General features: G+C 32.8%; 1 protein-coding gene across 1 annotated transcript; it reads right to left on the reverse strand.

The window, feature by feature from the left end:
- Window positions 1–25,718: 25,718 nt before the first annotated feature.
- On the reverse strand, window positions 25,719–34,851 carry LOC123532102 (uncharacterized). Its single transcript, XM_045313459.2, has 3 exons — window positions 34,484–34,851; window positions 30,960–31,252; window positions 25,719–26,482 (listed from the first exon to the last, which is right to left on the reverse strand). The coding sequence occupies exons 2-3, from the start codon at window positions 31,249–31,251 to the stop codon at window positions 25,974–25,976; spliced, it is 801 nt and encodes a 266-aa protein (XP_045169394.2). The 5' UTR covers window position 31,252; window positions 34,484–34,851; the 3' UTR covers window positions 25,719–25,973.
- Between the last annotated feature and the right edge of the window lie 37,238 nt (window positions 34,852–72,089).

A 72,089-nucleotide genomic window follows, 5' to 3' on the forward strand; every position in this document is an offset into this window, starting at 1 on the left:
AGAGGTATTTTATGCGTAAATTCAGACATTGACCTCAATAACTCAAAAATTTACAAAAAGATGATGCAATACTTGCATTTAAACTACAGATACATTGAGGCCCGTATGTCAGTTTGTGACACTGTGACTTTTACTGGTGGAGGAGGAGAAAAATAATTTGTTGAAGATCAAGTGCAGAAAGGCGGTCACATTATTAATATTGTTTCCACAGTAATAAATGTAAGATATCAATGAGGAGAAGCATTATTTGTTGAGGTACACATTTAGGACTGCCATCATTCATTTTATTACACCGAGGCAACATTTATTAATTATACCAAGCATACATCAAAAATGTGAACATGTCTCTGTATTCCACAATTCATTTCATTCAAGACTACTATCTAATGGGATATAAAATACCATAATTATAAGTATGATGGAAGATATGAACGAAGCAGACATATGTCATCAATGCTGATGTTAAGACGTCAGGCTATATATTGTATTGATGAAAGATACTTGCTCATGCTTTTGCAGTCTTATCTTGTCATGATACAGATTTGTTCACTTGTTCTTAGTTCTTAGATGAGACAGCCTAAAACGAAACTTTGATTAGAAATTAGAACTGCGATTATCTTTAAGGTATGCTTTTAAGCACAACTAATGTTTACAGATTTAACTCTTAGCAGAGGTTTTGCTAATGACCACTAGGTTTTAGCTCACCTGAGCACGAAGTGCTCAAGGAGAGCTATTGTGATCGCCCTGTGTTCGTCGTCCGTCGTCGTCAGTCGTCCACAATTTGACTGTTAATACTCTAGAGGACACAATTTTAGCCCAATCTTAATGAAACTTGATCAGAATGTTACCCTCAATAAAATCTAAGATGAGGTTGATATTAGGTCAATTGGGGTCAAAGAGAAGGTCACCATGTCAAATCAAAGGAAAAGATTGTTAACACACTAGAGGTCACAATTTTGGTCCAATCTTAATAAAACTTGGTCAGAATGTTACTCTCAATAAAATCTTGGACGAGTTTGATATTGCGTCATCTTTGATCAAAAACTAGGTCACCAGGTCAAATGAAAGGAAAAGCTTGTTAACACACTAGAGGTCACAATTTTGGCCCAAACTTAATGAAACTTGATTAGAATGTTACTCTCAATGAAATCTTGAATGAGTTTGATATTGCCTTATCTGGGGTCAAAAACTAGGTCACCAGGTCAAATCAAAGGAAAAGATTGTTAACATTGAAGAGGCCACATTTATGATTATATCTTCATGAAACTTGATCAGAATGTTAATCCTAATGATCTTTAGATCGAGTTTAAATCTGGGTCATCTATGGTTAAAAAGTAGGACACCAGGTCAAATCAAAGGAAAAGTTATTTAACACACTGGAGGTCAAATTTATGGCCATATACTAATGAAACTTTTTCAGAATAATAATCTTGATGATATTTAGGTCGAGTTCAAATCTCGGTCATGTGGGGTCAAAACTAGGTCACTAGGTCAAATCAAAGGAAAAGCTAGTTAACACTCTAGAGGCCACATTTGTGACAATATCTCTATCAAACTTGGTCAGAATGTTAACGTTGATTATCTTTAGGTTAAGATCAAATCTGGGTCAAGTTCGGTCAAAATTTAGGTCACCAGATCAACAAATTAAAGGAAAAACTTGTTACCAAACTAGAGGCTACATTTGTGACTGTATCTTCATGAATCTTAATCAGAAAGTTAACCTTTAAGATCTTTAGATCAAGTTCGAATTTGGGTCATGTGGGTTGAAAACTAGGTCACCAGATCAAATAAAAGAAAAAGCCAGTCAACACTCTAGAGACCACATTTATTACCTTATCTTAATGAAACTTGGTCAGATTATTAATCCTTAGGATTTTTAGGTTACTTCTCAATCTAGGTCAAGTGGAGTTAAAAACTAGGTCACCAGGTCAAATCAAAGGAAAAGCTTGTTAACACTCTAAAGGTCACAATTTTGGTCCAATCTTAATGAAACTTGGTCAGAATGTTTCCCTAAATAAATTCTTGGAGGAATTTGATACTGGATCATCTGAGATCAAAAATTAGGTCACCAGGTCAAATCAAAGGAGAAGCTTGTTAAAATTCCAGTGGCCACATTCATGGCTATATCTCTATGAAACTTAATCAGAATGTTTGTCTTGATGACCTCTAGGTCAAGTTCGAACCTCATGTGGGCTCAAAAACTAGGTCACCAGGTCAAAAAATTTAAGGAAAAACTTGTTAACACTCTAGAGGTCATATTTTTGACTGTATCTTCAATAATCTTGGTCAGAATGTTAACCTTGATGATCTTTATGGCAAGTTTGAATCTGGGTCATGTGGAGTCAAAACTAGGTCACCAGGTTGAATCAAAAGAAAAGCTAGTTAACTCTCTAGAGGCCACATTTATGACCATATTTTAAGGAAACTTGGTCTGAATGTTAATCTTAATGTTCGAAAGGTCAAGTTCCAATCTGGGTCAAGTGGGGTCAAAAACTAGATCACCAGTTTAAATCAAAGGTAAAGCTTGTTAACAATCTAGAGGCCACATTTATGACTCTATCTGCCATAAAACTTGGTCAGAATGTTAATCTTTATAATCTTTAGGTTCAGTTCGAATCTGGATCATGTGGGGTCAGAAACTAGGTCACTAGGTCAAATCAAAGGAAAAGCTAGTTAACACTTTAGAGGCCATATTTATGACCATATCTTAATAAAACTTTGTCAGAATGTTAATCTTGATGATCTGATCTTTAGGTCCATAGGTCAGGTGAGTAATACAGGGCCTTCAGGGCCCTCTTGTTTTGTTTGTTTGTTTTGGGTTTTACGCGGTTTTCAACAGTACTAGTATTTCATTTATGTAACAGCGGGAAGTTAACGTTACCAGTGTTCCTGGATTCTGTACCATTACAAAATAGTTCTCCGCAAGTAACTGCCAACTTCTCCATATGAATAAGAGGCGGAGGACGTATGATTTCAGAAACAATGTCTGCTATCGAATTGCCATGGAGAAAAAGGCCTCGCCCAGGTTTCGAACTCACGACCCCTAGTATTTCTATTAGTTCGAATATCTGGCTCTGTGTCACAGCTGCTTACGTTTCTTCCAGAATTGAACAATTACAACAATCTCATTTTTTGTCATATACCGTATCATTTTTTTGTTGTTGTTGCTTTTTTAATATTTCCTAAGAAAAAAATAGTAAAGTGCTATCATGGGTTAGTTGCACAACGGACGAAGCAGCTCGAAAACACAAGGAATAAAATGTTTTACCTACTAACTTAAAACAAGTAACTACACAAGTTCAAATGTTTTATACTGGCGACTCAATGAACCGGTTTTGGTAATAATTATTATTTCAAGCCTGGCAAGGCCCAGGGTAAAACAAAAGGTAACTCGCAAACCAGATACATACGTTCAATAAATGTAAACTTAAGTATACAAGCCAGATAAATACGTTCCATAAATGTAAACTATAGTTTACAAACCAGATAAATACGTTCCATAAATGTAAACTACAGTTAACAAGCCAGATAAATACTTTCCATTAATGTAAACTATAGTTTACAAGCCAAGTTTACAAGCCAGATAAATACGTTCCATAAAATTTTAATGTAAACTCTAGTTTACAAGCCAGATAAATACGTTCCATAAATGTAAACTATAGTTTACAAGCCAGATAAATACGTTCCATAAACGTAAACTATAATTTACAAACCAAACTAATACGTTCCATAAATGTAAACTATAGTTTATAAACCAGATAAATACGTTCCATAAATGTAAACTATAGTTTACAATCCAGATAAATAAGTTCCATAAATGTAAACTATAGTTTGCAAATCAGATAAATACGTTCCATAAATGTAAACTACAGTTTCAAGCCCAATAAATACGTTCCATAAATGTAAACTTTAGTATACAAGCCAGATAAATACGTTCCATAAGTGTAAACTATAGTTTTCAAACCAGATAAATACGTTCCATAAATGTAAACTATAGTTTGCAAATCAGATAAATACGTTCCATAAATGTAAACTACAGTTTCAAGCCCAATAAATACGTTCCATAAATGTAAACTTTAGTATACAAGCCAGATAAATACGTTCCATAAGTGTAAACTATAGTTTTCAAACCAGATAAATACGTTCCATAAATGTAAACTATAGTTTACAAACCATATAAATACGTTCCATAAATGTAAACTATAATTTATAAACCAGATTAATACGTTCCATAAATGTAAACTATAGTTTACAAACCAGATAAATACGTTCCATAAATGTAAACTACAGTTTCAAGCCAGATAAATACGTTCAATAATTGTAAACTTTAGTATACAAACCAGATAAATACGTTCCATAAATGTAAACTATAGTTAACAAACCAGATAAATACGTTCCATAAATGTAAACTATAGCTTACAAGCCAGATAAATACGTTCCATGAATGTAAACTATAGTTTACAAACCAAATAAATACGTTCCATAAATGTAAACTATAGTTTACAAACCATATAAATACGTTCCATAAATGTAAACTATGATTTACAAGCCAGATAAATGCGTTCCAAAATGTAAACTACAGTTTACAAGCCAGATAAATAAGTTCCATAAAGGTAAACTACAGTTTCAAGCCAAATAAATACGTTCAATAAATGTAAACTACAGTTTACAAGCCAGATAAATACGTTCCATAAATGTAAACGACAAATACGTCGTTAGTGAATGTTCAATATTCTAAATGCAGTCCAAGCTTGTCAGGATTAACTACAGTCAGTGCAATGGCTCAATTACAACGGGGAGATATTAAGTGAAGCATGAATGGAAAATCCTTTTGATATTGATAGATTGTAAATGCAATGACAGAATTCCCTTGAGATAAACTTTCTGCAATTTAAAGATTTGTGAGGGAAGACTACTGAAATGCAACTAATAACATATCTATTCATCATAACCCGATCCTATTATCCATGGATAAATGATATAATACTTGTGCTAATTAATCCATGCCTGTCTATATAAACTGCACTTAAATTTGATACCGTTGTTTAAGGTATGCTTAATGTAGAATTGTACAATGAACCTCTTGCAGAAAAGCAAATATTCAAATAAATGTCATGTTACACCAAGGAAATGATGAAACATTTCCTGAAAAGATACAATGGAATTTCATTATCGTCGTATTCAATCACTAGCTATCTTTTCTGTTATCCCTAAATCATACGTATCATAAATGCCTGGTCGTTGAATCATATAATGACTGTATTGGTGAAGACTTGATTCATGTGCCGCTTATGAATGAATTAGAAACAATTCCTATGTGAACTGAAATCTGAGCAATCATGCATAATATACAGACTTGCCTACAAAGTATTTGAAAGACGAAGGAATTCATAGATTGGCGCTTTTTAAAGCAATGTAGTAGTCAATGTTATGTTTCTATTCTATTTTTAAATTATCTCGTTTGAACTTCTATTGCTATCTTTCTAAACGTTACATTATGTACCATGCAGAAAAATGCGCAATAATTTTATTCTTACTGAGTGTATTGGTGAAAAAAGAATACTGTTACTGTTGTAAATAGGCCTATGTATTTCTATGTATTTCTCAAGCTGGCCATGTATCGCGAATATTTTACCTCGCGAACATTTTCTAACTTTAGAAATAGCAAATGTTAAGCCTCGCGAAAACGTCTGATTTTACGATAAATGTAATCAGACAGTAACTGTACATGTACATGATCAAATTTGTTGATCAGTGTCTAATTAGTTGTTGCCTTTAAACGAAAAAAATACAATATTTCATAAGGTAAATGCATTATTTCAAGGTAATGCATTTATAATATTAAGAACTAAGCACTACTCGCTCGAAGTAGCTGAAATGTAATAAGCTGTACTGGTAGGTGTCTACTTGAATTGAGCGCACAAAAATGAATTAAATGTCGAAAAATTATCGTTGAACAAACACATAGTAATGCACCAAACTAAATACAACTGACTTTTGTGGTTTTCCCCTGTAAATCTATGCTAACTTATGTCAAATGATTGTAAATATACCTGGGAAATTAACGCTTGGTACAAAATGTTATACATTTAATAGTTATGTTTCTTTTAATGTATGTTAGGAAAAACATGCATAATATACATATGTTACAGAAATGTTAACACTAATGTAGTTCTGCACGTTTGAAACCAAAAGTTATTGTGTAACGTTATTTATCCTAATAACATACAATAAAAAATGGAAAGGTTCATCATCCTGCGTATAAATGTCCTCGCGTGTGTGCGTTAATAAAGACTTTCATTATAAATATATAAATGACTAAATTGTAGACAATTAAGTTTAGATAAATAAGGTTTTCAATCCAGTTTGAAATTCGCGGATGTCTGCAATTACTGGGAAATACATGTATACATGAACAATAAACATACGGCCCAACATATTTTACTTGACAATGTAAAAGACTGAAAATTTCATGAAAATCAACATCCAGAAATATCCAAATTGTGAAAACATGTATGAGGTTCCATAGTTTCCATAGATCCGAGGTTTTGAAGCAGAACCATTTTAAGTTAGCAGAAATGTTAAGCTTGTAGTTAAACTTTCACAAATAATCAATTCAAGTTCAAAATTTGAGGATATAATGTGGTTTTGATGGTATTTTTGCATTAGTTGACATTAAGCCAGACCGATACAGCTATAACGTGCCTTTATACGGGCAAGAAGATCTAGATTGCCCGCGGACATATATATTGGTAGAGCAGAGAACCTCCGTCAAACAAGCTAACTATCGTTTTTTTATGACAACATACAACAACCAGAGCGCACCGTTATCTCATTGTGGATATAGGCTTGTGATTATTGTGATGCAAGATCAGCAGCAATGTGCGAGATGTATGGCAGAATCTTTCTTCGTAACTCGCCCGGTTATGAGCGATTTAACGTTGCACGGGAGCAAAAAACGGTAATAAATTCTTTGAATAAAGAAAACAAGAATCGACACTTGTAACACAGCGTGATATAACCTTGTTCTTCATATCAGAGGAACCTGGTTTAGTGATGAATAGTGCAGATAGGTATCGTGCAATGCTAGGGCAATATCCTTGTTTGCATCAGTTTTCTTTCGATATAATAAATCATAGAATCTGTACAAATCTTGGTTATCAGCAGGTGGTTAAAATAACTGCACAGAAACTTTGATATTTTGCTAGATTTTCATACCATAAATTCTAAAACTTGCTCCATAAACATTATTATCCAGTTTGGTATAGTCTATAAGAACTGCTCTAATAAGAGTGCGGACACTGCAAAATTATGCTGTTTTGAGCAATTCAAATACCATAAAAAAGAGAGACTCAGAAGATCCAACTGATTATCAATTATTACCTAGCTATAACACTGGGATCAACTTTGGCGAACATTTGATGAGAAATTTCAGGTTAGACAGCAGACACTTGCACTTTCGCAATTTGAGTATTGAAGTGTCATAACTTTATAGCCGAATATCTGTCTTTCCAAAAAAAAAAAAATAGAATTGGAAAACAGGGATTTTACGAAACATCTTTATCACTACCTCCCTCTCTCTCTCTCTCCACCCCCCCCCCTCCCCCCGCCGCCACGTGTACAACGTGTATAAACTAGATAACATAGGAGGTTGAACTAATGAATTGCAAAAACAAGAATAAAGCAATTCACGTGTGATTTGTCTGATGACATCATGAGCGATCATGTTATATGAAAACATGATATAAACACAACAGACGATTAGTATTGTAAATAATTTATGTCTGTTGACATAAGGCGCATATTCAATTAGAACAAGGAGTTCAACAATGACATAAATATTGCATTATAATTTTGCTATTGTAGAAACAACTTGTTTTGTAAATCTGTGTGCATATTATTACTGATCATTGTGTCGTTAATATTTGAAGGCATTTTAATGAAGTATAATTATGTAGATTTTTCACAGTCAGTAAGAAGAAACTTGACTAACTTCCTTTAAATATAACTTTGATATTATTTTCTCGTTTAAGTAGTTATTCAATAATTTTCAATATAAAGTCATGTGTTTCAAAACTTCTCTTCTTGAGAATTGAGTTCACACAAACAGTGGGTCTGACCGTTTGGTGATGTTATTCTTTTTCATTTAATGATTGAATATCTCAGAACTCAGCAGATATCCATGTCGATTGATATCATTTCCGAGGTACTGTGCTGGAAAAGTGACATGGTAACTGTAGCGAAGAAGTTGTAAGATAGTTTTGTAGATGTTTTCCTACCTGAAAAAAAAATGTGTATGTTCATTGAACCCTTTTTAGACGAACATGTCTGATATTGTTGTTAAAGTAGTATAGAAATAAAATCATTCTAAATATAATTCCCTTTGTATGTTTTCCACTAAATGCATTATGCAATTATAAAGCTCATTTTAGGAGAGGTTGCCATGCTCATAAAATCAATCCGCCTGATTATAAAAAGGAATAACAAATTTTCTGCTCTGAACCATTTAATGCCGCGTGCGAAAAAGTAATCCCAGCAGCAATTGTCTTAAAGCAAAACAATTAAAATAAAATAAAAATAAAATTTAAAATATTTCTTTTTTTTTTGTGCAAAACGTATATTGAAACATAACATAAAAGGTGTGAAAAGAGACTGCCGCTTGGTAAACATACTTGAGTAGTGACAACAGCAAATACTTTTATGCGATATCCACTTTAACAACGTTAGCAGAAATCACTTACAGCTAATTGTAACTATTACTTCTTTTTCGACTAGTTTTCTCGTAATTTATGCGGAAACCTTGGAATGTCAGCGTCTTGCCATTTTGGGGTATCAGGATTGTAACTAAAACTTGGCCTGTTAAATGATTACTATTTCATACAAACACTTGCTATTTTCGAATAATTGTTTTCAGAGGCATATGCGAGCATGTAAATAATAGAAGATAGCGGTTCTAATATAATTTATTAAGAACATCAGTATGGTTGTATTATATTAGAAAGTTCTTCAAGTTGCTGTGTATCGTAAATACAGAGAGACTTAGAAGATCCAATTGATAATTAGAGTAATTCAAGGTTCATAACTCCACATTCGAATAACTAACTTTCCAAAAAAGAATTGAAAACAGGTTTATAACGAATCTTTTTTTATCACTTCCATACACTCTTGCGTGTACACGTAAACTAGGTGACTAGTGAATTGCAAACACATTTCTTGAAAGCTAAAAATGAAGTAGTTCACGTGGGATTTGTCTATGACATCATGAGCGATCATGTTTTCCGGAAACGTAATATAAACACAACAGACAATTAGTATTCTGAATAATTTATGTCTGCTGATATAAGGCGGGTACACAATTAGAAAAAGGAGTTCAACAATGACACAAATATTGCATTATGATTTTGCTGTTTTGTAGAAGCAATTTGCTTTGCAAAATTGTGTGTATATTAATTTATTACAGATCATTTTGACGTTAATGTTTGAAGGCATGTTTATGAAGTGTATGTAGATTTTTCAGTCAGTAACTAAGAAGAAACTCTCTCTGTATATATATTGCTTTAATATTACATTCTCGTTTAAGTAGTGTTTCATTAACTTTCAATATAAAGATGTATATTTGTATCTCTTATTCTTCTTTAATTTGTGATATTCAAAACTTAGTCAAATTGATATACCTTTTATTCTTAATTATATGAAATATGTATAATGGGACATAACTTTGTCAGCATTGATGATATGATAACGTTAAAGTGGATATGCATTTTTCAACGATATTTACACTATACAGATCGGAAAATGTCTCACATAGTTTTCATACAATTGTTAAAAAGAGACGAAATATTATATAAAATTTTCTATTCATTTCACTAATTCATTTTACGATAAAAAAACCTGTTACATCCTCAAGTGATCAAAATATTCACGGCCATTTTACGGAGAATTGGAATCTAAAAGCCTCGGGCGGATAAACCTTTCTCCAACTTGGTGTATAAACTTAAGAAAGACAGTAACCTACTGTTCTCTATACACATACCACCGGTCTGAGGTTTATTCATCTGACCATTAATCAATAATGTTGTTAAAATGAATTTCATAATCATATCACGTCCTGTCTTAAAATAAATAACACAACGTTGTACTATATTTCATTGATTAAATAGGAAAAAAATAGTTTGTAAAGATCAATGCAACAATGGTTCAATCCTTCATTAATGTCTAAATTAAGATAATGTATATCAAATCATGACAATGATAACTTGTCTCGATATATATAGCTGTGTGGACGCTTTCACCAAAAAGTGATATTTCTATATCATTTGAATACATTTAATTCAATAATTATTATATCGGAAACGTCCATTGTCAAACGTTCCACTTGCGGTGGGCAGAATAATATGCTGTGTGTTAGACAACATATTCAATAAACAGAGATAACAGATAACGTACTTAGAGATAAAAAGTACTATAAATAGACCGACACATAACTGGAGACAATACATGGCTTTGGGACGTATGAGGCATAAAATGACACAAGAGATAGTACAAGAGATGATATTGTGGAAAACATGAAGCGTTTTTAACATGTTTAAGAAGAAGGTACATGAAAAAAAAAAAAAAAAAAAAAACGAGAAAAGTCCATAACATAACTTCAAGAACAAAAATAATTAACAAAATAATTAAAACAATTCTACATGACAAGCATTCTGTTATATCATGCCATAATGCAATAGTAAACAGGAAATACTTAAAAACAAAATTAACAAAATTCCCCATAACGAGAATGACAAAATGACGTTTATGCTTGCGTGATGCACTGGTGAGCGTCCATGCTTACACTGTTTTGATATGTCTAGGGAGATTCCTTACTTATTTGCCTTCTTCACAATCCCCTTTTTAATATCTTGCATATAATTAAAAGTACTTGTTCTTTGACTTTTGAAGCAACCCGCCAGCCACAGCAAGTTTTTATTTGTGGTTCCATTACTTAGCGATGTATGGATCTGGCTGTGTTTTGAGCTCCTGTGAAATCTACTCTTACCTTTAAATTTATCAAAGACATCACTGATTAAGGCAGGAAAAATAATACTCTTCAGAGTAGATATGCCACATAGGAAGCGTTGCAAAGAAAACTGACTTTAATATAATGTTTTCATTTATTGAACATATCGAGGGTTGAACGCAATACTGTCGTAATTCCTTCTTTATTTAATAGGAGTTACTATAGTATTGCGTTCAGCCCTCGATATGTTAAACATCCTTTAAATTATAGAAGTAGCTCAGACAGACGATAAAATAATATGTTCTTAATTTTCTTATAAAAGATACTATACACTCATTGCACGGAGAAAGTCAATTTGTTTTGATATCCGGTTGGTTCCCTTCCAACGCATTGACAGACAACACGCAAAATATATCTCTTCAGGTTATCTTTGAAGCTAATTATGATATGGACAGAAAGAAACATTTATAGTCATTGTAAAGTGCATATTGAAATTCTTTCTTTGTTTTTAAAATTACAGAACTATAAAATTTCACCAGTTTTGACATGGAGTGATTTAAACCATCGCCGCATTGCCTCACGTTATGTACTAGATGAACCTTTGATATTCCTTGGAAATACGCAGTCGGTTGGAAGTCACTCTGACATATTCTTCTCAAAATGGAAACCATTATGTCATAAACAATGATAACTTTTTAAAACGCTAGAAAGTGGCTCGCTTAGCTCTTGTTTTGAGAGGGCAGGGATGAAGCTCAAAGTGATATACCATTGGAAAAGAGTCTATGAACTTTTATTGTTCCGCCTCGATAGCTCTGGGGTAAAGCGTCCGCATCGAGTGCGCAATGTCGTTGGTTCAGTCCCTGGCTGCGTCATACCAAGTACGTCCCGATGCAAACGTTTTCATCACTCATTATTACCATCAAAGAAGCAATCTGAATCTTTCCGCCTAAAATTGAATATAAGCATGTATCCAGTCCCTAAAATATTTCCAGTGATGAAATCGTAATGGCATTTGTTTCAAATACGCAAGCTTCTAAGTGCTCAACTGGCTTAGTTACCCTAATTGTTAAACTCATTTGTGCAATTAGGGAGAAACGATTGATGCAATATTCTACTTGCGATAGATTGGTCCTTTGCGTGTCATTGAACTCTTTTTGTTCATTAAAGATGGCCGCGGCCTTATGGGACAATGTGGCTTTTGTAAGCCAGCTTTCGATTGGTCACTTTTCATACACGAAGGTTGCTGGCTTGCTCTTTGTAATTGAAGAATAAAGTGGGAGCCAGGAATTTTGGATGTTCGGCGTGTTGGGTAGTTTTCGTAGTAAAATCCTATCGTAATACTGGCTCGAGCATAATATCGATTATTTTTTTCAGCTCTTCAACAGTATGTAACGTTATCTTATTGATAATGTTACTTATTTTTAAATTGTTGATAAATTATTTTTGCTTTAAATCCTTACCACCATTGCATGACTTAATCGTCGTCGTGCTTCAACTACATTATTTAACTGTTAACATTGGTTTGCTCTAAATATCTGGGAAGTTTTCCTTTCTTTTTATGGTCATTGCTATATTAAATTAATACTCGATTATTTAAGTTTTACATTTGCATGTAAGGATGGTTAATGGTTCTTTCATCGTCATTAAATTTTGAATTAATAATATGTCATTGCATCCGGAAAAAACAAATTGCTTGCTTTTAAGTACAAATTATAAAATGAAACAAGCAAGGAATCTTGAACTGTTTATCAATGGAACGATAATTGAAAATGAAACATATCAAAATATTCTTGGAATCTGTATTAGATAATAATTTAACGTGGCATGCAATGTTGTGAATAAACTTAACTCAAAAGTTGCACTTTTAGAAAGAATTTCGTACTTGTTGACCGATGAAATGAAGATGTTATATTATAATGCATATATAATATCAACCGTGGACTATTGTAATACTGTATGGGAGCTTGCCTGTAAATCAGATACTGAAAAATATAAAATACAGAAGAGGGCAATTCGTGTAATAACGAAAAAACATATCGCAAGTGGCATGTTCAAAAATCTGAATCTGCTCACTTTTGAAAACAGATGCAATTATCACATGGCTGTACTGGTTTTTAAATGTGACCATAACCTTGTACCATAATATATGTCTGAATTATTATCTTTTGCTCACAACGATAGATATAATATTCGTTTTACTGATTGCTAAGTTTCTATCCATTCTTAACCCTCAAAGCTTAAGCTTTAACATATGTATAACCCTAATGGAAGTTTCAAACCTTCAGCGGTGGTTGGGTAAGTCAATTGAAATCAGCAACAACGGAGGCCACTTATATTTAAATTAATCTTTTACAGAGTATTCACTATTTCAAACAGTTTACCGAGAATCTTGCATCTGCTCTGTTTCCTGAACAAATGATCTTCATGCATTTAACAATCCTTCCATTAAAATGTAGAAATGTGACAGATATGTGTTTTGCAAAGATTGTTGTTTAAACATCGTAATCAAGGTTGCACATCATGCTTCTAATAAATCTTGGCATGAGATATATCTAGGCTACATTGTCATATTATTTCAGGTAAGCAGTAGCAATAAATAAGACTGAAAATAGTACATACGTTGATAGAGAATGTGGAAATGAAGATGATACTAAATTTGAAACGTCGCGGCTAAGGCGTGGACCTTGAACAGTTTGTTACGCCTGTTTGTATCCGACATTAAATAAAGGAAAGTAAAGTGTCTTTATTATAGTGTCACCCTTACTTAAAGAGCCAACCGTATTGACTTGTGAGACATCTAAATGCATTGAACGGCATTTTTACTTCCCGACTGCTATTTCTTTTAATATCTGGCGCCAGGCAGGCAGGCAATCAGTAACCATTATATAACCTGCTTGCGGCTCACCAACCCTGTTCATCGTCTCTCTTCAGTAAAAAGACCATCCCCTGACAGGGCTGGAACCCTCGACTTCCCGATTGCAGGACATGTGCCTGATCCATTAGGCCATCGGTTAACCACATGAATGAGTTAAATATCTCGATCTTAGCTATTTTCAATTTAGTGAAAAATCGAGTTACTTTAGACGAAAACGTTTCTCTTGCTCAAATCACATGTTTATTATATATTTTTCTAACTACATATGTGTCTTTATTTATGTTTCTACAGAGCTAGTGCAGTTACAGTTCATACATCACTCTTTGTATGCAGTGAAATTTCCATTAAGTTAGTGTATCTTGTAAATTTACACTGATTATATGTTTTCACAACAGCTAAATGAAACATTCAATTATATTTAATGAAACTGGTGGTCTTTTTAGTTTTGGAGAAACAGAGTGTTGAAGCACTTAACATGCTTATAGATGATCAATTAAATTCTGATGTAAAACATCGTATTTTATTCGTCATATTACACATCATCCAAGATATCAGACAAATAAATATTCATTATTATTTTGTAATGCTTTGGATATTATGGTTATTAAGGTGTCATGTAGTTTGGTTCATTTAAATATAGAGGACGGGAATGACTATTCGATACAAAAGTTGTAGTAGTGACCCGAGCAATTTTTGATTTTAAAACCACTGTAGGGACTTCTCAGTATCACAGTATAGATCCAGCGTAGGGAAAATTACCCTAACTTGAATGCCAATCGGATATGATATGCCATTAGTGATTGTAGATTCAACCTTGTATTCAATCTTTCAAAGTTTTTATAATTTTTATAGTTGTATAATTGGTCACTGTCTTGTTAACATAATTGTATTCATCCTTTACCAGTAACTGTAGGAACATGATATGCATATGACAGTGATTGTTCAGACGTGGAAACAAAAACAGGTAAAACTCTTAAGAATAAGTGTTGATATTCAGATGACTCATTTAAGAACGAGTATAATACTGAAATCCTGCAGACTGAAAACATTTCATTTTCTTCCGAAATCCCCAAGTGAATTGGAGAGTAATTCAAAGTCAACTACTTTAATCATTTTACCCGTAACAATTTTTGTAGTCGTTTGTCCAGATTGAATGCAATTTACACCTGTTTTTAAAATGACAAATCTATCAATAAACATGTTTTTTGTAAAATGTTGATAAAATCAATATAATGGTTTAACAGAACAATGTGTTCATGAACAGAATAAGAAGTTCAAAACAGGGTGTCCTGATGTTCAAGTCTACAAGTGAATTTCTTAGCAATTCGCTGGATTAAAAAATAGTCCTGACCGACCACAGAATGGGTCCAGAATTTTAGAACGCATGGTCAGTCTTTAATAAATAAAAGAAGTGTAAAACCTGTTTACTGAACATTTTGCTGTGATTGATTCTTCGCTAATGAATAATGTCTGTACATGCAAGCGGGTACATTTTTCCTTTGGAAATGAAATCTTTGATGAAGTCTTTCGGACGAGCTTCTAATCAATTTGGCGGGCCCTAATAGAAAATGTGTCCTTATTGCTGAAGTCAGTACATTTTAATATCCAGTTGGGTTTCTTCCAACACATTGGCAGACAAAATAAAAATCAGCCAAATATATCCCGAGGTTTATTATTTTAACTTTCATTTTGAACGCCAAACTAATTATGATATGGACTGAAATGGTGATTTATAGTCCTTGTGAAGTACATTTGGAAATGTTTTTTTATTTTTATTAATAACTTAACTATTAAGTTTCCAAGTTTTTGACACAGAGTGATTTAAATCGGCGTATCATCTTCTGACTTAATGTACTGGATAAACTTTTAGTATTATCTTTCATACTTTCCATAGAAACACGTAGACGGTTCAAAGTGATTTTCTTAAAATGCACATTTTAAAGCAACTGATAATCTTAATTTTCGTAGATCATTAACGGAAACTATGTAACAAAGTTATTGAAAAAGATTTACATGTATAGGTTATTTTAGCCACTATTGCAAAAATGTTTATAATGATATTATATCAGGCTAAAGCTTAATTATTCAAGACTTGAAATATTCCAAGATGCACTTTTCTTAATGGACGAAACAATAATATCAAAGACTAAGAACTAAGAAACGGTTTTTCATTACCACATTTTTATTATTCATTCCATATGACTACCAAAGCGCTGTCCTCTTTCTTCTATATTAACATAACAATAACAAATTAATCAGTCGCCTGTGCGCAATTTAGAAAGCGACCGTTTTCCAGTCTCTACAGTGAATCGGGTAAGCGGCATTGATTCATTCCTCACCACGTAATAACGTTTGCGGTCGTTCTTCAGTCTCAAACTCGCAATTGGATAAGCGGCCATACTCACTTGAATGGTTGTGAGCAGAAGTATGTCAGCGCTGTCAAGTTGTTTTTCACTTTAAAAAATCAGAAACCTTTGTTTTTACTCGAGTTTTGATAAAAAAATTTCCAGAATCTTTTGAAAATTCATATCTTTCTGTTTTTCTGATTTTCTATCTGCCTATGAAATAATACTTTGCACTTTGCTATATGTTAAACATCTTAATTGTAGAAAAGTTTCATATAACAGATCACTCTCTGTGTGTTTTCTTTTTTTTGTGACAGAATTTACGAACAACAAGCGTCGATTTGAAAAAACAAAAACATTTACTTTCGAATTTAAAGAATTGTGGATGTAAATTGTATTTTTCTGAAGTCTTTTAAGAAATACTTGTGGATTTATGACGAGCCATGACTTAGGTAACATGTTTTGGAAAATGTAAACACTACATAAAAATCCTCTCGGCTTGCATTTCATCCTTTTTATTATTAATGGCTAGACTTAGTAATGTGTTTATTTGCATTTGTATTTATCATTGAACGGCTGGCAGTATAAATTATTTACCTGCTATTTTACATGGAAAAGTCCAATCAATGACGTTTTGAAAATGGTCTTGTGTTTTTAGATTTTAACCTTATGATTTATGCTAGGTTAGGTAAATGTATATTAGACTATTTGCTTATGTTCGTGTAAATATTTCTTATAAGCTTCTACAGAAATCAAAGCATATGTCTCAATTTGAAAACGAGATTTTTAAATATTTCATCTTCTTTAAATTTGATCTTCACTCACCATTTTTTGAAAATTCGGCCAAAAGGCTATATAGATTATTTTATTGTTACCATGTGTATTACAAAGATTGACAGCTCACACCTTTTTGAAGAAGTTTGATTACCTTCATTGTGCAGTACAATATTTTTTTGCAAGTTCATTCATAAAAAATGATTAGAAATAAACAGAAAAGTTCCTGATATGGTCCTCAGACATTTCGGAATGAAAGAAGTTGACCAAACGCCGCTCTTCATAGAATTACACGCCTCAACACGTGTATCATTGAAGGTTCCATGTTCACCGCCGTTTGAATACATCTGCGGATGTCTCTAAATTGTTTCTTTTGTACTTTTAGCATGTGTAAATGTTGAGTTCTGCTCAGCCCGGGGCTAGAGGGCGTGGACGGTAGCATGCATTTCCACTACCGTCTATGAATAGGCTCAATCAAACCGAGCCTGCAACATTTTCATTTTTGTCGTGTTGAGCGACCTGTGAAGTTTTCACTTTTCTCTATTTTATTATCACAGCAGCGTTGTTTGTGCCGTGTGGCGGCCGTAAAATGTCTCCCCGTACATTCAATCAGGGCTGTTATATTTCGATCTTCCTAGATCGTTCAGCACGATTTTTAGGTCGTGTTATTGGTACTGTTTAGTTTCCCAACATGACCATATCGGCCTGGGTCGTTCCAATACTCCCGCTTTCATAGCCTTGGGTATTGTTTAATCACCCCTTGGATATGGTGCCTGCATTTTAATTTTGTCTTTTGACAGTTCCTGTGATACGCAGGCTGCATAACCTCAGATCCCCTTCCTAAATTCCAGTTTGTTTATTTCTGCCCATTGTTTTCTCGTTTGGGTCAAACCCTTTACTTTATCTGGGGACCAAACGCCGCTCTTCATGGAATTACACGCCTCAACCATGTATCATCGAAGGTTCCATGATCACCGCCGTTTGAATACATCTGCGGATGTCTCTAAATTTTTTTTTGTACTTTTAGCATGTGTAAATGTTGAGTTCTGCTCAACCCGGGGCTAGAGGGCGTGGACGGTAGCATGCATTTCCACTACCGTCCATGAACAGGCTTAATCAAACCGAGCCTGCAACATTTTCATTTTTGTCGTGTTTTCTCTATTTTAACATAAAAAGCTTATGATTGTTTGCTTAAGGTATGACCAGCCTAACGGTGAATATTTCAAATGTTCAAAACAATGTTACAGCAATATATTGTATCCAATGAGAGACTTGTATGCAAGATTTAAACAATTTTTACCGTTTTTATACATTTTGTATAATTCATGATATTTCATCAAGCTCAAGTAGAGACAAATTTCAAAAAAATGGCCACTGTCCAAAACGCTTGCAGAGAATTCATTATAATACCATTAATTTTGATAAAAGAAACGTCAAACTATTGGTAAACAATTATAAGACAGGACATAAAACTGTGAATATCATTATTTTCTAGGGTGCCTCAAGTAAAATGTTTCATGAGACAGAATTCTAACTCCAACATTGAAAAATTAAGGTCGAGTCCTGTAGGACTGTTTGAAATTTTTCAAAAATAACCTTGGAGCAGAAGTAAAACCTACCTACATTTCTTCCACAATATGTAATCTAAAGAGTAAAGGCAAAATAGGCAAAACTTTTACCGCATGTTACTCAGTATTTTTAGGATGTCTAACTGTTTCAGAGGTAAATTCGCTTTTAACAGCAAGAAATCAGTTATCAAATGAAAGAAAAAATCACTTTTGTACAAAAAAATCAACGATAAGTCGTGAAAAAGTAAAAGGTTACTAGAAAAAAAAAAAAAAAGGAATAAAAGGGGAACAAATGGAGGGAGATCCAGAGCGTGGGAGCATTGAACCTATGCCCCCTGAAAAAGTTAAGTCAAATTAAAGTAAGTTAATTGTAGGAATTGAATACTCTTCAAAAGGATGTACACTATTACATGGGTCATACCTTAAGTTAAAGCTTGATGATGACGCTAAACAATCTGCCCAACGGACATTGTTATTTGCTTGACATAAATTCCCTTGTATGTAAACTTAATTTGATTAGTTAAACACTGGCTAACTGACATGCGTCACATTAACTTCTGTAACAATATTGTTTCGGACACGATTTTCAAATACATTTTCATTTGGCATTATTGTAACGTATGGGAACAATAGGATGATATGAATAAATAAAGTTACACCATTTACGACGATATTTGTCTTGTATTGATAATATTGATTTACTGGATATGTGTAGACAAGATGTGTGAAAAATAAAGTAGCATCTCGTATATATATCATTCTTTGCATTACCTCAACTGATGCAATGTTTGCATCACAATTCAGTACCCGTCGTAGTCTACCGATTTTCGATCCCGTATAAAAGCTTCCCGTTTCTTATTACCGAAGAAAATGACGGCATATGTTGATTTAGAACGCAAACTGAACTTATGTACAACCGCATTTCTAAGTGAAATTGCAATGTTAAAATATCCTCTTTTTTCAATTTCTTTATTTAAAAAAAAAAACGAAAGATAAAACACTCTTATCATAATCGTTCCGTAGATAAAACCCATTACCGTCAGTAATTACAAAGATCAGGGAAATTCCATCCTGAATGGAATCAAAATATAATATACTTATTTCATAAAAAAATATAATATACTTATTTCATATAAGCATAGATCTAATTTTTATATTAGTAATAACAGTTTGGTTTTACTGTTAACATGCTGGGGTGATCTAAATCTAATAACTTTATCAATGTATAGAAAAATACATTATAAATATCATACAAATTTTAATGGACTATTTATTGATGCAACAAAATCAGCGTGTGTTTTTTAGAAGATATCTTCAGAATTTATGGTTCATTATCGTCAGAGCTTATGTCATTTTGTTATTCTGACTGAGCAAAATTTATAGAACTTCGTTTTTTTATGACACTCGTAGAAGAAAACACATCACTTTGATGATGCAACCGGAGCAACAGGTAATGACTGGTATATCTGATTTGATCATGTAAATATAGAGTATAAATAGTAAAGAACAAAGTGCGTAAAGGTTTTTCCATACCAATGGTAATTAATTAGACTCTGATACGGTAGGTACAAAGCATTTATAGTGTACAATTTTCCACTAATTTAAATATGGAAAAGTGTTCTATTATTCCTTTATGCTTTTATACGCAAGATATAAGATCTATTCCTGTAGTCAATAGTGGCATGTCAAACTAAACTGATATGATTTTGAAGAAGATATAGTTTGGATTAAAAGTTTAGCAAAACTTTGCTACAATCACTAAAAACATATACATTGGATTTTAGACAAACTTAAAATGTACAGAAAAATATGCAAAACATTCATTGTATTAATCAAAGGTTTTAATGTACCCTTTTCAATACTATTTCAAAACTAATTCTGAAAACATTTTCGAGTTGAAAATGCCAAAAGCATGTCTGCACTATTCGTTCTAAAAGGGACCGGCTAGTCGTATTATGCGGTAAGAAACAAAGAACCATAAAATATTTCTGGTGAAGGTACCCGCATTCTGCCAGCAAAAGGCTAATATAATAATTATGCATACGTTTTGAATAGGAAGCAACAAATGTCAAAATCGATGAAAGGTACCTTAAAAAGTTTTTAGATGTGTCCCACCTAACTAACTAAGAGGTCAGTACTGGTTCTTCCCAGAAAAGACGGCTTCATGTGTATCGGTGCTATACACTGTGTACGTTAAAGAAATAGACTGTCTTTTTGCTAAAAGCTAGGCTAAGTTACCCGGACAGACCTGTATCTAGAGGATTTTTTTCTGTCTGTTCTGGGGTTTTCTCTCGCTCTGTCCGTCTGGTCAGATCCTTATAGAGTCTGTACTGGTAGAGGTTAAATTTGGCGCTCGCTCTGAGTGGCTGCCTTTGCGCTATGTAAATCGAAATTGACTATGTTTATCAAGAAAAGGACGCTATATAAATGTTGTATAACAATAATGATAATAATGCGAACGACAAGAAGAAGAAGAAGAAGAATGATAATAACAATAAAAGACATAATAACAAAGTTACATATGTTCAAGTTCACAACCTTGATTAATTTAAATTCATAATATTTAATTATGCTATAACGTTTGTATATAGAAGTACACAAGATAACTAGCTCGAATTTCGTCAGTATTTACAAGCAAATTAAAATAATAATAAAAATATATTGCATAATTTTCGGTTTTTGATAAAATGAAAATGGCATCTAAACGTATGCAAATTTTAATAGACTAAGTGTTTTAAGCTAGAAGCAGCATACATATACTTTTGTCAGTTCCATTGAATTGAGAACCACATTTTTCATGGAATCTTTGGAATGACATAATAATGCCTGAATTAACGGCTTAGTATGTGTGATCACTTTGGAAATACTCTTTCAGCACATTTTGCCACGCATCATTATAACTCCTGTTAAGTGTTAACTACCGAACTTTCTGTTCTCCAAGATTGTAATATCTAGTTTAAACATACCTCTCAAAAGTGTGATACTCAATTACTTTATTATGGCTTTTTTTTTAAGAAAAAAGTAGAATCTCAGGTGTTAAGTGTTTCCTAAATAATATAAATATTTTTTTTTTTCAACCAAACAACTTTTTATTTTACACTCTGTCTCAAATAATGTTAAGTTGTCAACACTGTTGCTGCTGCAGAACCGGTAAATCGGTCTAATAATTTTAGACATGTATCTTTGCAACAATCACAGTTGTTTTACTTGTTTGATATATCTAGAAAAGGAAAAAAACCTAATAACTAAAACCTCTTAAATGGCATTATTTATTTCCGATATTATTTCGTAATGCAAAATTTGTCGCGTAGAATTAATTGTCTTATCTTAGGAATTCACATTCAAATATTTCTTTGACATTCTTGCAATTTGTCTGACAGGTTTATGCAAATAATTTCACTGAATGTTGAATTCGTGCGTAATTGAATTTTCAATCATTGTTGCTGTCTCATTTGAATTTAAATGAATTTGTTTAGGTTCATACTCAGGTCAAATATTTCTTGAAATGATGAGACAAGTGTTCTTCAGATGCCAATCATGTAGTGCGCTGCAAGAATTTATCACTGTAGGCTCTTTTTTACGAAATGATAAAACATATGAATAGAATTAATAAATAGAAACTTGGTTATCAGTTAAGGGGTTTCTGAAACAAAATGCAAAATGAAGTTTTCGAAGTTTTCCTCCTCTGGTTATATATCAACTACAAAAAGGTAAGGGTAGATTTCATGGGAGCATAGAGCACCGCAAACATAGCCATAGAGCCATCCAAAATAGACATCAAAAACTATAACGACAAAATATAGCAGACGGGTTGCTTCAAAAATCCATCAACAATTAGATTTCAATCACATACAAAACACAAAGATGGGTTAGGGGTAGATAAATGCACACGCACTCGCACGCTCGCACGCAGCAAACAAACAGGCAAGCAGGAAAAAAAACACAGTCGGGCAACGCCCAGGAATGGACAGGACTTATACACAAGACGAATTTTAATCCTAGACATAAGCACAATGAATATATGTTCTTTTATTGTCACAGTATATAACTTTAAGAAGCTTCCACTCACTAAATGTCTTTCACCAACATTTGCTTGACATAGCAATGTTCTGAATCTAAATTAAAAGAGAAATGTGGGTTGTTTGATGTATGAAAACTATTTTTATTCAAACAAACATACTGTAAAAGCTGCTAAGCAAAATCCCAAGTTGTAGTGTAGTGTATGAACTACCTTTGGGTTGTTGACTTTTTTGTCCGCTTTGAAATTGTTTAAGACATGGATGCATATTCAGTTAACCTTGAATTAATTTTCACCATTTTAAGACGACGTGTCATCTGCAAGACGCAGACATCTAGCTAAAAGGCCAAGGTTACAGTGACCATTGTTAACTTCTTTTTAATACTTATTCCTTCGCGTTATTATTGTTCCGTACCAGTGACAATTAGCAACAAATGATATCTTCATTGCTTTTTATCTTATTTGCCTAGTATATCCCATTATTCCACTGAAAAGATAAAATAATAAAATATGCTTTAATTGCTTCAGCTCAAACCAAAGTTAGGGTCCAAAGTAGCAGAGGCAGACCTTAGGATGACAAATATTATAGTTTGTGTTCGAGATTAAATTTATGATTAATCGAGTTTTTATCAGTGCAACGATAGAACATAAATCGATCATTAAGTAAAACAGGAGTGCTGTGCCTTATTTCTCTTGCAAAAAGGACAACCAGTATAAAAATCCACACACTTCTCAAGCGTGGTTCGATAAGCGAACATGACTTCTATCTGTAACCTGTTATTAATTAATCAATTAATTAAGCGGCACTTATATTTCACAAACATTAAAGGTAATAAATGTTTACGTTAATTTCCAGTTATCCTTAAATATACAAAGAAAATTAATTCAAGATGATTCAAAGTAATTGAATAATTATGAAGAAACTGCGAAGTTTAGTTACAAATTACTTATGGGATTAAACAATAAAAAGAATAAATTAAAAAACTGTTAAACTTTACCCTATTGTTGTTGACTCATTTCTGAGTGGATGGTATTTGGACGAAAATAAGGGGATACCTGTGCTTAATACCAATAGTAGAGAGGACATGATTTGAGAGTTTAATAAGAAGTAAATTAATTTTAAGCTTGAGTTTGCGGTGCCTTTTTCTAAAGGCTCCCGTGATCCAACTTCAGTCATGTGTGATAACTGATACAAGTTTTCCATTAAAATATTCTTGCTATTTCGTGATGAATTTGTTTGAACTCTTGTTTTTTTCAAACGATGTGAGATTATCAAATAAAAGTGATAACGATGTGCATAATGATATCAAGTGACTGTCTGTCGACTTTATTTCTTTCTTTTCTAAATGTATGCATACCATTTTATATATGCTATGTCAGTGAACAAGCAAAGATCACGTGCTATGTTTATGGTGACTAACTTTAGTTCTAGTTTGATGATGAGTATTTTATATTTGCAATGATATTTACAAGACTGTTTTAGACGGATTCATTTCACGAGCCATTTTTCCATCCAGTGACTTATTCTTTGGAGGCCCGAATTGAAGATACAAAATGCAGTTACTGAATCTCCTATGTACAAATGTTATAATAACAAAATGTATAAATTATGCTAAAAAGTCTTGAACTGTGTCACTAACATACATGGGAAAGAAAAGGGCTCAAAGATAGAACTTCGCGGAAAACTAGCAGTAACTGTTATCAAATTTCACTAGATTTACATCCAGAAAGATCAACTATTTCCTATCTGTTTAGACATTAAGAGGAGAAGATAATATACGGCAAGAAAAAATAACACAATGTAATTTAAAAAGAAACCGTTGTGCTAAGTACGATCAAATTCAATGTTTATGTCAGAGAAGACAGCTTTTTATTCCGTCATGAATAAGAGCCAGATGGATTCATTTTGATAACAGGGAACCCTACTTTCGGTTTCGATCTGCAACAATTGCCATCGTTGGAGTATAAACATATAAACAGTCTCATGCATTCCATGCAGAATGAAATCAAACAGCGAAAGTGTGATGTAAGCACCCTGCGTTAAAAGGAAAAAAATATGATTTTGATATGATATGACCTTTTTCGACTACACCACGGAAACACAATTTTGCCCGTATTACTGACTTCTATTTCTTATGGACTAGATTTAACTCTTGTAACTGCTTCCTCACGGAAGAGATTAACTGTGCTATGAGGCAGGGTTGACAGGTGATCAGTTTAACTCATTGCCAGGACCAAGTCTGGGACAGGTCAGATACTTTGTATGTGAGAGTAACTATATCAGCCCGAGAGCTCACCCTGCCCTGGAGTTCAGTTGAACTTAAGAATTACATATTCATTAGTTTTCAAATACAAGAATGATATAACGTCTTATATTAGTGTAGCTACTGATATATGTAGGTGAAGCTATTTGCATAATATTATTTATTTTGGGAGATAAATTCAAGAACTTCTTAGTTACTTTAAATCCATTTTGATAATTGTATCTTTTAAAGATCTGCATAGACATCGTTTAGTTTTATAAGTTTAACTCTTTATTTAGTTCTTTCAAATGAAAAAGTCACCGAACTGTGCCAAAGTAGCTGTTTTGTCAAGCGGGGTATTCAGTTAATCAAAGATAATTATGCCAATACCATTATCTGACATTCAGTAATAGCATACATTTGCTCATAATCAATATTTGCCCTACCTTCTAACACTACATGATCACAGCAAGGATGGTACTAAAATTAAGAATTTCACTAAACTGTGTTTTCTCATGTTTTATCAATTATTATCTCAACAACATGTGCAACATGTGCAACTGATGAAACAGATTTCAGAACACCTATTTTATGTAACATAATTATGTAATACGTCATATTGAAATGGGAATGTAGCGTATTTAGAAATTCTTGTACTTATTGCTCTAGAGAACATATTCAGCATTATATATGAGCCGTGCCATGAGAAAACCAACGTAGTGGCTTTGCGACCAGCATGGATCCAGACCAGCTTGCGCATCCGCGCAGACTGGTCAGGATCCATGCTGTTCGCTAATGGCTTCTCTAATTACAATAGTTTTTGAAAGCGAACAGCATGGATCCTGACCAGACTGCGCGGATGCGCAGGCTGGTCTGGATCCATGCTGGTCGCAAACCCACTATGTTGGTTTTCCCATGGCAGGGCTCATATTTAATACTGAATTTTGGGACTGTTCTCGTAAAATCTAAATCTGGGAAACAGAGTTATAAAACTCCGGCTTCAAATTCATTGATTCTGCGTTTAATCGTTACATTGACAAATGCCAATAACAGTTTGGGACTTGTATCCGCAGTCAGTGCCATTACCTTAGAGGAAGGTTAATATAAGCATAGTAATAAATAGATGTATAATAACGTAAGCTTTCACACTATCAACGTCTCTCCGATACGAGGGAATAAACGAATAGAATAGGACGTCGTTTGTGTAATTTGATTTTCTTGTTCCCTCTAGTTTGTGTCAATTTTCGTTTCCTTTTTCTATGAACTAAAATTATTTTTGTCTTTTTATCACAACCAATACACTGAATGAAAAACTGCAGTGTGTTTTGTTTTGAGTCTAATACGACCTGAATCATTTCTTTAGGAATATTAAGTTTTAGAGACTTTGTTTTTCTTATTTTAGATTTCACTGACGCAATTACTGTATCTGGTTGTCCACTAGCTGTTATATTTGATACAAGAAGATTAATTTCTTTAAACGTCTTTTTACGCTTCCGTCTTCTTTTTGTTTTTAAATCCGATTTCCGTGCAGCCCTTTTATCCGCTTTAGATTTTCTACGTTTCACTCTAACAAGCAGGTTGACATTGTTTACTTCAATTTGTTTTCCGTTTATTCTGTTGAAAAGCTTGAACTGGATGATGTTTTCATCTGTGAAATTATCTGTAAAATAAGCGAGAGTATTGTTAATGACTACTGCATTTAGTAATATCTTCTAATAGTTTTCTCAGAAACAAAATTGTAATAAATTTGGTTTTTAAATTCTAGTTTTAATCATAAAACATGCTTTATGGTAGCGCAATCTGAACGGAATGACGTCGTACTTTGGAATAATATATCTCAAGTACACCCGATATGTTTCATATGATAGTATATTCTTCTTTGCTGTTGATAATTATGGATAAAAGTTTTCATATTGACTTGTTTTGTGTCATCATACAATGAAAATGTATTAAAGTTACTCGATCGGGGTGAGATTTACAACATGTTCATTTCGGCCAAGTTTGGCATAGAATGTAGAAATGACAATGCAAAATGATGAAGTGAGTGAAAATAAGTGTTAAATACTGGTAAAAAAGCAGGAAGAAAGTATATTTTCTCCATTATTTCTAAAACGTTGTGACGGTTTACTCACTTATGAGCACTGTTTTTTGGCTATTTATTAGGATATCTTTCAAAACTATTATGTCAATATGTCTGTATGACTGATCACTTTAACTATACTAAAATTAAATGGAGTATTTAAAAAAAAGTTTTCGCATAAATGGTTTGAACAAGTCGCTTTTATTCATTTAAAATTTGATTTAAGAAACAATAAATTTGTTCCTATATTTTATCAGTTAATAAAATATTGGCAGGAGTTTGGATGCGTAATAATTAAATCACGAGTGGTGATGTCAAAGTTTTTATTGCGACCAAGAAAGCGCGCTACTTTTTATACACTCGGGCGATAATACGTCGTGAAATTATTACGCCCGACGTATAACCGCCCATCGTGCATAAATAGTGCTAAAACAAGGGTTTGCTATATAATATTTTTTTTTCAATTCTAATATGCCTTTAATCTTAAACAGTAGATGAAATTTAGTAGCGCTCTTTCTTGGTCGCAACAAAAACTTCGACGTCACCGCACATTAACGCGATGTCATTCTATCGTAAGTGTGTTTTATCGGGGACAAACATAAAACTTTTTAGAATAACTGATAAAACTGTTCGCACGTATTTATTATTTCGATTCTAACAACGCAAATAATTCGCAGTTTATAGTACTACGTTTCAGCGTTATACGTCATTCGGGTCATATGCTGTTACAATTTACCCCCATGGTTAAAAAGTGTTGCATAGCCAATTGAGCGTATTTTATTAAAAATATGTGTTTCGTTTTTATCAGAATTTTGAGAAGTATTCCGAAATTAGTAATCTAACAGCTCGCAAACTATTTACTATGAACAGAATCATCAAATTAGGGTAGTTGACCCTGTGATGCGAGTTAATAGCTTAACTTTTGTATGACGTCACATCATTATGACGTCAAACTTTATTGTCATACTCTTATGACGTCACCGCTGAATCATAATTGAGCTAATTGAATTCGCTCGTAGAGATCAAAACGTGTTTTACGGCCCTACTCATAAGTCAGTATGACATTTTATCATAATTATGCTATTGAAATATTGTTTCCAACCGTTTGGTCTTGATATAATTCGTAGTTAATGAAACAGAAGTAGAAATTCTCATGTTACAAATGTATCAGCCAATCGAAGATTCATGCATAGGCAATTTCGCTATATGTTTATATTGCAATTGCTGCGGATCATGTTAGAATCAACTTTTCAGAAACCGTGATTTTCGTTAATATTTACCTTAAATACTGTATTTTATAATATATTTATGTAGGCATTTACCTAGAGCATTTTATTTTCAAGGGAAATAATTGTGGTCTGAATGTATTATTTCAAAAATCACATTTGAGATTTTTTTACTTGCACACCGGTACAGTTTTTTGCGGGAAGCGAGAGTTGCAATTATGTTGGTGGAATTTTATTTAAAAAAATTGATATACAGTCTTTGTAGTATTTACTTCTTTAGATATGTTGGACTGAAATGGGAATAACAACATACTTTAAATTGTTGTAGTCATAAGTTAATATGGGAATTACTAACTTGAAATAGATTTTATCTCGCTGTTATGCCATCTGAGCTTTAATATTTTTCAACATTGTCACTGGCAACAAGGCTAAACATTAATTCTTATATATACCTTGCATTCATGTGTGATAAATGGTTTTATGGTATTCTTTAATATGATATAGTTATGCTTTTCATCTTACCATGGATTAAAAAAATATATACTTATTTGTTTGTCCGAAAATTAAGGTAAAAATACTGACTGATTAAATTGCAATATAAGAAAGCTTATATGAGATAAGGGAGGTTATTCCATAAAAAATATGTAGAATGTAGATGATAAATATAATGAAGGGAGGCAATAAAATATTGTGAAGTTAATAGTCTTCTTTTCTTTGATGAGCTAATTAATTGTTTTACATGTTGGTATATTAACTACAAGTATTACCTAGCATGTGTATTTGTCCTGAAGGAAAATAAAACAGTTTTTTTGATGCCCTTGTACTGTTAAGTTGTTCCTGGATTTGTTTACATTCCATGTCTGAATGAACAGGTGAAACAGACTTTAATGAGGGTATCACGGGAAAATACCTAAGTTTATTTTTATATCAGCAAATTTGATGAGATAGTCATTCAGGAGTTGTCTATCCTATTTCCAAAAATGATATGGGGACTAAATTGTTTTGAGTAAATATCTCTTTTAATAAATAACACACAGCATTTTAATATTGTGTTTATATTATCTGATGCACTTAGCAATATATATTTGGAGTCTTAATGTTAAAAAATCCGATTTTAATTTTTTAGTTACAGTGTCTAATTTATGTTATATTTTACAAAGCATAATAATTATTGGTGATAATTAATATATGCAAAGGACAGCCATGTTATTCAAAGTAGCTAAAATATCAAAAACATTAAATTTTGAAACCAATATTTATCGCAGTCGTATTTTTTTCACAGTATCTTTGTAAGTTCAAAGTATCTCATGAATTAAATATTCTCAAAAGTTTTGAATTGAACTATCAAATGTTTCAGTCTTCACGGTCAACAAATGTATGCACGAACTTTGTTTGGCATTAAACGAAAGCAAATAAATCCGTATTGTTTTTATAGCCCTTTTTGTAAAATATGATGACATAGATTTTTGAGAAAAACGCTTACATAGGTTTTTGAAACAGAGGAATATCGAATTATTGATACAAAATATTAAAAAAAAAAACATTGACAAAGTTCCATTTTAAGTGTAAGCCTATATAATTCTGTCTTACAATAATACTAGAATAGTTAATTAGCAATCATAAACGTCTGCAACATTTAGTCCGGACGGCCTTAAAAGTGACTTGCCGTAACGGTTACTGTTTGTGTCAAGTGCGGTAATATGAGTTTAGTAATAATTTTCAACAGAATTAAGGGTTTTTTATGATTAGATACTTATTATATTCACTTTATGTTTTGTAAAGAAAGGAAAAAGGCGTTTATTTTCGCATTATCATTTTGCAATGTTATCAAAAGTGGTAATTTCCGCGAGAATGCACGCGCCATCTTCATTCATAAAAATAAGAGCAAAATGGTGTTGTTCGAAAACAAGTTTCTACATTTCTAAAAAAACAAAGCCCATTAAATTATAATTAAAACATTTTTTTTTCTGACGGTAAAGGTTAACTACATGACTTTTTTCAAGGAGAGAGTATACAGAGTGTTCGGGTTTAACGTCTTTTTCAACAATTTTTCAGTCATATAAACGACGTTTTTTTTTAATAAGGATTTTTCAAGAATTTAAGGATATACAAGTGTATGAAATAAATATCAGGAACTGTACTTTATCGGAAGACATATTACAATTTATTATGGGTGGGTCCGTTCTGGAAATGACAGACATATAATAATAGGAAATTATATTTTGCCAAGACTTCTAGGACAAGATATTGCTTTATCCAACTTAATTACGGATTTGGCAGAGTTTCAGAGATTTCCGTCAATTTATTTGGCTGTTCTATTGTTGTTTTCATGCATTTATGTTAATATCCTAATACTTACAGAAAGCAATTGTAAACATATAAATATAACGATTGAATGTTATCTATATGCGTTGGGACAGGTATTAGCTATATTTGGATTTCATACAATTCATCCAGTGATTCATGTGGTATGCAAGAAGTCCCATTGTTGTTTGTACCGGTCTAAACGCACAAAATAGTAATTTCAGTCTTAATTAATTATTTTACAAAATAAAAGCTTGGGAGTTTTAAGATTTAACGTTCATAACTTGCTATAATAGTACTTATTCTTTTTGTCATTCGTGAAAAACATATAATATCAATATATAGGATTGTGACACTGTATGTGATATGGTGTTGTTATAAAAAAATCTTGAAAACCAATAAAACCAATTATTCTTAAGTTGAAATTAACAACAAATGTAATTTTCATAAACATGTATTCGAATGATTGTGTTAAGAAGCGCAAACTTTACATGTACTACTTTTTCTCCACGTTTTGATTTTCTTACCAGGCGGTTCGGAGTGATACGAGGCAACATCGGTTGCTTTGTACTCAGTTATTTGACGATCAGTGTCGTGACTAGACATGGATTTGTGTGTTGGCGTCGTATGGCGTTGTCTAGGTGAGTCTGTTATTCCAAGGTGACGTAATATTTCTTGTTTGATCATAGCCACGTGACGCAAAGTCTCGAACTGGTGTGGAAGAAGTTCTACTCTTGGTGCAAATTGGTTAAGATCGTTTAAATTTCCTAAGCAGTGTTGAAATAAAAGAAAGACAACTGTTGGTACCCCGACATCCATCCTGTAATATTATTAATGAGATACATTAAATTACTCGAGTGTTTAAAATAGTCTATAATACTATATTTAGTCAAAATGTTTAAAAATCAACATAATGCAAGACGGAAGGACATCTGCACAATGGCAGAAATATGTAAAACATGTTTCGTTTAGAATATCATATCTTGTAGATGACGGGAAACATTTAACGCTAGTAAAAGCTTATAATACACGTAGATATATTGTATTTGATATTGTTATCAGGCCAACTTGAATCTTCATTATGTGGAAAATTTAATCACTTAAACCCTAGACTACATAGATTGGCGACTGCCAATTTACCCGTTGCACCACACTCTCCAACGATTATACTATCTTTTCTATTTCATATTATGTATCAGTAGCAAACATATTTTTGTAATAATTTCAATAAGAGTCACGTTAAGTTGTCATGCAAACGCTTATGAAGATTTTAACGCCAATAAATGAATATTTGATCTGAAATTCATAAAATGTGTGTTTGAACCCATTGCTCATCTCTTCAACACATCTGTATTGAATTAAGTATCGTTCATTTATCGATCATGTTTACTTTCTAAAATGATATCAATAATACAAATTTCAAGGGTCTCAGTAGCCGAGTTCAGGTCCCTGATTTCGAACCACTTGCAGGTCATCGCATTGCATTCAACTTTGAAACCTCACCTGGTGTGTAGAATCATTTCACAAAATTGCCCAATAACAAACTCAACCACTACTTCAGGTTAAAGTGAAAATAATTCCAATATCTATAAATTCTAGCAACTGGATTGGTTTAACCGAGCCGTTTACATATTGGTGAAATCCTTATATATCGTTTTTGTATTCATACGCGTATAATGCTGAATAGAACTTATAGCAGTTATATTAAAAAATACGGCGGTAACTTTTTTACTTCTGAACAAAACATTTAAGTTTGAGCACATACTTTCTTAGTTAGATCATTTCAAAAACGATGATCATTATTTCGATTCAAAATTTGATGAAAAATTGTTTCCGAAACTTTTCTTGCAGAAGGCAAAGACAAAAAGATGCGGAGACACGTTTACATGGAACTATAAGGATTAGCTTAATTTTAACTGTCGTTCATGCATGTGTAATTCCTGCCTTTTAACACATACATTTAACATAATTGTACAGAGTTTCCACATGCACGAACACCAGAACAAAATAAGCCTTTGACGATTAACTTTTAATTTTTGCTTTATCAAGCATTTAGCTATAGCACTGTATGTGATATTTCTAAGTAATAATTCAGACATGTTAAGGCACTAATGATTTAATTATTACACATCCGACCTCCTGCCTATGTTTTGTAAACTGACAAGTCACTGACTGGAACGTATTTATTATTTCGATTCTTACTATACAATTTTTACACACTTTACAACGAAAATACGAAATTAATGGCTGCTGAAGTGGCAACTTGTCGGTATATCGACAAAATAGTTTCCCATGGCGAAAATTGCTTCTTACTTGTGAATAAATATCAGTTAGTAATAATTGTGTGCCTTATTCTGTATTACCTCATTCTGGCACTGCTAAAAAGATGATTCTATAAATCATAATTATAATGGAAATAAAGGTAGAATCTCATTCGTTGCAATCGTAAGGGGTATAGATAAATTTTATCGAAGATTTATATATAATTTGTTTCCTATTTATTGAGATATATCAATTTCTGCGGATCTTGTTAGAAAACTTCCATATCATACGACTACATTTAAAACACAATTAGTCCCTATACTGCCACACTATCAAATTAAATGCGTTCCGTTTTGGGCAATTCAGTATACCAAAGCCAGTCACTAAGCATGCAATAACACTGAGTGTAAAAATAGGAGTATACTAAATAACAGAAATTCCACCTGTGCTCGCTGACAGAAGGTAGCTATTCCAACAATGACAGATATTATTTCCTGAATGAGATTAGGCAGTGTGGCAAATACGTCAGCAACTGAATGTTATACAACCTACAACTTTCAAGCACTACAAGTTGTTCATTTTATTGTATCATAATCTAAATTATTATTGAAACCTAGATTTGCTCCTGTTTTCTGTTTGATATAAAAGACATAGGTTGCTCTTAGCTAATCAGTGGAATGGATTTCAGGTTACGGGAATGATATTCAAAACTTTTATTTATGATACTTCGCAAAATAATGCATGCTTTATTTATTTCTCAACGTAAATACTTTGCATAATGTACTTTTTTTCAAATAAACTACAACAAATTGATTCATTTTTTTTTTGTAATAAATCAAAGCTTACATAATTATAATGGGGCTCATTAGTTTTTTAACATAAAGCTTGCTTTCGTTATATAAAGTGAGCCTCATGTTATGTGTACCGTTCCATATACAATACATTTTGGACAATTGGCAGGCATCTATTTTATACAATGGAAATTTACATTGGTAGATAGAAAGTACCTGACATGTAATCTTACAGTAATATACATACATTGTAAATACTCTTCGGTTAACCGTTTTCGCTTACATATGTACTGATGCAAAATATCTTGTAAACATTTCTGTAATATTTTCTGTTCCGACTATTTTCTCTGTCACATATCAAATACTATAGACGGAGGTTTAAACAATTCCCATAAAGTTATTTTTGAGTAAAATTTGATTATCAAAATAAAAAAAAGCAACCTCGTTATTCTATTATACGACGTTCTTCATTTCTATTTAACAGACTACCATTTCTTATATCTAGCAGGTCATCAAGTAGTAAATTTTAACACGAGTCTCTCAAAACACAGTTTTTCAGTAAACTGTATAATTATACTTTATTTCATGATACCGTAGATTATTTTATGATACTATAGATTATTTTATTAATTCGACATATATTTGGTACAATTTTAAAAAAAGAATCAAATAATAACACACTTAAACATGGATCACTTACACAAAATTATAAATATATGCATACGTTTCGCTAACTATCACATTGTAGCCGGTAAACATTTCAAAATTAAACAATTTGAGATGTTTTAAGTAAAACAAGATATATCAATGAAAAAATTGTGCTTTCTTGTTTATTGATTAAAAGATAAATAAAACAGAGAATAATGTTTCTTCCATAGACAACAATTAATTTGAAAACATTAAAATATCTTAAAAGGTAGTGAAAATAAAATTTGAATTCTTTTCATAAAAAATGACTTTTATTTTGTATAACATATTAAATAATTATAATTTGTTACCTTTACGTTGTGATCCCGTAGAAATATTGTTACATTCCAGTTGTTATAACATAAGTTTTACATTTAAACTTCGGAAATATTCCTGAACATTCTGTTTATAACTGTACTGTTCAAATATGAGATCATGCCGTTTTTATACATTGTATGATTAACTCTAAAAAGCCTAATGACCTGTTCGCGCATGCTCATCGTCGCATAGTATTATTAATGCATTCGACTGGAAATGCTTTGCAAATAAACCCGGAACAAGATAGAATATAACTCATTCCCCGAACTGTTTCACTCTTGTCGCAGAATCATCTAGAATATTGGTAAATCGTCTGATACATGGATATAAGTAAACATATCTGATTTAATATGTTCCAAACGAACGTACATACACATGCCACCCGCTCTGAGAAATAAGAAGACACACAGTTTGCTGAGCATTTCAAACATAATGCTGTTAGTCATGTTTGCAACAACAGATGAGTTCTTTTACGCATCATACAGACCTCATGAACGCTGTCACCATAACCACCTCAATGATAATTAAGGATGAATTAAAACAAAATCAACAAGTACTACGGACAATGAAAACAAATTACTTGTCAATTTGTATAAATCTAGCAACTGTGCAAAATGATTCGTGGTATCCTTTCGAAATGTCACGCTTTTGTCTTGATCGTAGGAAGTATCATTACAGCTTCTTTATGTTGTGGGCCTACTATGTAAATACGTGGCTCTGGGGCTGTGCTTTTGATGCTCTGTGCTTCAGAGAAATCGACCCTTACCTATTATCTTTTGTATAAATAAACCAAGAATTGCACAACAAATAAATTAAATATACGTGTGCGTGATCAAATAAATTCGTCAGATTTATTTTCTTTGAGGCCATTTGAGCATTCAAATAATAATATTTGACTCCGTTAGAAGGATTAACTATTTGCATAATGACAGTATATTACTAAGCAAAACCATATTAAATTTTGGAAATGCCATCATCAGAAAATAAAATACTGTTTGACGAAAATTCATATTTCATTTAGTGACTGTAAAACAGGTTCAGACGTTCAACGAAAGCGTGAAAAAATAGATTAAACTATATAAATACGGTGACGTTGTTGAAATTAGCCCTCAAATTATCAGAGAACATAAACATACAAAAAATGACCAAAATAGTTTCAGAAAGTCATATAAAATCGTGTTTGCATACCCTGATTCGTCCAAAAGCATTGGTACATTTTCGGACGAAACTAGCTGACATTAGGGTAGATAGTGTACTAAAAACACTTATTATCCAACTTGACGAAAATTTCGAATCTTAAAATTTCAGAGGTTAGAGGAAGTTAATTATATAAAAATGAAAATTGGCAGGTTGGGTTGAAATATTTTCTGTTTCTTTTTTCGAGTTCTAGTTTTGTCTAAAATGGTCGCCAATTTTAATTTGCCACGCCAGTATGTGGCAAAAACAGCAAGTACTTCTGTACATGCTATTTTAAAAATTCTTTCGCAAAAGTAAAGTACTTCAAATTCTGATGCACGCCATACTTTTCAATTTGATTTTATGCCACCAACAAAGCAGCAGTAAACATTAAAAACTTAACTTTCCCATGGGAAATGCTATTTTCCCATAGGAATGCGGTCTTTTCCCATGGGAAATCCACCTTCCCATGGGAAAATAACTTTCCCATGGGAAGAACAAGTGATAAATTTTCCCATGGGAAAGTGGATTTCCCATGGGAATTTCCCATGGGAAATATATTTGTTTCTTTAAATGATAAATCATTATCTTTTAAACTTATTCTACACCAGGCACATCATAACATGACTTTGGAAAAAGTTATTTGTCATTTTATTATTTTACAGATTTTCCCATGGGAAACCGTTCCCATATTTCGGCCATGGGAGGACGTTCCTATGGGAATCATTTTCTATGGGAAATATTTACGATGGGAAGACTTTTAGATTATTCCCATGGGAAATATTTCCTATGGTATATATTTCCTATGGGAAATATTTCCGACGGGAATGAATTCCAGTGGGAATATTTAATACAAAATAAGTCATGTGTATAATTTTCCACAGTAAAATACTTTATAGGAAACTAAATATTCTAAACTGAATAATAACTTTTTAGATATGGAAGTCTTCGATACTATCGTTTAAATTGGCATCAAATGGGACATAGAGTATGTCAAATGGGAAATAGAGTATGGTCATGTGTCTTCTACAGGCGATATTTCTTTTCACATTTACTTACTGCAAAATTACATCTAAAACACACTGCTGTGATCTGGAGTTACTACTCGTACTAACCCTAATAATGCTGGACACGTTTGAGTCTATCTTTGCGGCCAGTGTAAATCATGATCAACTTGCACATCCGTGCAGTCTGATCATGATCTGCACTGTTCGCCATTCAGTTGGTATCCTTTTGTAAGCACCCCCTTTAACAGTTAATTGTACTGTCCAAAGTGAAAGATGGACAAGTTCGTTATAGAAATTCAGCGGAGTAAGGGCTAAAATAGAGTTTAATATTCTCTCTCTTCCTTATACATTCTAATGCCAAAAAATCTCCAAAGCGAATAAAACAAACACTAGCTTTAATTTAAATCCCAAAGTCATACTCATATTCATTATGCATATTTCCTATAACCCCTTTTTGTGTTAAGCATACAATAAAAACACTATAAAAATACAAAACAAAAAAAAAAAAAAAAAAAAAAAAAAAAAAAAAAAAAACTGACATAGGCTCTATTGAGTATCATCCTTCATCAAACTCCTGTTCAAATTATTTTGATCGTAGTAGTGGCCGAGTCTGCACTGTGACAGGGTCGTTCAACAGTCACAATTAAAACAAATTCACATTAATGCTGGTTTGCTGTCATTATCACATATCAAAATATAAGTATCTATATTTATACGCAGATGGTGTACTGAATTAAATCTAAAAAGAAATTGCTAATTTAAAATCTTCGGAGCACTTGCACTTTAGCGGTCCCTATAATAATAGTAGTTTAATAATGTCTTAAATATCAAAAGTTAAAAAGTGTAACTTTATTGTGAGATGAATATATTTGGGGGCTGGCGCCCCCACACCCCCGCTTTACCCTACACCTACAACGTGCTGCGCATGCGCATTGTAAACTTCCGGGGACCGCTAAAGTGCATTCTACCCAAAAGTTCTATTAAATATGTGTTGCTATTATAATCCGAAACATACTTATTTCGTTCGCACAAGTACTACGTGCGTGTGTAGTGTGCGGCCAGTTTTTTTTTATCTCTAAATAACACGGAGTACTTTTTTTCGGAGATTACATATTATAACTTGTATCGAAAAAAAAATCTAATTCTCAATATTTACGCCCAATAAAGAATCAATGTATTCCTAATATCGAGGCTTCACAATCAGTCTTGAGTTCTTGCATAGTTATAAGAAATGAAGCGTTGCATGGGTACATATGTAATAGTTATAGTATGTGTGAGAGTGTGTTACCAGGATATATCAGAGCTAGGGGTACATCGAGGGTATTTTTCTCTGCACATATCGTCGAGGCCGGTAGGCCGAGACAGATATGTGAAGAGAAAAATAACGAGATGTACCCCTAGCTCTGATATATCCTGGTAACACACGAGCACTACATATTATAACTGTTTTATCGCATAGCTTATCATTAAAATTTATATATTATTTTCATTTAAATTTGTTTATTATTATTTTTACTATTTTGATTCCCTTTCTGCGCCTCGCTGACTGAAACACTAAAACTTCTGTTTTAGAAAATGTGTTCCCCAGATAAAAGTACCCAACAAATTTCTGCATTGGTTTTAAATCTTTGCATTTCATTGGCCAGACATATTGTAAAACTTGTTGTTTTGTTTGTAAAAAAAATCAAAGAAAAAGAAACATTTGAGAAATCTCAGAATTTCATATATTTCATGTATTTCTGAATTTGGCAATAACTATCAAGTTTTTGAAATATTCTAGTTTATTTATTCTTTTACTTTATAAATGTAGGTGTTTGTGACAATTCTTTCTCTGTGAATTGTAAATTGGAGCTAAAATCATCTTTTCTTTGAAAGGAAAAAATTGTACTCCCTTGATAGGACCTCAATAGAGAAAAAGTGTTCCGATATATATCGGAACAGTTTTACTGTGCTGATATATATCGGAACACTTTTTTTCTTATGAAACTCTATAGAGATTTCCGTGTTGATATATATCGCAACAGTTTTGTAAGATATCAGCACAGTTTTGTAGTAATAATGTGTGTTACTATGTATAACATGCTGCAAAGATCAAAGGAAAATTGCCGCACTATGCGATAAGATTAGTTAAGGACCATGGGTTGAAACGTATTTTGGCAGGTTTATTTTTTTTACATCATGGGCTGTGCTCATTTTTACATAATGCACAAAAGAGAGAGATAAAAGGAGGGAATGTCTTCTATAAAAAATGGTGGGGGATGGGGTTTGGAGTTCCCCTGCCGAGATATAGTTTTCGTATAAAAACAACCAAAATGTAGATTCCTGGGCGTTTGAAAAGGGCCTCATACGACGCTTCCTATGCAATAACATTGTATTATTTTGTTGTTTTAATGTGCTATTGTTGTCGGAGGGATAACCAACCGAGAGTTTTAAAGCACGAAAATGTTGAATTCTGTAAAACGAAGTAAAATTGTGAGTATGACACGTGGGTCCTCCACCTAGGTTTTTTTTTAAACATCCTACATAAACATAAATGGTGAATTCTGTGCGTGTTTTAGGGGTCTGAGATGAATATTTCTTACACATCGGCGTTTCCGGTGATTTCACCCATGCCGGCAACGATGTAACTCATTGCAGAGTTGGAGCGGTCTTCTGCGCATGCCCGAAAGTGAATATCAGTTGAAGCGCACGGCAAAAATATGCACATTTTTGCATGTCCGCACGCATTTAGTGTACAATATGCATAAAATACTGACTAAAGGTTAGGGTTAGTATCAGCATGGTTACAAAAATACATACATTTAAGATATTTTTCGTTCAAAATTAGTTAATCCGGTATTAACCGGAGTCTGTAATTTATTCCGGCGCTCCAAGTCTGCATTGAGTCACAGTCTGCCGGCAAAACCTATCTGGCACCCCCATGCCAGATGAGTCTCGTGCTGTTAATGACAACCAAAAATAAGAAAAAGCAGGTACCTTGATAGTTTCTCTCCATTCTTTATAGTATATTTCTTGATTAAAAATACGTTGGTTTACCGTAAGAACATAACGTTAGGCAACAAACTATAAAACTAAACTGGAACTTTGTTACTAGTATTCTGCGTAACGCAAAACATCATGACGTCACTTCTGCTTACGGACGTTAATTTCCCACGCTTTGTGTTCATTCTCTACTATAAGAAATAGTGCTGCGTAGGCCTAAGTATTTCTACATGTTATTTGTAAAATACGGTATGCAAGGAAAAGAATCTGCTAGAACAAAATGCTAGAATGTATACGATATGCAAGCCTCATTACCGCCCAATGCGCAGGTGCCCTCGGGACGGATATTTCTATCCGATTCGTAAACACATGACTGATATTATTATTCCGACACAAAAATATTTTTTTTTCTCTTTAAAGGCGATGGGTTTCGAGAGTCCACCACAAATATCTTTGAAACACAACGTATAAGAATGGTAGAATGTGGCCGAGGGCTTAATCGAATAATTTTCCAAAAAACTGAATTCTCCGACGTTAGATTTAGATTTTTATTTTGGTGTATACATGCGAGTGGTGATCTGAGGTCCTCCCCGGAAAACGCATGGAAATGGTGGGTTCTGTGTGTCATGTATCATATTTTTATCTACATATATAAATGCGAATGATTTTCTATAAATATTTATCGCGGAATTTGTTTTTTTCTTCATTTTTATACGACGTATTATGAGAACACCTGCGGCGGGCGGCGGGCGGGCTGCTTGAAAGGTTGTTCGCTATCTAACTTGAGCAGTTCTTATCCAGTGTTCACCCACTAAACTTGGTCAGAATGTTCACATCTCGGGCAAGTTCGATAATCAGCCGGATTGTCTAGTAGTTCTGGAGGTACATACCTTTAATTGCTTGAAATTGCAAGTATTGACAACGTCCGCTCTTTGACTTGAGCAGTTCTTATCAAATATTCACCAAACTAGGTCAGGATGCTGATTTGCAATGTATTTCGGCCAAGATCGATAACTAGTCAGATCATCTCAGTAGCTCTGGAGCTAGGCCACTCGAATAACTCAAAATTGCGTATGTTGACAGTTTCCGCTCTCTTACTTGAGCAGTTCTTTTGTCCAATGCTCACCTAACTTGGTAATAATATTTATGGGCATAATATCTCGCGCAAGTTTAATGACCGGCAGCATAAAGCACTTCCCTTTAGATTTTTGATAGTTTTAATGTGTATTTGTGATTCTTCCTGCATTACGGGCGTATTTTGTGACAGTTTCGCACTCTTGTTTGAGTCTGTGAAAATTGACAAGCCTGTGTCTAAGTAAATTGTGGTGAACAGTTGTGCCAAGTTCCTTCAGTATTTCTCGTTGTATGTCAAAGTTAGAGTTGCTTTGACCTCTCTCACGTGTGTTCCAATGGCCCTTTCGGACTGAATTAGGGTCGTTATATTTTCAAGGTCAAAAGGCCAAGGTCGGATGAGCGACTAAGTTCCATCATGACTTTGAAATAATATTGTCCATTCGTCACAAAATATTCTTTTTGTAAATCATGAGATCATTATTAATACCGTTTTGCGTTGGATGTGTATATATCCAACGTATTTTGGTACTATATTTTTGTAAAGTACCAAACTGCGTTATGTGACCTCACCAAAATTGACGCTATTTTAGACAAAGTTTTTCCCTAGGGAAAGACAGGAATGGAATCTCTCTATCCCTGGCACGTGCTCGAACAAATGTATACTTTCCCAGCTAGGAAGGCAAGGATATAAGAATCTTACATGCCCTTCTGTGTTAGACGGGGTTTTCAGTACCCGAGGGACAGTGTAGAATGGAAGGTTTTTTATCCAAGCTGTCCCGAGGGTTGGGGAAACAGCTGACTTATACAGGCAACATGTTAGATCATTTTTCTTGCCTATCACATTCAAAATAGATCGTGGAGACAAGTGGATTTAGATATTTTCTGAAAGCTTTCATTTATATAGTCTTGTGACATCACAATAATGCCAGTACTATGTGACGTCACCCTAGTGCGCGCTATTTCAGACAAGAGTTTTCCCTAGGGAAAGACAGGAATATCTGTCCCCGGCGCGTGCCCGGACAAATGTATACTTTGCCCTCTAGGTAGGCAAGAACACACATTCTATGCGTGCGTACTTACCGTGGTATGTTTAAGATATGTATTTATTTTGTTTATAAATTTAAGCAACGTCAACATGAAAAAACAACGCAGATATTCCTGCGTATTTATTAAAATTTAATGACGTTGAGGTAGAGTGTATTCATTTACAATGTACTTGTATTTTGCGCTTTATGACAGAATATCGTTAGCGCATGTTCATTTCGTTTTATAACATCTTCAGAATCCCTCGGAAGCAGAAAAATGCTTACATGTGATAAGAATAATCTTCCCACATAGAATTTATTAAACTCATAAAATGCTTGGCAGATCTTCTCATCTTATCATTTTATTCAACTAGTGCAATAAAGTCATGTGACTGGACACTCACGTAATATCCTCTACATTGTATATAATTGCACGTGTATTTTGAAATGTGCGCACATGCAAAGCAGATTTCGACCTAGATTGTACACTAAGGCAGTCTGTTAATTCAGTCGTCCTCTCTTGTCGCAAGACAGACTGACAAAATATGATATATATGACCTGTATTTCTGGCTCATATGCCTATGTCTTCAACTTCCTTTCAATTTTCACTAGTTTTTGTAACTAGTTTTATGAATACAATGAGTGCACGGATGCTTCTCGTGAGTACTCCAGAAAAATAGTTGGGATCATGTATATGTTTATTTAGCGGGAAACATATAAAACTATATTTAAATTCTCCTGTGACAGGTTTTTCATAAAATGAGATAATAATTTCATGAAATCGTCAACAAATGTAGAAATTCTCCATATACCTCTATAGAAAATTTGTATCTTTTAGCGTAAACGATTTGTATCTTTTAGCGAGCCTAAAATGTTGTATCATTTAGCGTTAGTTTTGTATGTTTTAGCGAGCCTCGATTTTGTATCATTTAGCGTTGATTGTATCATTTAGTTTCAGTTTTGTATCGTTTAACGTCAGTTGTTTCATTTTGCGAAGTTGTATCATTTAGCGTTCCCACACCCCTTTCGTTTAGTGTCGATTCCTTGTCCAAAATGAAATTAACAGCAAGTCGAAAGATTTCCTGCTGCCAGAAATTATATAGACATATCCATGTTCACGTGCACCAACATTTTATCGCACGGGTGGACAGGTGCACTAGATATACGCGTTTACTTATACATTAATAAGTGTACGCGTAAATTTATATCTACACACGCGTATAATTTAACGCGCGCATGCGAAATTCTATGTGCTTGTATATATATACGCGTGCGCATATACATGTTCCATAATGGGCGTTTAATTTTATGCATGCACGCTTTATTCTGAGTGCTTGTATATTTGCAAAAATGCTTGCACATATGAACGTACACGAGTAAATTAATATATAAGTATGTACCTACACATTTGCAATTACACATACATTTTCATTAATGGTTTGACGTCGTGTGAATGAAATAAAGCCATAAATAAACTAGTGTAATACAGTTCTGACGTCAGCGTCATTTTAATTCGGATTTACTTGGTTGCTCGTAGATATTCTAGCATAAAACATGTGATAACAGAGAGATTCACGTGCTGTTATAAAACATTCTAATATATGCACGTTCCGTGATAAAGCGCTAAGGTATTACGGCCCATAACGGATTTATAATTCAATGGAAATAACGTTAACGTGAAAAAAAACAACAACAGATATCCCTGCGCATTTCATTGAAATTAAATTACGTTGAGGTAGAGTTTATATATTTATTCTGCATTCGTTTATGCGCTTTATGCTTAAATAGGTTTTAACTCGTGTCCATTTCGTGTAATAACATCTTTAGAACCCCTCGGGATTCTGCATATGTTGCAACACGAAAAACATGTGTTATCCCTAAAAAGAAAGAAGAAATTTTGATGTTTCAGCATAACAAATCTTGCCTGTGATAAAAATTCTTCCCATAGAGCCTTTCATTTTATTATTTTATTCAAATTGTGTAATTAAGGGTGCTATAGTTATCTGAATACATGTTTTATACTTAAAATGACATTAACCAATCTAATGTACTAAACTTGTTGCAGTGATTTAGACTGAACGCCGAACACCATGTCTTTGTTGTAGGTATGGGTTCGAATATAGTAGTCAAAACAATATAATATGATACGTATTAATTGAATTATAATTGCTAATACTCTAAAAAATTATCATGGGTTCGAACCTACACGTTATGCACTGTGCATTCTTTGTTAGATTTTCTAATGTGAATCATCAGCCGAGATGATCCGACTACCAGATCAATCTTAGTAAATGAACTTGCCCAAAAGGTCATTTTTGAAAGTGAAAGTGTATTTTACCCCCGATAGAAAATTTATATCTTTAAACGTCAACGATTTGTTTTATTTAGCAAGCCTAAAAAGGATTAAATTTATAACACTTCCGCTTTTAGACACAATGTCTATAATGAAATCGTCATGGAGAAGGTAGTGCGGATGGCGCCTCGCCCGAGGACCGATCTCACGACCACGCGATCTGTAGATTTGCGCTGTCACTTTTGAACTAAGCAGACTGGCTACATTTTTTTGCATAACTCTTCACTAGGGAAAAAATTCATACAGAAAAAATTTCCAATTGGAACGCATTCCCATGGGAAACGCTTCCCTTGGGAACAGTTTCCTACAGGAAAGCATTCCCATGGGAAACTTTTCCCAAGGGAACAATTTCCTATGGGATTCCCAAAGGAATTCTTTCCCATGGGAAAACTAAATTATCTTTTTTTCAAACAAATAAACTAGCCAGTGCTATAAAAGTATTTTTATAAAACAGCTATGATGTTTTTCTAATAGTTTATATGAAAATAAAAAAATAAGGTTTTCCCATGGGATATTCCTATGGGAAAGATTTCCCAAATGTTTCCCATGGGAAAACACCGTCTAATGGGAAAGCCATTTGCCCATGGGAAATGACCGTTTCCCATAGGAAATCGGCCATTTCCCATGGGAAACAGAATATTATAATAGCAATATTTATTAAAATAATAAGACTAGAATGATGAAAGTTGTTGGCTGCTATATGGTAGATATGGGCTATCATTCAGTACCATTTTAAAGTTCAAAGCTTTTGTAGAAGTACTTGACGTTTTTGCCAATTATTGTCTGTGGCAAATTAAAATTGGCGGCCATTCTAATAGAAAGAAAGTAAGGGTAAGAGAGAAATATTTTGAGGGCAGATAAAGGTTTCCTGTGAAATGTATTTTTCATTTAAGGACAGTTAAGGATGTGGTCTCATTATCTATCATGTAGACTTGTTTGCGCTTTCACGATTTTGATTGTGCCATTTTCACTTTGACAAACCAGTTAAATGGCAGAGACAATTTGGCTATAGATGTGTAAGAATTAGAAATAACGTTCACATTTCTACTCATAGATGTACTGCCAGAAGACCTCTTTCTGGTTCCTTTTAGGTCATGGAGATTCAAGATTCAAGATTTTATTTCATATAAGTCTGAAGGTCATAGACCCATGTGGCAAAATACAGCATTTACTAGTATTTGGTGACAGCAAACGGCAGTTACAATATAGATAGTAATCATATTAAATGTGACGCGTAAAGTTTATAACTAGTTATACAACTGATTATAGTAATATAGACATTGGTCATATCAAATTTGACGTCAAGTATAATGTTAGACAATTGACTGTAGCATTGAAGTGTAGGGTGAAATTTAATAAATCGCCACGGACTGATCCGAAAGAAACACTGAATTTGGAAATGACAATAATCGGTTGTGATGTACTCTGTACTTGGGTACCTGAATGAGAGAACTAATAATTTAATAGTAGCTATTACTTCCGGTACATAGTGTATGTATACTAACTATACTAGAAAATGATTATATCGACAAATGTATTTTTACAATTGAAACATATGATTAAATACCTGAATACTAATACAGAAGAGCTGAACAGGAAAACTTAATTCAGATAACACTCAACACGTTGTAAACCTTGTCCGAAAACGAAAGTTGTCAATATAACAACAGTGAAATATACATCTGCATTACAAATCTTTTGCAAACTTAATGACATTTATAAAAAACAGGAAAATCTCAAAAAACACGTATCCCAATCAAACTAGATCATGTAAAACATCAACACAATATCTACCATATGATTACATATGTCCACCTTGTCTGAATGCGAAAGTTGACAACTCCGCCTTGTCAGGATGCGAAAGCTGACAAGATTAGACAACTTAGTTATTCATATGCATAGGAAATGCTACAGAACGTAAATACTGAATGCATGAAATTTACATACATGATAAGTGTACAAAATACTGAGACAAAAAAGTTAAAGCAAGTTAATAGATTTTCATTCGAGCTACTGTATTGATGCCGATGTTATATAACGTAATTTGACAGACTACTGTTTTAATTAAAGTAAACGAGATCTTAATTCAAAAGCTTTTTCTATAAAGCTTGCGATCTTTTTTTACAATAACAGTGTCTTCTGAATTAATAAGATCGATGAATTTAAACATACTTGGTCTTTTCCAAAATCTTGAGGGTATAAATTGTTTCCTTAAATCTGCGTACATTTTACACTGAAAAACAAAATAGTACTCATCTTCCAAACATTCACAAAAGGCACATTTACGTTCATAAAATGGAGTACTAACAGGCTGATTCCATCTACCAGGTTCAAAACAAAGGCAATGCGATGACACACGTAAACGTGACAAATTGATACGAAATTTTGAGATTTTCAATATGTTTAAGTAAGGCTGAAACCGAAATACAGCTACATGTCGATAAAATAGAGCTCTTCTCGACTCATCCAGCCTTCCTTGCCAGTTCTGCAAAAATTGATGTTTAATCTTTCTGTATTACCATTTCTTAAAAAAACGTGTACGTCACAAACAGTTTGAAATATCCATGCATCATTCAAACCTAATAAACAAAGCAAATCTGTAAGCAAAGGAAACCAGTCTTTTCTTGTGTGGTAATCTAGAATATCTTGATGCAACATTAAATACACCTTTTTAACATATTTCTTATTATCAGCTTGTAACAGTTTTCTCCAGTATTGGATAATGTTAATATATCTCATATTTTGTAAAGGCATTCTTCCTTACTCCCCGTATTTAAAATCATTCTGTGTAACTTTTTACGCCTCAGAGACGTTTACAAAATTGCATATACACTCTACCTAATGTTTTACAATGGTGAAAACCCCAAACTTCACTACCATAATTGAAAATTGGTACAATGAGTTTGTCAAATAGATCTAATATATGTTTAACAGAAATATACGTATTTACACAAATATTTATTCATTTTGGAATACAGCTTGAAGCGCTTGGCCCGCTAAGGTATTCTGTGTTTCAGGTTGTAAACACAATACCAAGATAGGCAAATCTACCCACTATTTCGATAGTATTATTACCATAATGAAAACTAATGCTTGCGGGTAAACGACCACCTTTTCTAAATAGCATAACCTCAGCTTTAAGTGGGTTAACTGATAACTTCCATTTATTACAGTATTCATGCAGCATATCTAAACTAATTTGTAACTCATCTTTGCTGTTTGCAAACAAGACAATATCATCTGCATAAAGAATTAGAATTATTTTAAACATGTCAACATCTATTCCATTTAAACCACTTGTTAAATACATATCTTCTATATCATTTAAAACACAGAAAAGAGCAGGGGAGAGCATCTCATTTTTACTCAAATAGATATCCTCTTAAGTCTGTGCTAAGAGCTGTTGCACATTTCATTCACTTTCAAAGACAGTAAAACTGAATCTACTGTTAGGGTGTTTGGTTGCATTCTGTGCTTCAAAAGGATCTTTTGGCAGATCTTATTGTATAAAATCACTTACATTTTTGCTCTTCATAAAATGGCTAGAAAAAAATGAGCAACTACTTTTCAGTCAAATATCATGTTTAGGGATCGCTGAAGTTAAATCAAAGGAAAACATATTTCACATTATCCATGTACGTTTTTTATGGACATAATTGCGTACAAAGTACATATTATTATGGTCAATCGAGATCAGATCGTAAGTGAAATTATTGACAAAAAAACTAGAAAATTCCGTCTCATTATTGAGAGGAACTACAGTCCCTGGCTCGCGGATTTTTCAAAGTCCGCGCTTCCCCACGATTGGACCCTAGCGCGGACACTTTTATGAGCCGCGGAGATGCGCGTTTTTTCCTGCATCCCCGTAATATATTTTACAGCTTCCACCGCGACCAAAAGCAATAAATTGATTGCGGTGTAATGCGAAGACATATCCCAGCGCATCGCGGTAGGTGCCGGTGGTTCGCAATGAATTGCGGTGGATTGCCGCAATTTACAGGTAATAGAATGACGATATAGATGCTATATACATGTACAGTGTAGAATGTATATAAACTGACAGGAAATTTAACATTAATTATTTACAGGAAAAATGAAAAGTAAATGGCTTGATTAATAATAATTTCAAACTGTTACATATGTTGCAAAGATTATTTCAGTTGTACGTATTCTCATAATATGAAATTTATCAACTGACAAGATTTGATAACAGCAATCTTTATATAAAATAATGCATTCTTTGTCTTACCATTTATAATAATTAAGTTTGTTTTTCAATGTGGCCGTATTAGGTAAAAAGTAAACATCTGCATATAGTGAAAACTTAATATGTTTTTCAGTATGATAATAATAAAATAATGCAAAAATGTCATTTCAATGTAATTGATTTTTTCATTCATATAAAAAACTTACAAAAGAATGGTTAAATGTTTTTATCATAAACGTAAAATCATTCATGATAGCTATTGAAATATAACACAATTGGGTAAAATCAGATTATTATTGAGTTCCACCTGTACAAGAAATGTCAAAACTAATGATAGTAAATATGAAAGAATAGGAAAGATAAACCGCATATTTCAAAGAATCTCTCTTAGATTAATGATACGTATGCAGTTGCTTTAAACTGCAATACCAACAGTCTACGCGCTTTTAAAAATTAAATCGGTGAATGAAATGTGACATTCCGCTAGATACATGTATAAATACAATAATTAAATTTACAATAATTGGGCAAAAGCAATCCAAAATTATTACACAATTTACATTTCACAATTGAAAAATTATTATTAACTAAATTTTAAGGTAGTACAAAAATATTACGAGATGAAATAATCTTTTAAAGTTAAAAAGATAAAGAAAGATTTGAAATAAAGAGATGGAAAATACAAAAATGCCTAACATTTTTACTTTTCTTGTCATTGCAATAATATAAAAATTAAGAAGGTAACCCTTATATTTGGCGCATAAACTCTTCGTTGTTGTACTTGTTGAAATAATAAACAAAATCATAAGAAAACGAATTAAAAACTTGCACGAATATACGCAAGAAAATCTGAAGTTTCTTTATGTGCCAGGTACTCCTTTCAAAACATGTAAGCTACATGCAGGCGTTAAATTGTCCTTTTAGCCGAATACGTGGTTGATTGATTCATTCAGTTATAATATTAATAATATCTAAGTAAGTGTGAATTCTGCAAGTTTGTCAGTGGACTGTTACATTGTACATTTTATTAGACAGGTTACGTGTTTTACGCTTCGCAGTGACGAGATATTTCAATGTTGTTTAAAGGCGTGTCAATAGAGAAGGGGTTAATTTTGCAGATATATGATCACGTTTAAGAAAAATGATACACGTGCTATGAAATGCAGATTTTTTTCTTATTTAATTCTCATCAACAATAATGACTCACACTCTATATATTTCTATAAACTGGATATTATGTATTACCAGTGTAAAGGTTTAATAGGTGCTCAAATTTAGCTTGATATAGTTAAATTAGTATACATAAAAATCTATTAAATGTTAAGTCTAGATACACTATTGAATAATTTTTATCAATTCGTAATGTGTGATTTGTTGAATTGTAGCTAAAATGATAGCATCTCAAACCGTTCTTTATATCTATATAAAAATAAATAAAGTACTACTTTTATATTACCAAATATAATTGTAGCAAACCAAATTAAAGGAAATAGACTAGATCTAAAATAACGGCGCTGCTTTATTCTAATTCCTATTATAGTCTACGTTTTCGTGATTAAAGTAAAATTATCATTTTAAATATTATTGCATTTAAGTTACTAAAAGAGTATTTGGTAAAAGTAAAATTTTATAAAGATACGTTTTAGTTTTAAAGATATTGGCAATTAACGCGGCTGCAAATAGTTCGTAATATCGTTCGTTAAGTGTATAAATATGCGCCTTAGCAAACACCTGGATTTCGCGGTGACTGCCAGTGATTCGCCGCGATCCATCGCAATTCAGCGCGACCCGCTGAGATTTTTCATCGCGAGTCGCCGTGGACACTTTATCTATAATAGATCGCGGGGTCTTACAAAATCATCGCGATTTATCACAGTCTTCAGTAGTGATTCAATGTGAAAAATCATCGTGATTTTCCACTCAGGGTAAATATTTGTGCCAGTGGTAACGCGGAAAAAGAAACATCCGCGAGCCAGGGACTGTACATAGCACCCTGAATGAATTACAAGCTTGTAGGAAGTGTGTTATTGTCATGTTTTTGGTACAAGTATCCAGGTTAGGGTGTTATCTGAAATTGTCTTTGGATTCAGTGTTGTTATTAATTCTAGTCCTTTTTGGACTCAATGTTTATGGGTAATAGTGTTCCACTTAAGCCGGTACTAGGGGTCATGAGGGGTGTTGCACTTTCCACTACCACTTGTTAACAGACTCAATCAAATCGAGTCTACTATTATTTCGCTTGGTTGCATTCTGTACTTCCAAAGGAGTTTCTTACAGATTTTAGTAAAAATCTTATACATTTGATTTCGATTTGTCCTTAATGTACCTTACGATTGACAAATTTAATCAAGTAGTTATAATTCTTTAAAATACTCACAGAAAGACCCCTTTCGTCACAATAATCTAGATGGAATATTACAATAATTATACTTTTGAGTCCTTCATTGTATTGATAAAAACATTTTTCCTGATTACAAAATGTAGGTGTAAACTCTTGGCTCAAATCAAAAGCTGATTTATTTTTAAACTGTTACAGTAAACCTATTGAAATTGGTGCTGGCAAGATCATGAAAGTTGCGTACTAAAACTAAAACTTGTGATACATAAAAAAGTTCTTCTGGTTTCAAAGCAAAGGGTAAGAGATTGGCATAAGAAGAATGCTATTAAAAAGAAATACATTACGTGCCGTGTTATCATGAACAATTTATCAATGTCGCGCATGAATATTGCTAAAAGCTTCTCTTTAATCAAATTACTTTATGGCAATTTAATGTAAGAAAATAAACAAGAACTAATTATTATTTGTCTGATTATCAATTTTTGCATACTTCTAAAATACGACTTATGTAAAGTGAAGAGTGACATTCAGTAATAGCTTATAACCCTTATTACTGACAATATAATCATTATAACACTAAGACATATGCGTGGGCTGCCGTTTGATAACAGCACGATCGTGTTTGTCAAATCAGTGAGAAGTCATAAAAGGAATTAAATACTACTTGTTAATGTTACAAAAACTAAAAGTATGTCGTGAAATGTAATAGCGCCGAGGCAATAACCTGGTGAAAAAGCATCGTTGCTGAATATATAATATGATATAATATATGCGTGGGATGTCTTTTGACAACATGAAATCATCGTTTCGTAATTAATGTGCAGTCAGAAGGGAATGAAATACACTTTCTGTTGATGCAAAAATGTGAATTATATATTTTTATGTAATTGTGCCGAGTCAACATTTAACTAGATACATTTTATTTGTATGGGGAAAAGTTCACTAGTCTCTTGTGTCACGAACAGTTTTATTTCGTCCTTTAACGATTCGTATCCTTGTTACGAATAAACATTTTCTGAAAACATTTTAACTATTCTAATTGAAATTATGATTTATACAAGTTATTAAAGAGCAGAAGTACATAATCAATGATGATATGATGACGATAAATAATTCAGTACATTGACGTAGATGACTACAATTGTTGTTTGCTTACACTATAAAATAAACTTTTTATACTAATCAGGCTAAGTGCTGAAGTAAATGAAATCATAGCAAGATATTTCCATTTGAAATATTTACTGACATTGCAATGACAAGAAAAGGGCTTTATCAGATAGAAATACTAGTATCACATATTCATGTCCTAAAAATGTGATCAGGTAAAAATGCAGCAAACACCAGTTGTTTACGAAAAAGTGAACCTACTTCAATTTTTCTAGGTTACTATGCATGCTTTCCGTTGATATAATATCGTAGGCATAGAAAATATAGATCAATATAATAGCACCTTTACTAACCCTACTGTATTACAAAGGTTCTTCTACTGTGACATTTTGATCCAAGCAAAACTGTATTATCTGCACCATAAAATACTTGCTGGTATTTCACTTTATTATCGGCTTGTTAATAGTTACTTTTTTACCATAAGTAAGCTGACAAAATGATGTGAAGCAGGTTTTAAAGGGTAAATCAAACACATATGAATACATCATAAACGTTTTTGTTGTGCAGAAAGGTATAATATTGTGTTTTAAGCCGTTTTCATTTTCCAATCAATTGTGTAATTGCAAGGGAAGTAAACTAATAGATATCGCATATAAGTACTGGCCTAAGGCAAGAGTTGCCATTCTTTGCGGATCACAACTTTAAATTAAAAAAAAACAAAAAAACTTCTCTTATTTATATTAACAAAACTACAATAAATTTCACATTTATAAAAACATTTTTAGTTATTTCAGGGACTTAGAAATCAATTTCTATACTTTATTTACCAATACATGGTTAAATAGGTTTTAAAATATCCTCACATAAACATTTACCTTAGTTTGCTTTCCTGCAGAGGAGCTGAAAGAAAAATATCCCTACTACAAGACAATAATGCCAATTCATGACAATGATGACCCTAAATCACTCACCTTAGTTTCACAGCTAATGGTTGGACCAAGTGACAGTTTGAATAAGAGAGTTTTCCAGGGTATTGTTACTGTCAAATTATTATAAAACAGGGCAAGCAATCTTTACAATCTTGCCATGGGTTTTGAAGGACATTTCGTTTAAAGATTTTAGCAAAGGTGGCCATGTTATTTGATAAATCGAAATCAAAATAGCTTGAACAACCTCGCTAGATGGTCACTTGTTCACGTTCTCAAAATTGGACCAGCTGTTTCTGTTGAGAAGAATTTGTAAAGATTAAAGGAAAGTTATCATGTTCCACCGGCAACCGTGTTTTGGGGGTAAATTATCTATGTAGGTAAATGAGGTTATTATGCGGCCAAACTGACGAATCGGAATAACTGGAACAATGTTATAAGCTTACCCAAGGATTACTTTGGCAGTTACTGTAGCTTCTAAAGGTATTTCATAAATACAGGTGAAGATCACAATTGCCGCTGGCGTCTATGTTTTTTCGGTGTATCGCAATAATTTGAATACCAATGAATGTCACCTTAACAGAGTATTTGTTAAATTGTTTCAAATTGCCACAACGTTGGTTCGTATCGGCCTAACTAGGTCACGCGCGTTCATCTTTTTCTCTTTCCATTTTCAAAACATTTTAAAAACATTTTTCGAATGATAAAAGTCAATGAATATTGACTCTAATCACCAGGTGTTATTTGAAACATTGCTTCAAGGTATCTATGTTGCACCAAACCTACCCAAGCGGTCACATCGGCTTAGAAAATATAACTTTGAATTCAGCGATAGTCCTTTTCAAAAATAGAATGACTTAGATATACACATATTCAAAATGGAAGCTAACATTTAAACCAAAACCGCCATGGAAACAAAAATGTTAACAGTATGGCATCTGAACTTTTGCAATCGTGTGGGTACAAGTAGTTAAAATGTTTATGCATACAGTTGGAATTATGCGAATAACTTTCTTAGTTGCCTCACATGCACGAAACGCATAAAAAGAAATCAATACAAGCATATTTTGCGCATAATACTCCTGTTTTAAAATATACGTTTCTGAAAAAAATAATTAAATAATATAAAAAAACCTTTAAAAAGACAATTCCAGTATATAACGACAAAAGAACAGTTTTAACTAATTTAAATCACTTTTTGTTTCCCGATATTGTTATCTTGTTATTTCTAATTTACATGGAATCTTAGGAATGGCAACGTCTTTTCCGAACGATTTTTATCTTTTGGTGATCATATTAACTAAATTTATTTCCGTAGTATATACATATACATGAATTGAAAATATTCCATAGTACATTTGTTTATGACATAATGGTATTAACAAGAAAGAGGTCAGGAAAAGGAGACTGAATTATAATGAAGAATGTCTAATCTTTAATAGAATTTACAGGCATATACTAATATTAAACTTTTCATTTTGTAGGTCATTTTTGTGTTAGAAATAAGGAAATTATATAATCGTCGAGTCTTCTTTTGGAAGAATAGAACGAAAACAGGCAAAAAACAGGCAAAAAAGCAGACTGGATTGTGGGAGGTAATGAAATTTGTAACACCGTTTACGCCCTCTAACATTAGCGGACGTTGTAAGAGGATATTATTCATAATTTAACCTTTAGCATGCTGGGGCAATATATTTTGCCTTTGCGACCAGTGCAGACCAAGATCAGCCTGCTCGTCAAAGGTAAAAGTTAATGGACTCTATGATACCGACGATCGCAAATAAATGATAATCCTTCTACCATGCAGGTTTGATTGCAATAGAAGTAAACCATTATCCAAATAGATACAGAGGAAGAAAAAGAAATAGAGGACATACTTTATAATTGCTTCACCATTTCTACGCTTTACTATATCTTAGTTTTTTCTTGTTTCCTCATTGACACAAGCAAAGACAGTTCTTTTTTGTATCATTGTATTCTAAGTAAATGATCTAATTACTAAAAATATATGATCGTATTACCTAAGAAATATTGCTAAAAGTTCTAACATTGTGCTGTAATGGAAGGGGTGATTACCTGGGTGTTTACTTCTCTTGATCGTTGGGAATCAAGCACTGCTCTTGACTTTTCTGTAGGCTTCCCGTATACGAAAAGATCCCGTAACATACCACAAAACTGAGAGGTGATTCTTTCAGTAACATAACATGTCAAACACCAAAATATAGTAACTATATAGGCTTAAACGATCACTTTTTGTTTTCTTGAAACAAACCTACCTCGTTTTTAAATGGCACACAGTGGACCAGATGTCCACCTTCACCTACTATTCTAAAGTGAAACTTACGAATTAATGTAATCAACTAACATGTTTCAAATTTCACAGAAAACATTATATTGCTTGATTGTGACACGAATGATGACTGTAAACAACACAAGTTTATCCAATCAGCTTATGTCTCATCGAATCTTACAGACTTCTTATACTTTTCCCAGCCAATCCGCCGCCGCTAACAACAACATCTGACCTTTAGAACAGCCATATGTAGAAAATCAAAATTTGGTTTTAGGTTTTCAAAGAATTATGAAAATTTTCTCCAAAATTTGCATTTGTTTAAACGAATTGATATTTTAACCTTTAGCTTGCTGCGGCAAGTGATTCTGCCTTTGCGACCAGTGCAAACCAAGATCAGCCTGCACATCCGTGTAGTCTGATCAAATTTCTGCACTGGTCGCTATTCAGTCAGTTTTTTTAAGTGAACACCCCTTAGAATAAGAAATTGTATTGCCCAAATTGAATGATGGACCAGTCCATTTTAGAAATTTAGCATTTTTTGCAAAGAGATAAAACAATCCGTAAGACTATATCTTTTCGAAAATAAAACAATATTCTTGTTACTTGTCTGCACGGAGACAATACTTCTTCCAAATTAAGGTATTTATTATACAGGAAGTAAAATTTGGTTATGCACAAGAAAATTACGTAAATACCAGACAGATTCAACAAACTTTTAATTATATCATACATGCATCATAAACGTGTATTGATGTTAATAAGCTTTTCATACCGACAAGTTGTCTATTCCTTGCTAAAGCCATTAACATACTTTTACAAATTCCGCTGTACCATTATTATTGTGACTATAATTATGACAAAAGACATTAAGAAGCTGAAATATGTCATAATGATCATTGATTACGTCAAACTGTTTATTTCATTCAAGAACGGTACTTGTTATTGTTTTGGCACGAAATTAACGTCATTTGCATTTCATACTTAGATGTTAGTTTGTTTGTTTCGGGTTTAACGCCGTTTTTCAACAGTATTTCAGTCATGTAACGGCGGGCAGTTAACCTAACCAGTATTCCTGGATTCTGTACCAGTAAAAACCTGTTCTCCGCAAGTAACTGCCAACTTCCCCACATGAATCAGAAGTGGAGGACTAATGATTTCAGACACAATGTCGTTTATCAAATAGTCACGGAGAACATTAGCCCCGCCCGAGGATCGAACTCGCGACCCCGAGATCCGTAGACCAACGCTCTTACCTACTGAGCTAAGTGGGTGGGCTCCATACTTAGATGAGATTATTGTTCTTTTTTATTTTTTATTGTTTAACGTAACACCGACACAAAATGGGTTATCTGGCGACTTTGAACGCTGAATTTAAAGGTGTGTTGTTTTTTTAAATTTTATTTCCATAACGCATCGATTTATTTATTTACAATGAAACATTTCAAAAAATGTACAAACAGTATATTGTGTATATGTATATGAAATGTTCAAGTCGATAATGTATTACAATAAGTTTTATGCATAACTGTATCAGCAGTAAGTCATGAAATGATTGCCTTTCATTGAAATGTGCTCAAATATTTCCCCTGTCAATGAACAAGACATAATAAATCTGAGAATAAATGACGCACTCTGTCTCATTTGCTTTACTTCTGATTAAAACCTTGTGTCCATAGTCATTTACTAGTTTCCTCGTCGAATTAAGTTAACTCTTATTACCTTATTACTTTACCATACACGATGTCTAGTAAAATATATAAATACTTTATATATATATATATCTTGCTACAACATATCACTGAAACCTTTTCTTCATACTTATGTGTGTTTAGGAGTTTGCTTTCAGGTACATTCTTTTTCTGTCTTGCAGCATATTCAATGATTTTATATGATGCTTGTTAAAGTCATAAAAACAAGTTGAGAAACTGGCAAAATATAATAGAAGCTCGAAACATTTTAACGTGTACGCCGGTCTAACGTCAATAAGGAATCGTTTTTGTATCCAGGTGGTCTCAAAAATCCAAACGGGCTATTAAAGTCAGTGTATTAACTTAACCATAACCCATTAAGGAATAAGTGTATAGTAACGAAGCAAACATGAAGATTGAATTTAAAACGTTGTCTGATAGAAAACTGAATTATAAAAGCCGTCTAGGATTCTTTTCAATTTGTAATCAAAAGATTTGCGAGGAAGGTCTAATGAAATACAAATACTTTATTTGTAAAACGAGATTGAGACAATTCTCAACAGATTTGTTCAATGATGTCGTAGACCGATCTAATTATCCAGGAATCATGATGTGCATTATTTCAGGCTATTATTGTGATGATAATTAATGTCTATTAGAGAAACAATAAACTATATACACCAATGCAAGTTGGTCATGCATACAGGATTGAAATAAATTTCGTGAAAAGGGTGATCAGTGCCTGTAAAACTACCAGGTAAAAACACTTTAACACGCCTATCTCATATATATTTGAGTTTATTTTAGATTTATACACTATATCTACAGTTTCAATTTCTTTAAACTTATTTCCTGAAATTTCCCGAAGATTTGCTCATTTGTAAGCCTCAACCAACATATTCATAAGAACGACAAATTTATAGGTTATCAAGTTTGTTCTTTCTTAATTGTAAAATCAAATATGCATACATTTGTCAAAGTGCCATTGATATATGCAAAATGTCTTTAGAATGTTTTATAATGTTTTGCATTTTTGGGATAAATCTCGAACTTTAAATCTATTCTAAATCAATCAGTCACAAATGTGTCTTATGACATTTTCAAGACAAAACAAATTTGCTTAGAAACAACTCGAGGGCTGAGCGCGAAACTATTGTATCTTGTTCTTTATTTATATACAGTTACAATAGTTTCGCGCTCAGCCCACGAACTGTAGAAATATAAAATAATCAATTGTCTTTAATGACTAATTTGCCATTCTGTTATGACAAGTACTAGAAAGAAGGGACCTCCGTGGGCGAGTTTAAGATTGCTGATTTCAAATCAATTGCCTCTCACCAATTTGGAGTCGAGCCTCACTCGGGCGTTGAAGTCTTCATGTGAGGAAAATATCAAGTTTGCTTACGGAAGGTCGGTTGTTCTACTCAGGTGCCCGCTCGTGATGAAATAGTGCACGGAGGGACACCATGGGCCAGGGGTCTTCCTCCACCACCAAAGTTGCAAAGTGGCCTTATGACATATATATGTGTCGGAGCGACGTTAAGCCCCCCCCCCCCCCCCCCCCCCCCAAAAAAAAAGTACCAGAAAGAAACTGGTTGAAGAAATACTGCCTGGTAAACAAATATATCACATTTTTGTATTTACTGTATTTAGAAGATAAGTTAAGATAAATCTCAAACTCCAACAAAAACAGTTTGAATAACGTGTAACACAGGCTCTATAGTATAGGCGTTACTAGGCAATAAATGTTCAAAAATCAGCATGCATACTTACTATAAAGTCTGTATACAGGTGTATGCACAAGCCATGGACAGGCGACTTATATATGGAGACATATAATTGTCAAACATCGCATGTTTTCAATTCATTTTGCATTATGTTTCATTACATAATTGTACTTTCTCTGGAATCTGAAGTTTTCAAGGCGTTTTGAGAAAACAAAGTTAACGGAAAAAAGCAGACAAGAGAATTCTAGTAAACACTTGTTTACTTAATAAGTACGATCAGTTTAAAACAGGATAAACCCTTAACAACATAACAATGCTGCTACAATAATTCATCTTGATGCGTTTTGAGCTTTTATCTATGTACATGATCTTATTTGCAGATGATATTTTACTGTTCACGATTGAACCAAACACTCTGTACTCACAAATAGATGCGTACATCATTATTCTGTTTAAATTGGGCTTAAAAATCCGTTTTCGTATGTGGAAAACAGAAGCATAACATTTATCATGATTTGTAATTGAAACAATTATTTACTGATAATTTTGTCTCGGAATTAGATGCACTTAAACTGGTAATGTGGTAAATAATGTTAAGGCACTACATGGCAAAGCATCTAATATTCTCTTAAATATTCTGATAATAGAGGCCTTCTTATTAGAACCATATGAGCTTTCTTTGGTTCTATGACCGTTCCTGTTTTAACATATAGATATGGGTGTTTATAATTGTATAAAGAATAATTAAACGTTTGTTTTTATAGGTACATACTAGGTGTAAAAGTTTTTATAGGCACATACTAGGTGTACAAAGCAAACTCTTATCTATGCCGTTTATTGCAAACTTAGTCACGTGACCTTGTCAGTTATTTGTAACGATAGAGATGTTAATGTTATGTTCTGGTTTAAAATGATGAAAAATAACGAATTTCCTATTTACCGCATGTATAGTTATTTATGTAATAATGTTACTACTACTTGTTGGACAAGTAGAATAAATTATATTGTTAACAATCTCGGATATTCGAATATCTAGTAATGAGATTGTTGTTAGATACTGGTGTAGCATAATTTTGGCAATTCGTAGAAAGTAAGGTTAAGAGACCAGCTTGTCAAATAACTGGCGCATTAATGCCATACTTAGATTAATGTGATCATAGATACATGACTTTTGTTTGTCATACGAGAGGTGTTCATCTTATAACATATAATTCACATTTGTGAATTGCACTGTAATACATTACAGAGATATACTCTTTGGTTCGGAACGTTCTTAGTTTTAACCGAGATAATAGGTAATCAGATGTCTGCCAAGTAAGGAGTTTCTCTAAAAATGTTAAGTCGTGTTCTCGAATTAGGGAGCAATGCTGCGGAAAATATGTTGAGCCTATCAGCTAAATATACAAACAAAAGACAAGTTCCTTAATGCTACGTTTGAAAATGGGCAATTGGATTTGGAGAAGTTTAGTTATTTCTAACAAGTCTATGTTTCTCTTCTAGACAGAACAGATGGACACAATCGGTCGTCCTATTGAAGCAATGAAGGAACGGAATATGGTTGATTTTTATTCGTTTGTCTTCGACAGGAATATTGGAACACAGATATTCGAATCGTCCGTCAACAAATGAACTAAGGTAAACACTACATGCTTTACAAAAATGTTTTAGAATAACATTGTAACCTTTTCTTGGCACAGTCTGTACATAGCCTGTTTCCGAAAGATGTCGCTTGATATTTGATATTTCATCAACACATCGCATATACCTACATCTAAAACTACATTTGTCTATCAATAAACTACAAAATCAATGTACGAAGTCTTTAGGAATGTATTCCAAAATGTGTGTACGCAGCCTCTGTAGCATACGTATATAGGGAATCCTGAGTACATGACTGCAGAAGCGCAAAATAAAAGCCCTTTAATAATTTGAAATTAATATTAAGGACAAATAGAAGAATCAGAATTAAAATAACTGTTAATACAAGTTTAGGGTGTTTGTCTAAGCGTTTCAGAAGTAAACATTAATGTTAAAGGGAAAACAGACTCTGTAAATTCTGCAGTCATATTGCCGTTGAGTCAGAATATCATTTTATAATATAGTCGTATACGTTGGCCGATGTTATGGCCATCTGTGCAAAATAAAATGCATTATTTTCAACAAAAAGTCAAAGATGGAAGGATATTAATGCAAAGATTTATAAAGATGCATTATCTTTACGTAAAACAATAGTCTAAAATATTTACTTTTTCCCGATCATATTACCTTATTCTGTCTCCTTCTTTGTCATTTGTATGTATGCTTATTTTCATGTATATGATTGTCATTGCCGTAAGTTTTTTTCGTAAATGTCCAAACGCGAACGTATCGCGAACGTATCGCTGACTGCCAATAAAACTGACACTGGTATTGTTTTGAATAATCACCTAATTCACTGTGCAATGGTCACTACAATAATATCTTATGAAAAGTTGCAATTATACAACAAAACAATTCATCAAATTTATTTGGAAGCATATGCTTTGATTTCGAATTTATTTTGTGCTAACATTTGTGTTAATTCTATAATATATATATTATTTTTTCTTTATAATTTACTCGATCTGGTACAGACTTTTGCATATATATATATATATATTAAAAAAGTCAGTAAAATCCTTGTGCAGGTATAAAATATATAAAAGTTCAATTTGTAAAATAAACAGCAGCAGACTTCTGTGTTTTACAATTATTTTAATTCTTCACTGCAAGCGCTTTCAATACATATATCTTCAGGCAGTTTACATTTTTAAATAATGTACAAAGACGTCACGTCATAACAAAAATTACGGGAAACGTCGTAAACAGACGTTGCGGCAAACTTCAAGAAAAATATATTATACACTCAAGAATACCCTGTGTATGTATGCACACAAAACTTGAAACAGATATATTATACCATTTAAAAGGGAGTTAATAACTGTGCTAAAAACATATTTATGCTCGATATATCAGTTTAACAAATGATATCAAGATGATTAATTAAAAAGTAATAATAGCTTAAAAATCAATTATGGATACAGTAAAGAGAAAGAATTGCTGAAATTACCCTCACGTTCTTTATGACAAAAGTGGTATATAACCAATGAAAGATAAGCATCAAAAATTAAAGGGAGGTAATAAAATTTATTTATTATTAATACAGTTCTAGCTTTAAATTTTATTACCTCCCTTTAATTTTTGATGCTATATCTATCATTGGTTATATACCACTTTTGTCATAAAGAACGTGAGGGTAATTTGAGCAATTCTTTCTCTTTACTGTATCCATAATTGATTTTTAAGCTATTATTACTTTTTAATTAATCATCTTGATATTATTTGTTAAACTGATATATCGAGCATAAATATGTTTTAGCACAGTTATTAACTCCCTTTTAGATGGTATAATATATCTGTTTCAAGTTTTGTGTGCATACATACACAGGGTATTCTTGAGTGTATAATATATTTTTCTTGTAGTTTGCCGCAACGTCTGTTTACGACGTTTCCCGTAATTTTTGTTATGACGTGACGTCATTGTACATTATTTCAAAATGTAAACTGCCTGAAGATATATGTATTGAAAGCGCTTGCAGTGAAGAATTAAAATAATTGTAAAACACAGAAGTCTGCTGCTGTTTATTCCTTACAAATTGAACTTTTATATATATATATATATATATATATATATATATATATATATATGTATATATATATATGTAGTAGAGAGAATTCATACGAACTAAATCACCACCACAATATACTTATTACACCAAAGAGCCTAACAGTAAAAACGAACACGCACATGCCACAGCAAGTGCACTAACCTAATAAGATTAGTTTCGATACTGCTTTATATATGAGCCCGAATTGTACTACACATTTGTACTAGTTCAACATTTGCATATATATACTCAAATCTCTGTTTTCATGCCTCACAAATCAGTAGTGGCATTTTAGTCTTTTTAACTGATTGGGACCAGAGAAGCTATATTTTCTCTCTCTGAAAGTTAACTGGATCTCGAGGATACATTGAATACTTAGAAATAGTTTGCATTAAGGGATATAATCAAATTCAGTACTGTGTGTGTAACAGTTGCCTTTCCAATACGTGAGATCCGCTAGAATACAATTCAATTCAATTCAATTCAATTCAATTGACCTCATTGGAAATAAGTGATTGATTTTACTTTAATGGGTCATCCCAGGTATTAAGATCACATCTTTATTCTATTTAATAAATCATAAAGTATAATTGACGTAATCCTTCATGTATTACTTAGCACATCTATTTAAGGATGTTTATAACATTATAATCAACTCATTTTAATCTATATTAGCTATTGTATACATGTTTTTTATTGCATTAGTTTTATATAATGTTTTATGATCTTACGCCTGAATAAATTTGAATTGAATTGAATTGAATTGAATTCTAAGTGATTTCAGCTCGAAGATATGCAACAAACACAGTCGTTCTCTAAATTCCGGTGAGATAATAATAATACAAATTGAATATATATTTTTTTGCTCTTACGTTTCTAAAATGAGCAAACTGTTTGATGGTGACTTGCTGTGATTCGCGATAAAGCGCTGCGATCCTAATTTTATAATCGGTTTTCTTTTCAGGCACTGGGTTAATGTCTTTTAGTTATTAACGTTGCACCATATGTCTTATAAGAGGAGCATGATGCGGGTCAACCTCGTGTTTTTATAGTTATAGATTCTGAAGTATTATTTTTAGTTTTCTCTTTCTTGACATAAAGTTGAAGTTTGAACTTATATTACGGACGAATTATCACGCAATTTATATATGCAAATTTATTCCTGATAAAACGAGTATTATCGAGTAACATTTTGTTTGCGATGTGGGGAAGGAGTGTAAACTCAATTCGACGAAACTTTAATCATAATGACGACTCTCCATAGAAGACACAATGTGCCTATGCTGGCATCATTTAAGGCACGGACAGACGCATATGTAGAACTACCAATCTTCCTTAAACAATCTTTATGTCTTTCTGACATGCAAGCAAATCTACATTGTAAGCGAGTTAAGGGCGTCAAAACCTTTATATCCTTTTAATATATAAAATATATATTTCTCTAGGAAGCATACAACGTAATAAAGCAAAAAAAAAAAAAAAAAAAAATAAAAAAAAAAAAACAGCCGACTTGGTTTGACTGGGTCTGTTCATGAGAGGTAACGAAATGTCAAACACCCCTTCTCACACCCGATCTTAATCGAAACACTTACTAATTATCAGCATTGAATAGACTCCGTGATCCAATCCAACAGTATAATGACCCTGGGTCAAAGTATTGGGAGACTTTCTACAGTCGCCAAAAAGCACAAAGAATGTTGTCGTGATAAATGATACATTCTGTAAGACACAATGAGAGAAGTTACCGGTATGATATTTAAACAATTTTCTATGAGAAACAATGAAATTCTGAATATACTGTCACTTTTGTTTTTTTAAGTATTAAGCTTTCCCCTCTTTTCAGAACATTTAATAATTTTGTTGTTTTTTGTTACTTGAATAAGGCAGATGCCCCGTTAACCATACACCTTCGATAATTCCAAGTGATTAGTGAGAACTTTATGAACGATTCCTGTTGAAATGACCATTAATGCAGATAATGTTGAAACTGTATATATCGAGTCTTCCGTTAAAATAGCAGCAATGTTATGAGAGGATGTTGACGTTTCAGGGCGCCCTACAGGAGGTAGATCTTTGACTCTAGATTCCTCCTTATTAGGTACCCTTATTCACCTATCAACAGTGGCTTTAGATAGGAAAAGATTATCAAAAGCAGGTTCATATTCTTACAGAATCTGCTTGGTTGGTATTTTCAGAGAACAACGTATGCATCTTCATGTAGGGCCTGATTTCCTTCTTACCTGGGGCCTCAATGCTTACGATAAAAAAGCACCAGTGTATACGAATGTGTTGTATAAATACACTTGTACGGAGCCAATTGTGTTACATGGTTATTGAACCCACTAGAAGTCCATGGAATAATCGGGCTTGTACCTGTCACAGATGCTACTCAAGCGCGTTAGTCTCAAAATTTTCTGAATTCCTGAAATATTTGCAAACAATTTAACATAAAACAAATATCGAAATCACAGCTTTATTTGGGATCAGAAAAGTACAAAATGTAGATTAACAATAGAAAATTAAAAACAAAAATATTGAGCTGTTATATGAATTTTATTACTCGAAATAAAGAAGACAAAATGTAATACGAAATTTGTAACTCGAAAAAACAACAACAGGAAAGTATATAATCCTGGTGTTTCATGAAAGCTTTCCAGTGTTTATGTTTTATTAATCAAGCCTATAAAAAGATCCATTGAAAACATACAACTCAAGCAAGCCAAATGATGGCATGTTTACAAGAGGTAATGAAATTTGCAAGAATCCCTTACACCCCTTTCTATGGCTAAACGAAAATTCTATTATAAAATTATATTCGGCAGAATTTTGATATGAATTTTGATCACGAAGGCACAGCTAAAATGCCAACACGGAAAGAAAACGTTGATCTTCTCATGTATTTGTGAAATGAGCGATTTGCGAGGGAGGAATAATGAATAGCTAATACAAAATTGAACGGTTCTCTTGAGCTTTGTTCTTTGACAAAATAAAACAGATCTTGTTATCAAGACAATATGATACATTAGTGTGCTAAATATTTCATTTCTGATCTTGAATGGATTTACTTAATTAGGAAACCTAGCCCAAACTGCAATGTAGTAGAATGAGTCAACGAATTATATGCACAGATGACCGACATCCAGTATAAGTGGATGTCAACAGTTACTGTCAGGATATATCTGCAGTTGTCGTTAAGCTGTTTTATGTATCACAAAAAGATATAAAGATATAAAACAGTTTGACAGGCAAAATAGTATTGTCCGAGGTTTCCTTTTATAGTTCATTAATTTATATACATTGCATATGCAACATTGCGATACGGTTAGATTCCCCCCTAAATAAACTGAGATTTTTCACAGATAAGACTATAACCGTATAAGCCTTGTATAGGTATGGCATTTGATTCTAGCCAGAACAGCATGTGGATGGATGAATAAAGTTAAACATGTGCTGAGTTTTGCAAACGTGATTAGTTTGACTTGGAAAAGAAAGCTCCTTATAATCAAACACCCGAAGTACTTGGACTAGACATATATCAAACGCTTCTTACAGAAAGTATCGACAAATATTACCAGTTTTGAATTCTTAAAATTCATTTCAAATTATGAACCAAGATACAACAATGAAATTGATTAGTTAGACATTTTACCACGTGGTTTGAGAAAACACAGACGTCTAGGCAAACGAGACATTCAAGTGTTACTGTCAGTTTATCTACAGATAATATTAAGTTTAGCGAAATAAAACAGCAAATTGTTCCAACTTGAAGACAAGTTTTACAAATTTGTAGATGTACTTATTTCACATTCTGAGCCAGTTTTTATTGTTTCATAATCAGTATATTACCTTCCTTTAATAACTGTTATCTTTCAGATATATTAGAAGCGATGTTTTGTCTGAAGTTATCAGTTAAATTGTTGTATATTATGTAAAGACTTTCTGATTGCTTACTTTAACTTAAATGCAACTTTTTGTCTAAAATTAGTCTGCAAGTTACACATTGATAATGTCAAAGTGCATAAACATGTTCTTGAAATTGATTTTAAATTCTGAAAGCCATGTTTATGTTAACAACTGATCAACATAAGAACTCGCTTTCAACTTAAGTTCGTTTCGAAATTACTTAGGATAGCTTGTATCTACAAACAGAAATTACTGACAGTGATACAAACAAGTTATTCAATATCTGTTCCCTTTGTTTTGCGACGATAATTGTGAATCAGTTACTTGGTTACTTGGTAGCATTTGTAGCAATTAGATGAATAAGAGCAGTTGAAATAAAGCTCAGGACGAAGACATCCAGCTGGCTTTACGGAAGGTCGATATTCTTGTTTATGTTCCCGCCCAGATCTAAACATAATGCCTGGAGGTACACCTTTAGTTTTCTTCGACCAAAAGGTTGAAAATCGCCGATAATAAGACTGGCAACTTTCTTCAGGTATTTACAGGTTTTCGGCAAAATAAACAATTTTCCAATTTAATGTTGTTATAAAAATATTGCGTAATCTTAGTGCCAATTTACACAAATTAATGGAGCTCAAGAACGGTTCTTTCGAAAATATTAGTCAGTTCAAGAAAAAATATCTCAAGTTCTTAACTAGTTCAATCTGACAAAGAAACTACTTTCTTTCTACTTACCTGATGCTGACTCAGGAGTGAAATATTTGTGCTTTGTCATGACCACATACCCTACAATTCTTTGGTTTTTGCGAATCATTCGTTGAGAATGCTATTTGATGTCTCCTTGATATATAAATTATGGAGTGAAGGTTAGTAATTGCGCTTTTTAATACATTAGCTGAAGTCTAGTGTAGAATTGAATGGCAATGTTTGAAATAGAAGTAGATGGAGTTTGCCCGCATGTAGGTTGTCAAATATGCGGACAATGTTTAGAGTGTGAATGTGTAAAATGACCACCGTATTAAACGAAAACGTAAAAAATGTCAAATTAACGTAACGGTATTTCATAATTGAATACATTTACTGTGTCAAGTCGTCCATGCCGCTGTTTCAACGGTGACGTCATGGGGCATGCTGTTTTAATTGATAAACGTATGTTTTACAATCTTATATTAATATCGCATTCTCAGTACGTTTATTCGCAAATAATGACACTTGGAACAACTAATATTGTATTTGAAATATAACCGAACGCCTAATTATTATAATAGACATAAACGCACTTACTATTCAGAGCTCATCAATAATAGAATTCACTGAATCAGTAGCAAATGTATAAAAGTTCTTTAACAGGTGTTCATATATTTCTGTATAAAATAAAAAAAATGAGCTTCTTGAGAATGACTTGATGAAGGGTACAATAGTGTTCATAAACAGGATGTCTAGTGACAAAAAAGATAATATATTATACAAATACGGAAACCTATGGTGACGGTTAAGAAAACAAAACAAAACTGAGCGTCTTCGTAAAAATAAGAGTAATCAGCATTTCTTGTCTTTATTATTCACAATTTAGCTTTTCATAAGTAATAAAAAGCGGAAAACCAAGATATAAATGAAAGTATTTCAGGTTGTACAATGTTACCAGAATAATGTGGAACTGAATTGGCGTACTTGGTTACGTAGTGTATAGAAATGCTGACATGCAAGTTTGATAGAAATACTAATTGTTATGCAAGTTTAATAAAAATTCTAACTGTTATGTACGTTTGATAGAAATGCTAACTGTAATGCAAGTTTGATTGAAATGCTAACAAGTTTGAAAGAAATCTTTATGTTATACAAGTTTCATAAATTTAAAAATGCTAACTGGTGTGGACGTTTGATATGTAAGTTTGAAAGCCATCTTGTATAAATACAAAGGATTGGTGCATCTCAAGAATCAAAACGGTCATGAAAGTCACAGAATTATTGTGAACTGGAATGAAAATATATTTGTGAATGTTTTCTTCTTAAGTCTAGTACAAATGTATATAGAATTCTAATGAACAAGTAAACCATTTTAAAACGAGTATAAAGAACAGTTTTCCTTATCATCCTTTTGCAACGAAGCTGACAAGAATTCATGAGTTTGTGTAGTAATTATTCTACTTGTAAAGCGATATTTTCAACCGCGTAAAGATAATCGGGCCCAAACACCCCTTGTGGTTTAGAAATCTAACATTTCAGGAAGACTTCCAATCCAACTGGCTTTCGAAATATTGATGTCCATAACTAAGTGCCCGCTCGTATCTGATATAGTCTCTGAGGGGCACCTTGGGTCTTCACCTTCAAAGCTGGAATATCATCATGTATCCTTTAATTTTGTCGGAGTGACGTTAAATCAAACAAAAAGAAAAACAAATAACATAGATAAATAAATTGTACCTCACGTTGATAGAAAAACATTTTTATTTCGTTTTGATCTGTTGATTATTGTGTTTGAAATGTTGTATTTTCATCGTTAAATTTTGTAAACGTCGAATACACATCGTGTCAGAATATCAAAAGTGACATACGATTGATAAACATAGGTGTAGGTATATTATAGATTAAGGTAGAGACTAATTTCCTGTTTAACTGTATCATTTGTGTCAGCATATGAATTATGTTTAAGATTGTGGTTCTCTAATTACAGAGGGTAATGTTCTGGTAACACTCGTCCAAAATTGAGTACAGGTATATGAAGTACGTACTTACACAACAGCATTTTATATGAAGTACTTTTAGCACGGAATATACAAATATATTCATTGCTTTCACCACTATAATTGCACATAGGCTGCACACTGTATACTCGTAAGTACGTAATTACTATCTTGCTTTATATAAAGAGAAAATTATTATTATTTCTTTTATTATACCACACTTATTTAGCACTCTTTTCACGTACATGTACACGTTCAAAAGTGCTTCAAAGAATATATTTCAAACAATACAAACAATTACACATTCAACATAAACTTGTTCATGTTCATATGAACAAAACTTACGAATGTAAAACAAAGATAAAACAAGAAATATAAACATATACATATATAAAAGTATTTAATTGACCCTAGGATGAAATACTGTTCTACGCTGTGATATGAATAAAAAATGTATAGGTCTGTTTATATAATGTTGTACAGAAAGTGGGGTTTAAGCAGGACTCACTTTATTCTTATCCTTAAGGAAATTTAAGGGGTGTGGCAAATTTCAGTATCTCTCATGAACAGTCACATTCAAACTGAGTCTGTTATTGTTTTGTTTTGTGCGAGGTGTGCTTCTAGTTGATCTTCGGATGGAGCCAAACGTAAAGTAAGCATCAGGAGGAATGTTATCTATTTGTGATTTAGGGAATTGTACATTCTTTTTCTCCAACGTATCACATGTAGTCAGTATAAACAAATTGTATATGTACTGTGTCCTTGAACGATAGCGCAATCAAACCGAACCTGCAACATTTTCATTTTTTGTCGTGTTGAGCGTCCTGTGGAGTTTCTACTTTTTCTATTTTCTCACTTACGGGGCAGAAAATCCGAAATAAAAGACCGATGTGAGATGATTTTACCTAACACTGCTTGCCTCTCACTGATCACGGGGTTATTTATTCTACTTCGTGTTTGTTTTAAGGTAGTTTTACTTACTGTTTGTACTTAAGTTCGAGATAAATCCTACCTCTGACAGGACTTTGTTTTTAACAAACTTGCGATTTCTTCGCCTCAAACAACATTTGAATTCAAAGCGTTTGGTACCTGATTTTCTAAACATTACCTTAGGCAGAAACATTTGTAAAAAATATTAATTTGATTATATACTTCTGGCGTGACAATTGATAGCTTACGAAGATTTCATTCTGGTGTCACTTCTCGTATGGTCGTATTTTTAAAGGATATTTCTCTTATAAAGTGTATGTGTTGATGCATCCGGAGAGGGTGTTTATATGTCTGTTTATTTTTGTGAGTGTCTGATTAGTCATTTGCTATCCTGTATTAAATTGAATGAAACGTATACACTAGACGAAGGCTAATATGTTTTATATATCTCAAGATTACCTGGGACTTTTATATAACCCGCATGCAGTTTCGTTCAATTACTTAACAAGCCAAGCATGCAAACGCATACGAAAGAATTTATTTCACGCTGTTAATACAAACATATATATTATCACAATTATACAGACTATATAATACTAGTTTAGCTTCAATACTGAATTTTCGAGCGAAAATCTTTCAAGGCTCATATTCTTCCTATTCAGAAGTTTATAACCTGTATTCATCAACGTGTAAAATGCTACACTTAGTTTTCTTATATTTTCTAGACCTTTGAAACTATTTATCTGTATATTAATAGAATTATGTTTATGCTTGTGCTAGAGGACTCAAACCGAGTATGCTACTGTTTTGCTTAGTCATCTTCTGTGCTATCCGAAAACCTACTTAAAGATTGCGTCAGACTTAAAACCTTACATATTCAACTTAAAACTTTGTAGTGGTGTTTGTACCTTACAGCATTTCAATTCATTCGAAATAACATTATTTAACATTACTTTTTAGAGAAACGTTTATTAAGCATTTTAATGTCTTTATTTAAATACCACCATTAAAACTTTGATGAGTACTGGTCCTGAAAGTGCTGTAACATCAAGTAATAAAAGATATGAAACACCTTCTATTTTTATCGATTTCTGACCTATTTCTCTATGTATAGGTTATAGATCATTTATTGACTTTGTTAATATATCTTATTAAAAATCTGTTTCTTTTTTATTTTGCAAAGGTGACTTTGAGAAAAATGTTTAAGATTTGAATTTGAATTTCCCTGTACACAAAATCATGCGGATGTAATTATAAATACATAGTAGACGACTCACTTATCGAGTAGCTAGTAGAACACAATATTACATTTTAACTTTATGCACCCTGGTTTATTTTTAGACGAGTCGGTTTACATTTGAATTTAATGAACAATAGAATTTGGATATATATGAATAGCAACAATTATTGCTGCTGTATCAAAATCGTGGAGTTAATACAAAGAGTGAAATGTGCAGAAAGGTAAATAATGAACTATGAAAGTACAGCTTGTATCATAAAGAAGAAGAAATACAACACAATATGATATTTATATTTATATAGACACATCATTTCTTGTATGCAAGTCTCTGTTTTGGCAGTTGCTCCGCCTCCCTGAATGTGGGAAATCCATAGTAGGCTGTAAAAATGAATTTATTTGGTACCACTTCATGATTAAGTGGACCAAATTTTTCAGTTATGAAATAATATGAATATAAGTTGGTTACTTTTTTGAAAATCCTTCGCTTGTCATTGGATAAAAATGGATGTTTGAACTATAATCATGATGCTAAATGTTCCAAACTGCGCTTAAATGCACTAACGTAGTACAAATTGCCGGTTCTTTGGTTTTCAATTATTTTCTGTTTTGTTTATCGTCTTTAGATATACCCTTTGCAGGCCTAATCTTTCTGAATGCATTTTTAATAGCTCTGTCTCAAACATACAAAGTCCCTGCATATTTTCCCGGTTATTTAGATAAGTCATATTTCTACTAAAGGCCTCTAAAGACGAGGAAACCTAGGGATGCACAGCCAGGTAAAAATGACACACGTCACAAAATGTCACCGTCTGTACTTCAGCGCATGTAGTAAACGCCACGAAATAGCAAACAGAACATTCTGTATTTTCCTATTTCCTCAGACACTTATAAGCCCTGTCATCCTAGTTTATATACTTGGAATGTACTGATTGAATGAAATTCCACAAAAACATGATAAAATATGTAAACATTACGACGTTTAATCATTTTATTTCTAATAATCAATACAAAGAGAGTTCAGCTCGATAGCACAGTGATTTTATTTATTTTTTTTTCTAAAGAAGGATATTTTTGTGTTGATAAAATAGACCTACAATAGAGAATATAATGTGTTTAATATTCACAACAGAAGCAATATTGACATTTTTCGAGCAGATTCTATTACAGATGAAACACGATCTGTATACGAGTGTTGAATCACTTCAAAATTTAAACACCTGTGAGATAATTAGTGTTGTACGTCTAACGTGTC

This window comes from Mercenaria mercenaria, chromosome 11, assembly GCF_021730395.1.
Source record: "Mercenaria mercenaria strain notata chromosome 11, MADL_Memer_1, whole genome shotgun sequence".
Classification (NCBI taxonomy): Eukaryota; Metazoa; Mollusca; class Bivalvia; order Venerida; family Veneridae; genus Mercenaria; species Mercenaria mercenaria.

Excerpts from the sequence above, each read along its gene's own strand:
- LOC123532102 (XM_045313459.2), bottom strand. The coding sequence starts at position 31,251 with ATGGATGTCGGGGTACCAACAGTTGTCTTTCTTTTATTTCAACACTGC. Across the intron at positions 26,483-30,959 it reads GTATCACTCCGAACCGCCTG|ATAATTTCACAGATGAAAAC; the intron begins GTAAGAAAATCA and ends CTTATTTTACAG.